Here is a 72,089-nt window from a genome sequence, read left to right as displayed (position 1 = left end):
AACAGCTCTCTCCAAGGCCTGCCATACAGTCGCATTGTGCGGCCACAATCTTGCCATTTTTTTCACTGACAATCCATGGCGTTAAAGGTTTTTCAGTCATTCTTTGTGAGTGGTTAACCTGGAATAGAATAGAGGTTGTATTCAGTCACATGACTTTTGCTTGCAAGTTTACTTCAGGTGAATGAAGTGGTAGTCAGGCAAACTGATTTAGCCAACAGCATGTAAAGAGCTAATGAAACCATCTCTGACTATTTTCACAGTTTAGAGGCCAATGCATAGTCAATATACCTTCAGAAAGTTGCTCTTTGCGATGGAATAGATCCTTACATGCTAACAAAGAAGGATTTTTCCGATGAATTGAAAAAGTATCCATCCGTTGAGTTCCCCGACATCTCAAACTACCTGGTGATGCAGACATAATTTTACATGGCCAAACAGATGAAAACCTGGAGGCATACAACTTTTTATATGTGGCTAGGTTAAAGACCTGGGGATCAAGATACAATAAGATAAATCCTGTATCATTTTTACCTGGGCAAGTTGGAATTTTTGGGCTTTTTGAACGCATCTTTGTGGTGGTTGCTAGGACGCGACAAGCCGCTCGATTCACAATCCTTCCTGGTCTTCTCTTCCAGCAAACAATAAGTTTGTTTTTATTAAAACAGAGTAAATGCAGTGAGAAGGTATATTCAAACATCTACGTAGGTAATGCTAGACCACAAATCTACATCGTCACTCCAATCGTTTCAAGGAATTTTGTACGGATCATAACCACTACTAACCTTCTTTTTTTATTTAGATTATCCAAGTAAATCAGTCGTAAAGCTTTTTTAGCTGTAGTCTTCTTCAAACTACAGATGCCTGACATCTTCAATCTTGCTTGTCTTCAGTATGTAAACAAAGTTCGCTTGTCCCCTAGGACAAGGGTAGCAACGGTTGCGAACATGCATGTGACATCAATGCAAGGAATCTACATATATAAACAGTATTGTTGATGAAACTTTGCACAACCATGGCAACTTCTCAACCAGCTTCATAAGGGAGAGTAAGCTTTTCTTTTCTAAAGCCAATTAGTTTGATAAATTGTTTACAGCTTTTAAAAAAACAATTTAATTTTCAGTAGCAAAGGGCTTATTAAAATTAATTTGATTCAGAATTACATTTATACACAAGCATTAACTTCGCTATTATATTTGTCTTAGAAACAAAGTAAACCATAAACAATTAAATGAACTATGTGGACTCTGTAATTTCCTATACTGCTCAATATTTATTGTATTGCATTTTGTATACCCTTAGCAAAAAGTAGTATACTTAAAGTTCATTTTATTAAGTATGCTTCAGTATGAGTATAAGTATAGCAAGTATACTACAGACCATGTACTTTTAGTGTACTAGAAAGTATACAAATTTAATACTTTTTCGGACTAAATTGGAACATTTCAAGTTTATAAAAGTATACTTTAAAGTTCATTTTAAGTTTGCAAAAGTACACTTTAAAGTATACAACAAGTACACTCATCTATATACTATCAATGTACTTGGTATATCCCTCTTGCATGCTTAAAGTATACCACAAGTACACTTATCGATATACTTCTTTTTTGGGGCTTTTTTCACCTTTAATGGATAGGACAGTGTAGAGACAGGAAATGAGCAGGAGAGGGATCAGGAAATTACCTTGGGTTGGAATCGAACCCAGGTCCCCAGATTTATGGTATGGCGCTTTAGTTGACTGAGCCACAACACCCCTTAGTTACATACTTCAAGTCCCTATTTTTAGTTTATTATTGTATACTTTAAGTATACTGTTATAAACGTTGGTTATTTCACTAGTTTACTTGTTATACTTTAAGTTTGCTTGGCATATTACTTGTAGCTTACTATTTATATACTGGAAATATACTCCTTAATGTATTCTTAAAGTTTACTCATACTGTATGTACACAAGAGTGTGATGCATTTACAAAATCACAAGACAGAATGTTGAAAACAAGTTTGATATATTTTCAAACATTTCAAAAATAAAGACCTATGAAATCAAGTCCTTCCTTACTGGAGAAATTGATCAATAAAGTCAAGTCAAAAGTTTTTCTGTTTTTGTGTATGATTTTAAGGTACATAAAGATAATGCAATTGAGCACACATACTATATACTGTAAAGTTTTAAACTCCAGCATTATATTATATTGATATATAAATTAAATGTTAAGCATGAGTCAATGACTTGACCTTATTATGCACTTGGAGCAAGATATACTAAGTATTAGTACTTTGTGGCAGAAAAACGTGAAAAGTATACTAAAGTATACGTTTTAGTATTAAAGTATAAGTCTTAGTATTAATGTACTTAGTCTTAGACTTTTATTTATACTTTTCAGTATAAGCCAAGTATACTTCACTATACTATTCTTAAGTATATAAAATATAGTTTATAAAAAGTCAACTTCAAGTATACTTCTGCAGTTTTAGTAAAAAATAAGTATACTCATAGTACACTTGAATAAACTTCTTTTTGCTAAGGGTATTGTTCTGACCTAACATTGTTTGTGCTTTTTATGGTCTAAGATGCAAAATCTGTATATAAAGAGATGAAACTAAAATTTAATAAAAATTGTACAATTTTGTATCACAGTTGTTCCGTGACAAAGAACAGGAGAGGGAAAGAGAGATGCAGTTGCAGTGGTGCTAAGAAGGCTATCTGAATCTACTCATCCAACCAAACTCTGGCCCTGTCATCTCTCTCTCTCTCTCTCTCTGATATATGTCTCACTTGTGTCTCACTTGTGTACTAGATCCCTTACCTACACGAGTCTTCAAACAGATAATACTGGAAGCAATTGAAGCAATTGCTTCTAAAAATAATAAATTCTTCCCTTGGAATTGGCTATGTACCCAAATCCTTTAAACTAGCAGATATCAAACCCCTGATTAAAAAAACCTGACCTTGACCCCTGTTAGCTGTCCAATTATAGGTGAATATCAAACCTCCCCTTTATCTCCAAGATCCTAGAAAAAGCTGTAGCACAGCAGTTATGCTCATATCTACATAGGAATAACGTCCATGAAATGTAACAGTCAGGATTTAGACCTCATCATAGTACAGAGACAGCACTGGTTAAAGTCGTAAATGACCTACTGTTGGCATCTGATCAGACTGTGTCTTTCTGCTTGTATTGCTTGACCTTAGTGCAGCATTTGACACCACTGATTATTCTATTCTGGACAGACTAGAAAATGTTGTGGGAGTTAAGGTAATGGCCCTCTCCTGGCTCAGATCTTATTTAACTGATTGCTATCAGTTTGTTGATGTAAATGGTGATTTTTCTAGACATACTGAGGTAAAGTTTGGTGTTCCACAAGGTTCTGTCTTAAGATCGTTGCTTTTTTTTTCTTTATATATGTTACCTCTGGGTGATATTATTCGTAAGCATGGTATTAGTTTCCACTGTTAAGCTGATGAGATACAGTTGCATGTTCCTGCAAAGCCAGATGAGACACCAGTTTAATATAATTGAGGAATATGTAAAGGACATTAGACACTGGATGCTTATTAACTTCCTTCTGCTTAACTCTGACAAGACAGAAGTACTTGTACTAGGACCCCATGCAGCTAGAAGTAGGTTTTCTGATTACACAGTAACTCTGGATGGCCTTTCTGTTTCTTCACGTGCAGCAGTAAAAGACCTCGGAGTGATCATTGACCCCAGTCTTTCATTTGAAACTCATATTGATAACATTACCCAGATAGCTTTTTTTTTTTCCATTTCAGAAATATTGCTAAGATAAGAAATATAATGTCACTGCATGATGCAGAAAAACTAGTTTATGCTTTTGTTATCTCTAGGTTGGATTATTGTAATGCTTTACTGTCTGGATGTTCCAATAAGTGCATAAACAAGCTTCAGTTATCTGTTAAGTTCAGTTAAAAGCGCTATAAAAATAGACTTGACTTGACACTCTCTCTCTCTCTCTCACTCTCTCACTCACTCACACACACACACACACACTTTTTCACTTTCTCTCCCTGTCCCTTAGACTGTGGCTAAAAACAGACCCATGGCACACTTCAGTTCAGCAGTCAAGAGCGACAATCCCAGGTCGTCAGAGACACTAGAGCACAGTGTCACTACAGGCTTACAGGGACATTCAATATTGTTCAACTGTGACTTAAAGATTTATAATCCCACACTCTTTGGAATAAAGCCTGTCTGTATATGGTTCAAATACACTACACAACACCTACTGTTAGCTATTTGTCTAATATTACCACAATAAAATGATAAATTGGCTAATGCAATAACACAAAGCAGGACTGAAACTACTTAACATGTAGTGTGTAAAGGCCTTAAAGGTTACGTATACAATATCTCCATTTAAAACAGAAGTTTTGATTTTCACAAGAAATAAATCTGTTACCATTTTGAATAAAAATGTTTTCTTATCTAAAGATGTTAGATAGATGCATTGAGAGGCTGTCATATACAAAACCAGCATATGCATATAAGCTATGCCACCTTACTCATACATTTGCTATTGAAACAAACACATTTTTCATAAATAAAGCTTTTTTTTTTTCTACTAGGCCCTGACACTAGTGTACAGACTCTTGCAGCTGGATTCAGCACTTGAGGGCTGATTGTTGTAACTTGTGGTTATGCTCATACTCTCAGAAAACAAAGTATATTATTGTACCTTTAGGGGAAAATGGCTTGTCACTCAGGCAAGGTACTTATTTGTACCCTTTATATACTGCTTGGGAACAGATATGTACCTTTTTGGCCCTAAAAAGGTACACATAGTTACCTTGAGGTCTAATAATGAGCTGTAGGGGGTACAGAAGGTGTAGCTGTACACTGTACCTTGGGGGACAGAAATAGACTCCTACTGTACCCCTATTTCTAACAGTGGAGTGAAAGTGGGTCTTTTTGAATTCTAAAACTGCTTTCTGACTAGACTTTGGAGCAGTAGCTCCAATATACATTTTCATAGAAAAATTAGATGCCACCTTAGCCACTGTTGCTAATTCCTTTCATATATCATTGCCTTTGCTACAATAGCAGTGGTGGGAATTGTTCATAAGCCTGTGTGAGTCTAAAGATAAATGCAGCTCTACCCTCATAACAGACACTTTATTTAAAAAAAAATAAATACAAAATTTGCTTTGCTAAAGGTGTTAAACATTGATTAATGCAGTAATACTGCTGATCAGAAAACAGCCACAGTGCAATAATCGACTACAGGCACTGAATGTGGCTCTGTGTCAGAGACCAGAAGAAAAGAAAGATAAAACCATGAGTAGAGGCAGTCATTTTTTACAGTTTTTTTTTTACAGTTACTGAGGTAAACAGACACAGATGTAGCTCAGTAGGGATCCTTTCCATGTTGTCAGACACTTATAATAATAGTATGAGCCTGTCAGTGGTGAAAACAAGTGATTTACTTTGATGAAGATGTTTGCCCCATAGAAATACATTGTAAAACCTTTTTGTGGTTGCCAGTTATTGTGTTCTAACTCAATAACAGACTGATTTCAATCGTTTTTGTTCCAAGTAAATATTTGGACCCAAAGAGATGGGAAAATAGGGCCCAAGTTAAAAAATCCCAAAGTTTTCTGAAGAACACCATCCCAACTGAGAAGCATGGGGTGGCAGCATCATGTTGTGAGAGTGTCTTGCTGGGAAAGGAACTGGTGCACTTCAGTAAATAGATGTCATCATTAGGAAGGAAGATTATCTGGAAATACTGAAGAAATACTGAGCAAGGAGACCCACAAACTGTGAGCCTGAGTTGCACCATTTCTGTTCGGAGAAATGGCAAGTAAATAAATAAATAGAATTACAGCTAAGTGTTGTGAGAAGCTGTTGGAAAGCTACAGAAAGCATTTAATTCAAGCTCAAGCAATTAAGAGGCAATGCTGCCAAATACTACCAAAATGTATGTAAACTTTTGATCCAATGAAAAACAGATGCAGTGGATAAAAGCAAAACATAATGACTCTGTCTCTTAGCGAGTATTTTGCAATTACCTCTTATTGAAATAAAGTAGATACCTTAATTGACTTAACATCAGAAATTGGCTTTGAATGTCTTAAAGGAGATACACAGAACCATGGCCTCACTTTCGTTTATAAATGCCTTGAGACCTCAAGAATGGCATAGCAATAGTTTTAAGCATTAACAATAAATCTAATATAGTAATTTTTATGATTAAAGTGATTCATATAGGTAGCGGTCTGAGTGAATGACCTTGACGTCCATAATGTGACAGCAGGAAGGCTATCGGTCTCATTGCCATTTCTGCTATACTAAAACACAGAGCTGACTGCAACTCCGATCCTCCATTTTGAGCTAATTTATCGCCATGCCACGTAGATATGTTGCTGGCAGGTGCAGCAACATGACAGAAGGTGGATTTACGTTGCATTCATGGCCCAAGAATGTTCAAACTGTAAAGATTTGGATGTGTTTTGCAAGAAGTTCACAGGCACATTGGGTGGCTACGAAGTGGTCTCTCCTCTGCTCTGCACATTTTACTGAAGACTCGTACGAAACCTCTGATCTGTTGAGGAGCAATGGCTATAAGCTTGTATTGAAAGGGGGTGCAGTACCAACAATTAAATAAAACTACAAGAAAAGGAAAGTATTTATTTTATTTTTTATTTTTAAAAAGGAAAGTAAGTTCAGTTGCACCAGTTCTCCCGGAGTGTGAGCTGAGGGTTGTTGGTAAAACCCGGGACGGGACTGGACATATCGCTTGGGCAGTGTGGCAGTGGGGGCATGGTCAAGCACCAGTCTGTGACAGGAGGGCAGAGTCAGGGAAGGTAAGTGGCAGAATCACTACACCTGACTGCAATTAACCTGTGTTTGTGTGTGTCTTCCCAGTGACCATGCCCTATTTAGGGAGGGAGAGCAAGAGCAGAGGAGCTCATCCCTGAACGAGACGCCAGTCGTGTGTGTGTGTCTATTGAAGTTAAAAGATTGTTAAACTGAAAAGTATAGCAATAAACGCTATTTCGAACCTGATCTCTGTCCTGCCGTCCTCTGTGCTCCACCCACCAATACTGAACCGCTACAGTGGTGCTGAAACCCGGGACAGATTGTGGAGCACAGCAGCCGATCAGCCCCATGGAGTCCTCCCCGTTCGCCGACCTGGTCCACACCCTCGCCACGGCCCAGCAAAGGCAGCACCAGGCGCTAGTCACCCTCCGAAAGGAACAAGAACAGCGCTTCGAGGCCCTGGTGCTAGCCCAGCAAGAAGACTGGGAGGCATTCCGGCACCTCCTCGCGTCAGCAGGGTCCACCAGCGCTCCCACCGCGGGCCCGTCCCCCCTCACCGTAACCAAGATTGGTCCACAGGATGACCCCAAGGCTTTTATCACGCTCTTGGAGCAAGTCGCAGAGGCCTCGGGGTGGCCGATGGAGCAGCGCGCGGCGCGCCTCCTCCCCCTGCTAACGGGAGAGGCGCAGCTGGCCGCACTACAGCTCCCCGTCGACCACCGGCTGGCCTACGCGGACCTCCGCCGGGCCGTCCTCCAGCGCGTGGGGCACACCCCGGAACAGCAGCGCCAGCGCTTCCGCGCCTTGCGCTTGGAGGAAGTCGGCCGGCCGTTCGCATTTGGCCAGCAACTCTGGGATGCCTGCTGGCGGTGGCTGAGGGCCAACAACCACGACGCCGAGGAGATCGTCGATCAGGTGGTGCTGGAGCAGTTCGTCGCGTGCTTGCCAGCAGGAACCGCGGAGTGGGCCCAGTGCCACCACCCGACGTCGCTGGATCAGGCCATCGAGCTGGCGGAGGACCATTTGGTGGCTGTTCTGGCGGCAGGACAGCAGACAGCCTCTTCTCTTCTCTCCTCTTCTCTCTCTCTCCCTCCTGTGTCCCGTCCTCACCCCATTCCCCCACCGCGGGGGCCGGCACCACCGCAGCCGGCCCGCCGCACCCGCGGTGCCCTCCCGTTTCTCCCTTCTGTGTCTGTCTCTCCCCCCCTCAGGTGAGTGAGCCCCAGAACACCAGTGAGAAAGCCCGGGCCGGTTTGCTGGCGCTGTGGGGAATCGGGCCACCTCCAACAGCAGTGCACGGAAATGGAGGTGGGCGCGGTGGTTCGGATCCCCGACATGCCAGAAGCCACCCTCGATCGGGCCGGAGCGTATCGCATACCGGTGAGTATTCAAGGGGATACATATCAGGCGTTGGTGGATTCTGGTTGTAACCAGACCTCAATTCACCAAAGGCTGGTGCAAAATGAGGCATTGGGGGGAGCACAGGGGGTGAAGGTGTTGTGTGTGTGCACGGGGACGTTCACAGCTACCCTTTGGTGTCAGTCCACATTTTTTTCCGAGGGGAAAAATTTATAGTGAAGGAGGCGGTTAATCCTCGCCTTACCCACTCTTTAATTTTGGGGACTGATTGGCCGGGATTTGATGACACGCTTAGTAAAGAGTGGGTCCTGCCATTTAACAGGGGGAGGTCCCAGTGTCGCTTTGGCAGGAGCAGCTGTCACAGAGCCGTCTACGTCATCTCCGCGTCAGAGTGAGATGCCGCCGGCCCCTCCTCTCTCTGTTGGGGAATCCCTTGCAGATTTCCCATTAGAGCAGTCGCGAGACAAGACTCTGCGACATACGTTTGACCAAGTGAGAGTAATCGATGGTCAAACGCTCCAGCCGAACGCCACCCCGTCCTTCCCATACTTCGCGATTATGAAGGATAGGTTATACCGAGTGACGCAGGACACTCAAACTAAAGAGCGAGTCACGCATCTTTTAATTCCAAAGAGCCACCGGGAATTGGTATTCCAGGCGGCTCACCTTAATCCCATGGCTGGACACTTGGGGCAGGATAAGACACTAGCCCGAATAATGGCCCGATTCTATTGGCCGGGGATTCGCGGCGATGTTCGTAGGTGGTGTACGGCATGCCGCGAATGCCAGTTAGTAAATCCAGCGGCCATTCCAAAAGCGCCTTTGCGCCCTCTACCATTAATCGAGACCCCGTTTGAAAGTATTGGGATGGATCTCGTCAGGCCATTAGATCGGTCAGCACGAGGGTACCGCTTTATATTAGTTCTGGCAGACTATGCAATGCGATACCCGGAAGCAGTGCCTCTGCGCAATATCTCAGCATGCAGTATTGCAGAGGCGCTCTTCCGCGTTATCTCCCAAGTTGGAATCCCGAAAGACATTCTGACTGATCAAGGCACCACATTTATGTCACGGACACTGCGCAAACTGTATGGGTTATTGGGAATTCAGCCGATCCGCACCAGCGTGCATCACCCACAAATGGACGGTTTAGTGGAACGGTTCAATCGCACCCTCAAGAATATCATTAAAAAATTCGTAAGTGAGGACGCACGTAATTGGGATAAGTGGCTCGAGCCCTTGTTGTTTTCAGTGCGAAAGGTCCCCCAAGCCTCCACGGGGTTCTCCCCATTCGAATTATTATATGGGCGTAAGCTGCGCGGCATTCTAGACGTGCTGCGGGAAAATTGGAAGGAGGGACCTTCACAAAGTAAGAACGGAATTCAATACGTTATGGACCTGCGCGCAAAACTCCACACACACACACCTAACCCAGGAGAATTTGTGGCAGGCCCAAGAACGGCAAGCCCACCTGTACAACAAGGGTACACGCCTTAGGGAGTTCACACTGGGAGATAAGGTACTCGTACTGTTGCCCACGTCGAGCTCCAAATTGATCGCCAAGTGGCAAGGACCCTTTGAGGTCACATGGCGAGTCGGGGACGTCGACTACGAGGTGAGGCGAACGAACAGGGGTGGGGTTCTACAGATTTACCACCTCAATCTGCTTAAACTCTGGAATGAGGAGGTCCCCGTGGCATTGGTGTCGGTGGTTCCGGAGAAGGCGGAGCTGGGGCCGGAGGTTCAAAAAGGGGCATTGGCATCACGTACCTCTCCGGTCCCCTGTGGAGACCACCTCTCCCCGACCCAACTCACGGAGGTCGCCCAGTTGCAGACCGAGTTTTCGGATGTGTTCTCGCCCCTGCCCGGTCGCACTAACCTCATAGAGTACCACATAGAGACGCCCCCGGGGGTGGTAGTGCGTAGCCGCCCTTACAGGCTACCCGAACACAAAAAAAAGGTGGTTCGGGAAGAACTTGAGACCATGCTCGAAATGGGCATCGTCGAGGAGTCCCACAGTGACTGGAGCAGCCCGGTGGTCTTGGTACCCAAGGCTGACGGGTCGGTCCGGTTCTGTGTGGACTATAGAAAAGTCAATGCGGTGTCTAGATTCGAAGCGTACCCAATGCCTCGTATTGATGAGTTGCTCGATTGACTCGGCACTCCTCGCTTTTATTCAACACTGGATTTAACGAAGGGATATTGGCAGATCCCCTTGACTCCACTATCCCGAGAAAAAACGGCCTTTTCCACACATTTGGTTTACACCAATTCGTCACACTTCCGTTTGGGCTGTTTGGGGTGCCTGCTACGTTTCAGCGACTGATGGACAGGGTCCTCCGCCCCCACGCCACTTATGTGGCTGCTTATCTAGATGATATCATCATCTATAGTAATGACTGGCCGAGGCATCTTGAACATCTGAGGGCCGTCCTTAGGTCGCTGAGGCGAGCGGGGCTCACAGCCAACCCAAAGAAGTGTGCGATTGGGCGGGTGGAAGTATGGTATCTGGGCTTCCATTTGGGCAATGGGCAGGTGCGTCCCCAAATTAATAAGACGGCAGCAATTGCGGCCTGCCCAAGACCAAAAAGGGGGTGAGACAGTTCCTGGGGCTGGCTGGCTATTACCGTAGGTTTATACCTAATTATTCGGAAGTCACCAGCCCGCTGACTGATCTCACTAAAAAGGGGGCACCAGATCCGGTCCAGTGGACGGAGCAATGCCAGCGGGCTTTTTCTGAGGTAAAGGCCGCACTGTGTGGGGGGCCACTTTTACACTCCCCTGACTTTTCTCTCCCCCTTGTGTTGCAGACCGATGCGTCGGACAGAGGGCTGGGGGCGGTTTTGTCCCAGGAGGTGGAGGGGGAGGACCGCCCTGTCCTGTACATCAGTAGGAAGCTGTCGGTGCGTGAGGGGCGCTACAGCACCATAGAAAAAGAGTGTTTGGCGATCAAGTGGGAGGTCCTCGCCCTCCATTACTACCTGCTGGGGCGCCCTTTCACCCTCTGTTCAGACCACGTGCCCCTCCAGTGGCTCCACCGCATGAAAGATGCCAACGCGCGGATCACCCGTTGGTATCTGGCACTCCAACCCTTCAATTTTAAGGTGGTCCACAGGCCGGGGGTGCAGATGGTCGTGGCGGACTTCCTCTCCCGTTAAGGGGGGGAGTTGGCTGCAGGCCGGACGGCTGCCCGGCCTGAGTCGGGTGGTGGGGGTATGTGGCAGCGGAGGTGTGGTCAAGCGCCGGTCTGTGACAGGAGGGCAGAGTCAGGGAAGGTAAGTGGCAGAATCACTACACCTGACTGCAATTATCCTGTGTTTGTGTGTGTCTTCCCAGTGACCGTGCCCTATTTAGGGAGGGAGCGCGAGAGCAGAGGAGCTCATCCCTGAACAAGACGCCAGTCGTGTGTGTGTGTCTATTGAAGTTAAAAGATTGTTAAACTGAAAAGTATAGCAATAAACGCTATTTCGAACCTGATCTCTGTCCTGCCATCCTCTGTGCTCCACCCACCAATACTAAACCGCTACAGGCAGTGACCTCCCTGCAGTTGTTGCTAAAACCGTTGACGTCCTGTCCTGTCCCGGGTTTTAGTAATTGCCTGAGCTGAGGAGTAATGGCGGAGTACTCAGTCTGGAGAAAATGGAGAATGAGTGGAGCAGCCATCTGATTTCTCTGCTGGATATGCTTGCCTCAGCAGCAATAGCTTGCCCTTACGTGGAAGAAGCAAATGAATGGATAACTGAACGAACAACTGAAAGTCAGATTGTTTCAAAACAATCAGCCACAAGATCAGCCTTCAAGAAGCGAGAACACAGACGGGTAAGCTCCAACTCTCATTTGGATACAAAACAACAAAAACAACACTTTGTTTACCTGCATTTAGATTAATACATGTAACTTGTATTGTGTGTTTAAGTTACCGGTATAAGATTATTTAATTTGCTTCAGAATGTGATTCTCGGTTCATCTGATTATTTAATTAGCCTTTTACGTTTTATCAGTGAAAATGCATGCATGTACATGTATGTTGCATAAGTTATAATGCCTATCCTGTTTTAATGAGAGTCAACCCACAATCAATGAAGTTAAATCAGTCTTAGTTGAGCAAGTTGGTAACAGTATTTCTTACTTTCACCATACATTTTTATTTTTATGACTTTGGTCTATAGCTGTCAAAGGCCTCAGACTTAAAACCGGTTCCTGCTGTGACGTCACGCACTCAGGGCTGGCTGGCTCAGCGGGGCAGCTTGAATGCCAACTTTGCGGTCGATTTTAACTCTCAAAAAATATATTTTTTATTTCCATTTATGCAGCATACAAAAGTCAAGGATGGAGATACTATCCATTCAGAAATTTATTTAAAAATAAAGGTTCTGCGTATATCCTTTAAGTCTAAGAGTATGTAAACTTTTGGCCTCAGCATAAAGTGAAATGGCTGATTCTATCCCATGTTCTTTTTCATGTTTGTCTCACATCATTGAAACACTTGTTAGCCTACAAGGTAAGTACTGAAGGGTATTTGAAATAAAATCTAAGTTATTAAATATGAGAAGTTGAGATGAAATTGGCTCATTATTGCACACAAAAACAAATAAAAGTAGGTTAAGGTCACTTTGAGGAAGTAATGCACAGCCTTTACTAATTGTAACTCAGCACATTGTTGGCCACATGGTTATTCTTGGCTTACTACCCTCAAAAACTTTCAGACTCTTTACTGTGGGTTTGAATTGTCAGTATGGTTCTGTGGGCTGGAGTCACTACTTGTATATCTACACTGTGTGCCTAGGTGGTGAGTTTAGTTTAGTTTAGTTTAGTTTAAGGCCTGGAACAATGCGGCCGGGGGTCCGGGGCCTGCCTTAGGGCCCCGGAAGTTGAAGGGCTTTTAGATGCCTGGAGATGGCTTCTCAGCTATTTCCAGTCACATTTTTGTGATCTTCAACAGCCAAATTACACCAGACATTAGTTGCTAATGGCACTACAAATTGAATATAATTTACAAGAAAATGTCAGAAGATTCAAGAAAAACATGCTTAAAGTTCTACCCAAGAAAACAGTAGCACACACAGGTCAGTTCTATGTCTAGAAAAAAGTATGGGGGGCGGGGGAGAATGTTCCAGTTTGTTACAACTTACTGGTACTCATATATAGGTACTATAATAACACTCATGAAACATTATGTGAACAATGACTATTTTTATACTATGTTCATAATAAGTCTATAAGAAATTTAGTAATTAACAATACAACTACTCTTACATAATAGTTAAAATTTTGAGTACGAGAGTCTAAGTAACTTTGTAAAAAAAATTATTTTTAAAATGACTCAAAACTCAACATGGTCATATCATTTGGCATTCACACTAAAATCTGCTGGACTAGAACTTAGAAAATAGAAGAAAATAAAAACTCTATTAAAATATAAATCTTCATCCTCCAAAGCATATGAAGATGATTGTCATTTATTATTATTATTATTATTATTATTATTATTTAAAAAATGCACATTATAATAACAACATAACCACTGATTGGCAGTTTGGCACTTAATACTGTACTGCAAAGTTTCATGTAAACTGAACTGTTAATCAACTGACTGGATCAGTCAGATACCTTCAACCCTGAAACACTAGTTCAACTGCATCGTGCAATAAAAACAACAGTGAATACTAAGTGTATTAATATTATTGTCTTATTTAGTGTGCCACTCTGGGAGAGGGAGGTGCCTGTAAAGTTTGGCGTGACAAGGACCATCAGTGGCCGAGTTATGAATTTTTAAGGGCTGGCTCGAGCCAGGGCTCAGATTAAAGATTTTGACAAGCAGCGCTCACGCAGGGGTTTTGGGGGCAGATAACGGGCTGAGGTGGGGTCATAGCAGGCTATACCTGTACTGCTTATTCTGTGCAGGGTTGCGGGAAAGCTGGAGCCTATCCCAGCTGACTATGGGTGAGAGGCGGGGTACACCCTGGACAAGTCACCAGGTCATTGCAGGGCTGACACATAGAGACAAACAACCATTCACACCTACAGTCAATTTAGAGTCACCAATTAGCTTAACCTGCATGTCTTTGGACTGTGGGGGAAACTGGAGCACCCAGAGGAAACCCACACAGACACGGGGAGAACATGCAAACTCCACACAGAAAGGCCCTCGCCGGCCGCTGGGCTCAAACCCAGAACCTTCTTGCTGTGAGGCGACAATGCTAACCACTACACCACTGTGTCGCCTGCCACCTAACCCCTACATGCTAAAACATGTTAATACAAAGATTACACTGTAAAAAATGACACCACAATACACCATAATAACAGCAAACATTTTAAAAATTGTCCTGACATGAATCAATGTACATGTTGATGAATAAATATAAGATATATAAAAAATTAAGTCAAACACACAGCACAATATCAGCACTAGATGATAAAAAGAGAAGGGGGTGGGGGGCAGATAGATAGACAACAAAGGAAAGCTGTGCATTCAAAACCAGGTACTAAAATTTGAATGATTTCATTGAATGAAATATATAATTAAGAAAATATGAATCAAACAATATCATAACATTTTTATTAGACACTAACATAGGGGACTATGAGTTGCTCATTTTGACTGATAAATATCAAGAAGGCAAGATTTAAACATGGATAATGAATCAAGGGATTGTATGTAAGCTGGCAGTTCAGCAGACCTAATAAAATATGATTTCCTATAATAATCCTCTTTATGTTCATAAATGAGGTTGTAGTTATTAGGATCAGTGTTCCATATATGACAACAAGGTTCAAAAGTATGCAGGTAGTTTACATGATAAAATGTACACTAAAAATAGGTACAAGTTAAGTGTAACTAATAATCGAGCAAGTAAGTGGATATCTGGGGTGGGTTTCCCAAAAGCCTCTTAACGCTAAGAGCAGCTTAACTAGGAGAGAGAGTGTTCATTGTGCTGCTCGCTCTACCATTTCATGATGATCTTTGTGTTATGATGCTTTTGGGAAACTTGGCACTGTTCAGTTCAGCAGTAGAGTAGGGAATATGTATAAAATTTGCTTTAAATCAACAACAACAACCTTTTTTTCTTGTCGCCTATTCATGTTTGAGTAAACTATAATTCTTTTGCATGGACCCTGTTTGATAAGGCTCCCAATGTTTGATAAGGACCTTGAGGACGGCTCCCTCTGCTGGTTGTGATGTGAAATGCTCTTGTGATGAACAGTGCCTCTTCAAATGAGGACAAAATAGATAATAATAATCTCATTATCTCTAGCCGCTTTATCCTGTTCTACAGGGTCACAGGCAAGCTGGAGCCTATCCCAGCTGACTATGGGTGAAAGGTGGGGTACACCCTGGACAAGTCGCCAGGTCATCACAGGGCTGACACATAGACACAGACAACCATTCACCCTCAATTTAGAGTCACCAGTTAACCTAACCTGCATGTCTTTGGACTGTGGGGGAAACCGGAGCACCCGGAGGAAACCCACGCGGAGAACATGCAAACTCCGCACAGAAAGGCCCTCGCCAGCCATGGGGCTCGAACCCAGACCTTCATGCTGTGAGGCGACAGCGCTAACCACTACACCACCATGCCGCCAATAATCTCATCTCATTATCTCTAGCCGCTTTATCCTGTTCTACAGGGTCGCAGGCAAGCTGGAGCCTATCCCAGCTGACTACAGGCGAAAGGCGGGGTACACCCTGGACAAGTCGCCAGGTCATCACAGGGCTGACACATAGACACAGACAACCATTCACACTCACATTCACACCTACAGTCAATTTAGAGTCACCAGTTAACCTAACCTGCATGTCTTTGGATTGTGGGGGAAACCGGAGCACCCGGAGGAAACCCACGCGAACACAGAGAGAACATGAAAACTCCGCACAGAAAGGCCCTCGCCAGCTATGGGGCTCAAACCCGGACCTTCTTGCTGTGAGGCGACAGCGCTAACCACTACACCACCATGCCACCGCCGCCGCCAATAATAATAATAATAATAATAATAATAAAAGTTTAACATTGAAAAATCTTCTGAGTCCCCCTTATGCAGACTGTGTGGGCAAAAAAGGGAAAAGTGTGAGTCATATAGTAAGTGAGTGCTCTAAGTTGGTACAAAGAGAATACAAGATGAGGCATGACAAGGTGGGGAAAATAATTCATTGGAAACTTTGTGGCAAATACTAGTTGGAAAGACAGGAAAAATGGTATGAACATGAGCCAGAAAGTGTTTTAGAAAATGAAGGTGTCAAAGATATTATGGGATGTAAATGTGCAGTGTGACCATATGATAGAAGCCAGAAGGCCGGACACTGTGGAAATTGAAAAGAAGGGCAAAAAAAGTGTGTAAGATTATTAGTGTGCTTGCTCAAGGCAAGCACACTATTGTTCTTCTTAAGTTTACTTATTCTGCCTTATTCCGACACGTTTTTTTGGATCCACTACTCCTCCTAGGGCGTTTGAGATAGAGACACCGTTCCAACTCTGAGACGTCTGGCCTGAAGTGGTGTAGTGTGCTTGTATACAGCTTTTGGATCAACATGCCCGTTCTCTTGTTCTTGTCATTTTTCTTTTAGTTTTTTCCCATAGAGAATGAATAGGGCTCATGAATCGAATCGTCCTACTCGGACACGCTCCATCGCAGATGCACCAAACCTCATGTGATACTTCAGGCCAACTCCCCCGACACATACATGCAATCGGTTCTGACCCGCACTCATATTTTCCCTTTCTTTTTGCTCATCCCTTTTTCCTACATAGGCTTGCATTGATTTTTGGCCCCATTGAAAATGAATGGTGTTTCAGGAGAAAAACTTTCACTCTCCATCAATTTTTTTAACCAAGTGACCAAACTTCAAGAAACTTCACTTGATGCCTCAGGCCAAGTCCCCGCACAGATCCATCCCCTCATCTGAGACCTGCACTCATCTTTTCCTTGGTTTTCACGTATCTCTTTTTACCTCCATAGGCTTCCATTGATTTTTGGCCCCATTCAAATGAATGGAGTTTTGCTCGATAACACTTCACCACACATCCACCAAACTTCATACGGCACCTCAGGCCAAATCACCCATCACACACATGACATCGGTTCTGACCCGCACTCGTCTTTGTCTTGCCTTTCATCCGTCCATTTTTTCTCCATTTTGCCGCTAATCAATGGAAGCTTGACTGAGTCATTCCTCCCTTCCCCCATAGGTGATGATGCATTTGGCAAAGATCTGCTCATTTGAGACTTTGACAGTAAATCAACTTCAACTCAATGGCCACTTTATTAGGAATACTTACATGCACACATGATAGCAATTAGCATATAAGCATTCACGTGTTACCATGCTAGCTGTTAGCATGTTACCCATTACAATATCATGCCTGCTGTTAGCTCACGAGTTGTTAGCATGTTCACCATTAGCATGTTATCATGAGAGCTGTTAACATGTTAGGATTAGCATGGTAGCATGCAGAGTTCGCATGCTTGCTGTTAGCGAGTTCGCCTGAGCATGTTATCATGCTAACTGTTAGCATGTTAGCTGTTAGCATGTCACCCTCGGTGTGTTAGTATGCTAAAAGCTAACATACTAGCCATTAGCATGTTAGCCTGTTAGCTGTTAGCATGATAGCTGTCAGCATATTAGCCTTAAAGTGTTAGAATTTTAACAAATATCATGTTAATCATTAGCATGTTAGAATGCTAGCTGTGAGCATGTTATCTATTAGCATGTTAGCATTAACATGTTACCATGCTAGCTTTTAGCATGTTAGTATGCTGTTAGCATGTTTGTATGCTAACTGTTAGCATACTAGTTGTTAGCATGTTGGCATTAGCATGTTGGCATGCTAGCTTTTAGCATGCTAGCAGGCTAGCTGTTCTGCTACAGCTCAGCAAGCACACTTTGCATTTTCTCTGCAGAAATGCAGTCTAGTTGATATTGCAATCCCAGATGATTCCAGGGTCCATGAGAAGGAAATTGAGAAAATAAAGAAATATCAAGCTCTCAGGAGAGAAATAGCTGGACTTTGGCAGATACAAGAGGTAATGGTCATCCCAATGGTAATAGGTGCACTTGGTTGTGTAACAGTTGACTTCAGCAAATGGATAGAAAAGCCTGGAATTAAAATGGCAACACTGATGTTACAGAAAGCAACACTGCCTGGAACAGTAAGAATACTGAGAAGAGTGCTTGAAACCTGATTGTGGAGAAAGAATGAACGCAATGCAAAGATCAGCCTGTGAAGATGGAAAAAAATATAATAATAATAATAATAATAATAGGCGGTACAGTGGTGTAGTGGTTAGCACTGTCGCCTCGCAGCAAAAAGGTCCTTGGTTTGAGCCCAGTGGCCGACAAGGGGCTTTCTGTGCGGAGTTTGCATGTTCTCCCCGTGTCTGCATGGGTTTCCTCTGTGTGCTCCGGTTTCCCCCAGTCCAAAGACATGCAGGTTAGGCTAATTGGTGACTCTAAATTGACCATAGGTGTGAATATGAGTGTGAATGGTTGCTTGTCTCTATGATCTGGTGACTTGTCCAGGGTGTACCCTGCCTCTCGCCCATAGTCAGCTGGGATAGGCTCCAGCTTGCCCGTGACCCTGCAGAGGATAAGCAGTTATGGATAATGGATAGATTATTATTATTATTATTATTATTATTATTATTATTATTATTATTTATCCTATTCTAGAGAGATTTACTCATTTCAAACTTAAAATTGTCATTCTTTTGGCAGATAATTTTGCTTCTTTCTAGAAATAAATGCTTGAAATAACAAAGTTACCTGCAAATAAAGAAGAAAATTTCAAGCTTCAAATGAGTAAAAAAAAATCCATAAATAGTATTTTATAATCTTGTATTTGTTTAAAAACAGTCTAAAAATGTAAAGTATTGAATTTACCTAGATTCAAGCAATCTCTACCTTCTAAGATATCAGTTTTGCAGTGAAACCGCAGTCCTTCAGTAAGGCTCGAGCTGTTGTAACAGTATATATATTTTTAAATTGCACCTGAAAAACGTACATAATCCATATGAATATCATGACACCTGAACTTTATCAAGCCGCTTTCTATTTCATTAATGTATTAAAAAAAAATTCATGATATTGTACATATTTTTAAGGCAATAGTGTATTATTCTATACACTACATATAAAATTATATAAAATTTTGGCAACTCTGGAAATTTGTATTTTATGTATATTTAGATATCCACCCTATACATAACTTATTTTTTTTTTTAAATTGGTAAAGTCTTTTTTCCTAGTTTCATTTTTCATAATTATTTATGAAAGCAAAAACAATATATTTGTAGCTAGAGCGATATTCTATTTATATAATATCATTTTGTGTTTTCAGGACTTAATTATAAAACTTCAAATATCTACAATCATAATTCTAAACAATAGGCCTGAATAGATGGAAAAGTAATTTAAACAGACATATAACTCACACAACACTCGTGCACAGGTTTTGTTGGAGCATTGTGTTTGTTGTAACAGTGCAGTATTATTCTAGGCTTTGTACGACCATGCATTGTTTCTATGGCCTCTTTTGTTGGAGTAGTGGTGATGAGGCTGCATCCTCTCTTTATGCTGACACAAGCCTGCATGAACGACACAAGCCTGATATGGCCAGATGACTGAGCCAGAGAGAGGGCGCGAGCAAGAGATACAGAGAAAGAAAGAGGAACAGGATCAGGAGCTTGGGAGGGCCGAGAGCAGAGATGGACTGAAGACTCTTTGGTGACAAATGTACATTTATATACACACTGCTCAAGTACAGAAACCCAAGCCCAGGGCTGAGTGCAGATATGCAGGAGTCACCAGGTTCCATAAGTGTAGATGGATGCTATGCCAACAACGTCCCAGCATTCCTCACCAAGCTGTGGACACTGGTGGAAGACCCAGAGACCAACCATCTCATCTGTTGGAGCACTGTGAGTCAATGTTTCTGCTTCCTATTGATCTAAGAGTAAGTTTAATTACCAAAACTACCTCTTTGTGAATTATAAGGCATTTTATAGGTTGGCTTCTTATTTAGAGAACAAACACTTGGTATAGGCACTGGATGGATAGATGGTTTTACATTTGATGATTTAAGAGAAACGGCAAGGTCAAATTATATGCAAAATTCCTGGTATTATGACCACACCTCCCAATATCACTGTTGAAGTAGGAAAAGTGTCTGCTTACAACTCTTTTACATTTTCAAATTGGAAGACTTTAAATAATAACACGGTGGCATAACAAATATGTACATTAAATTATCAGCAGAAAACATTATTTGTTCAGGGAATAGTGTTAGCAATTTATGTATAGCTGCCATGTTCTTTGAAAACAAAGCTGTACTTTTTAAAAATGTATTTTAAGACACATAGCACATTTTAAGGACAAGAAAACATTTTGTGATATTATTTAAACTGGTAGTCTTATTCCATCATAGTCTGCATAATGTAAATGCAGATTAATTGTGTCACATCAAATACATAATGTGCAGAAGAATACCCTTAGAAATGTTAATAATGTGGTTGACATAGGTTTAGTAAAGACTTTGTTTTTTATTTTATGCTGCAATAATGAAGAAATCCTCTGAGGTTCTGAGGTGATTGCGCTATCTGAATTTTTGTATTTCTGAGTGACTATGAAAAAAAAAATCTTATTACAAATTTCCTTGAGGCATTTTCTCAAGATTTTTGCCTTGGAAGCAAAGTTAAAAATCCTGTCATGACCATGAAAAATATTACATTGCTTTACATACACACTGATTTTTTTTTTTATGAGGATGTTGGTTGTAAATTTCTAATGCTACTGAGTGATGTACTGTTTAAACTATACATTTTTACAGGAATATTCAAATGTGGGGGCGGCATGGTGGTGTAGTGGTTAGCGCTGTCGCCTCACAGCAAGAAGGTCCTGGGTTCGAGCCCCGGGGCCGGCGAGGGCCTTTCTGTGCGGAGTTTGCATGTTCTCCCCGTGTCCGCGTGGGTTTCCTCCGGGTGCTCCGGTTTCCCCCACAGTCCAAAGACATGCAGGTTAGGTTAACTGGTGACTCTAAATTGACCGTAGGTGTGAATGTGAGTGTGAATGGTTGTCTGTGTCTATGTGTCAGCCCTGTGATGACCTGGCGACTTGTCCAGGGTGTACCCCGCCTTTCGCCCGTAGTCAGCTGGGATAGGCTCCAGCTTGCCTGCGACCCTGTAGAAGGATAAAGCGGCTAGAGATAATGAGATGAGATTCAAATGTGGTCAGTAAAACAGTGTGCGTATCTTTTCAGTAATACATAAGTCATCAGTGATAGACATCTAAGCACCTAAGCATCCTCATGTCAGTCAGGGAGTCTTTCCTTGCCACCGTTGCCTCAGGCTTACTCATTAGGGATAAATTTATGATTTCATATGTTTAAAATCTTTATATTTCTGTAAAGCTGCTTTGCAACAATGTCTGTTGTTAAAAGCGCTCTACAAATAAATTGACTTGACTTTACTAAGAGGCGACACATTTTCAGGTAAACTTGCCATGGGTCAGAGAGGACTGAAATTTCATCTGTGCTGTATGTCGAGCATGTACAGCATATTTGACAATAAAGTTGACTTGACTTGACTTGCCATCTTCATCCACACTAACATGCAGCAAAAATATAGATATTAATATCAAGCAGATTAATATAGGTTAAATGCAAATTAATATGCAATTAATTTTCACCAAGGTCTGGATTATATGATTGACCGGAGATGTGAATCATATGTGCAGTGATTTATGCTTTTAAAATTAAGGAGACTCTTGAAGAAAAGAAGAGAGTATTGGGCCATTGCTTGCTGACCTGAAGGTCACCAGAGAACTCTTTTTCATTATCTGGGCTGATAATGAAACCAGGAAGAAAGGGAATGTGATAAGAACAAGTTGAGACTCTAGCAAATTGGAAGAGTGTTGATTCTTTAAATGGTTTGCTTTTAATGCCTGATTTCCTGATACAATTCTCTTTTTTGCTATATCCTTTACTCAGTTTCTAAATATGCTTTTAATCAAATAATTTTCAGGTTCAATTCCCAAGCATAATCTAAGGCCTGTTCATTCTTTTTGGAAATACTTCAAGATTTACAGTGCTCAGCGTAAATGAGTGCACCCCCTTTGAAAAGTAACATTTTAAACAATATCTCAATGAACACAATTTCCAAAATGTTGACAAGACAAAGTTTAATATAACATCTGTTTAACTTATAACGGGAAAGTAAGGTTAATAATATAACTTAGATTACACATTTTTCAGTTTTACTCAAATTAGGGTGGTGCAAAAATGAGTACACCCCACAACAAAAACTACTACATCTAGTACTTTGTATGGCCTCCATGATTTTTAATGACAGCACCAAGTCTTCTAGGCATGAAATGAACAAGTTGGTGACATTTTTCAACATCAATCTTTTTCCATTCTTCAACAATGACCTCTTTTAGTGACTGGATGCTGGATGGAGAGTGATGCTCAACTTGTCTCTTCAGAATTCCCCATAGGTGTTCGATTGGGTTCACATCAGGAGACATACTTGGCCACTGAATCACTTTCACCCTGTTCTTCTTCAGAAATCCAACAGTGGCCTTAGATGTGTGTTTAGTCATGTTGGAAAAGTGCACGACGACCAAGGGCACGGAGTGATGGTAGCATCTTCTCTTTCAGTATAGAGCAATACATCTGTGAATTTATGATGCCATCAGTGAAATGCAGCTCCTCGACACCAGCAGCACTCATGCAGCCCCACATAAGGACACTGCCACCACCATGTTTCACTGTAGGCACCATGCAGTTTTCTTTGTATTCCTCATCTTTGAGATGCCATACGGTTTTGAAGCCATCAGTTCCAAAAACATTTATCTTGGTCTCATCACTCCAGAGTATATAGTCCCAGTAGTCTTCATCTTTGTCAGCATGGGCCCTGGCAAACTCTAGGCAAGCTTTTTGTGCCTGGGCTTTAGGACAGGCTTCTTTCATGGACGGCATCCATGCATGCCATTCCGTTCCATCTTTCTTAAATTTTTGTACCACTTTTGCTACAGTATTCTGACTGACAAGTAAAGCTTTGCTGATGATCTTGTAGCCTTCACCTTTGTGGTGGAAAGAAATGATTTTCTTTGGGGAATTCTGAAGAGACAAGTTGAGCATCACTCTCCATCCAGCATCCAGTCACTAAAAGAGGTCATTGTTGAAGAATGGAAAAAGATTGATGTTGAAAAATGTCACCAACTTGTTCATTTCATGCCTAGAAGACTTGGTGCTGTCATTAAAAATCATGGAGGCCATACAAAGTACTAGATGTAGTAGTTTTTGTTGTGGGGTGTACTCATTTTTGCACCACCCTAATTTGAGTAAAACTGAAAAATGTGTAATCTAAGTTATATTATTAACCTTACTTTCCTGTTATAAGTTAAACAGATGTTATATTAAACTTTGTCTTGTCAACATTTTGGAAATTGTTTGTGTTCATTGAGATATTGTTTAAAATGTTACTTTTCAAAGGGGGTGCACTCATTTATGCTGAGCACTGTATATACTTTATCCATAATTCATTTGAGCACAAACAACCCTGTAAATTAAAGGAAATACCTTGTCAACACCTGCAAAGTAAAACAAATCTGTTATTCTCATTGCAGTGGGTCTTTGGAACACATCAGAATTTTCTCACAGCGATGAGATGTTTGTGTCTTCTGTCTGTGCAAAAGTCTTAGCCACCCTATTTTTTTTTCATACAACCTTTGTTATAGATTTCTATTTTATGACCTCTACATTGGGTAGTACGGTGGTGTAGTAGTTAGCACTGTTGCCTCACAGCAAGAAGGTTCTGGGTTCAAGCCCAGTAGCCGACAGGGGTCTTTCTGTGTGGAGTTTGTACATTCTCCTCGTGTCTGTGTGGGTTTCCTTCAGGTGCTTTGTTCTTCCCCACAGTCCAAAGACATGCAGTTAGGTTAATTGGTGGCTCTAAATTGACCATAGGGTGTGAATGGTTGTTTGTCTCAAAGTGTCAGCCCTGCAATGACCTGGTGACTTGTCCAGGGTGTACTCCGCTTCTCGCCCATAGTCAGCTGGGATAGGCTCCAGCTTGCCCATGACCCTGCACAGGATAAGCAGTTATAGATAATGGATGGATGGACTTCTACATTACTGAGTCAGTACAAAAACATTTTAGAGTTCCAAATGTTCGTTTTCCAGCACAAAATTAAATGTTACAGAAAAAAAAAATTGTATCTGAGCAGCATATTACATAAGAGACCACTTTTTAGATTAAAAAAGAAACCATAATGAAGGCTATTGGGTTTTGCTGCAAAATTAAGAAGCAAGTGTGACAAAGTGTCCAGAAGAACTGTGGCTGGTTCTGCAAGATGTTCACTAAAATCTACAGCTCATTTCCTTTTAAAACTGCATTAATTGTACCTGAGACTACTATTTTTTTTTTTAAGCAAAGGGTCATCTCACATCAAATATTAACTTAGTTTCATTTATCACGGCTTACTGCTGTTCATAGTATTTTTTTTTAATGTTGAAACATTTAATTTCATTATTTTTTAAGCCAGTTTTGGTCTACAGCAGTGTTTCTCAACCACTGGGCCATCTACTGGGTCACAAATTTTTTTCAAGTTTGAAGCCAAATACTAAATAGTTCAGGATGTCATAGTGTTCCAAATCTGGTAGCTGGTTCGCTGAACACCTTTCAAGTGGAATAAATACATTTGTGTGTAAATTAAGAAAAACAAGCCTTTATTTTTTGTCACATTACACCTTTGCATTTAACCTGTGTGTGCACACACCCACAATACATTTCTGGGTAAATTATCTGTGATGCCTGATTTACCTGGAAGAGAAGAGCAGGGAGGACTGAGACTCGAGCGGCTGTGGTTTGTTTACACCCAATACTAAAACTTTTAGCGTCCTACAACCATCGCAAAGACATTTACAAAAAGCCCAGAAATGCCTCCTTCCCCAGGCAAAAACGATACAGGATTTATCTTGTAATGTCTTGATCCCCAGATCTTTAACCCAGCCACATATAAAAAGTTGTACTCCTCCATGCTCTTCCAGGTTTTCATCTGTCGGGGAACTCAACAGATGGATAATTTTCCAACTCATAATGAATGAATGGATAACTTCATTTAAACACGATAAGTTGATCAGCAGAGCTGGTGAGGTCATGCATTTATAGATGTGAATAATTACAAATACAGAAGACTAAAAATATACACAATCTTAAAAAAACATAAAATCTGTTGATTATCTGTTAATTGTCTTCACATTAAGTTAATTAATAGTATGTATAACTATTGTCTTTGCATTTAGTTATGGCTACAATAGGATCAACATTTATTCTAATGTCAAATTTAGCTAGTAATTTTTTTTTCAGAGGAAAAATCCTTCTTTGTTAGCGTGTAAGGATCTATCCCATTGAGTGGTTTCTGTATCCACTTCTTTTGAGTGTACTTCTTGATTTGAATAACTTGCTTGTTTGCTGTACACAAACATGGCAATAAGTTCTTGTGTTAATGGACCAGACTCCACTGCTAGATCATTAATCCCTTTTGACTGAGAATGCCCTGCATGCAGGGTTTTATATTGGCTTCTGGCACATTCATACAGTTTTAAATACAATACCTACAATTAAAACCAGTTTGTTTTTATTGCATTTATTTAATTCCTGGACTCCCATCTGTAACAGGCAGTGATGCTGCATCCCATTCAATACATTTACAATAGATTATTAGATTCTAATAGAATAGATGAGCCAAAATAACTGGGGATCTTTTTATGTGCCCCAACTCGTTACAAGTATGAATATGTGGACCTTAAAATAGAAAAGATTGAGAACCTGTGGTCTACAGCATTTCTTTACATGTGCCTAAGACTTTTGCACAGTACTGTGTGTGCTGTTCATTTTTTATTTCATCCATGGTTAAGTTGACTAACAAGCTATGTATATAAGTGTATGTTTGTAAAGTTAGTTTATTTGAATTTGATTTAAAAATAATATGATATTTGCATGCATAAATATCATTAGAATACAAATATTTGATATTCCATTAATGCACAGACTTCTTTTGTTGGGTTTCTTCTGTCTAGACTGGTACCAGCTTCCATGTGTTTGACCAAGGCAGGTTTGCCAAAGAGGTTCTGCCCAAATATTTCAAACACAACAACATGGCCAGCTTTGTGCGGCAACTCAACATGTGTATGTACTTTAACACAGAATCACAGAAATCCAGCTGTTTTTAATTTCATAGATCGAGTTGAATTTAGTTAAAATAATAATCCTGATGCAATGTTAAAACATAAAAATTGGAGCAACTGAAAACTATACATCCTTTCTATATTATAAATTGTGGGAAATTGTCTGCAATTTATCTTATGAATATTAAACATCAGTTTCTGATATTTAGCAAAGTATTGTACAACCCTGATTCCAAAAAAGTTGGGACAAACTACAAATTGTAAATAAAAACGGAATGCAATGATGTGGAAGTTTCAAAATTCCATATTTTATTCAGAATAGAACATAGATGACATATCAAATGTTTAAACTGAGAAAATGTATCATTTAAAGAGAAAAATTAGGTGATTTTAAATTTCATGACAACAACACATCTCAAAGTTGGGACAAGGCCATGTTTACCACTGTGAGACATCCCCTTTTCTCTTTACAACAGTCTGTAAATGTCTGGGGACTGAGGAGACAAGTTGCTCAAGTTTAGGGATAGGAATGTTAACCCATTCTTGTCTAATGTAGGATTCTAGTTGCTCAACTGTCTTAGGTCTTTTTTGTCATATCTTCCGTTTTATGATGCACCAAATGTTTTCTATGGGTGAAAGATCTGGACTGCAGGCTGGCCAGTTCAGTACCCGGACCCTTCTTCTACGCAGCCATGATGCTGTAATTGATGTAGTATGTGGTTTGGCATTGTCATGTTGGAAAATGCAAGGTCTTCCCTGAAAGAGACGTCATCTGGATGGGAGCATATGTTGCTCTAGAACCTGGATATACCTTTCAGCATTGATGGTGTCTTTCCAGATGTGTAAGCTGCCCATGCCACACACACTAATGCAACCTCATACCATCAGAGATGCAGGCTTCTGAATTGAGCACTGATAACAACTTGGATCGTCCTTCTCCTCTTTAGTCCGAATGACATGGCGTCCCTGATTTCCATAAAGAACTTCAAATTTTGATTCGTCTGACCACAGAACAGTTTTCCACTTTGCCACAGTCCATTTTAAATGAGCCTTGGCCCAGAGAAGACGTCTGCGCTTCTGGATCATGTTTAGATACGGCTTCTTCTTTGAACTATAGAGTTTTAGCTGGCAACGGCAGATGGCACGGTGAATTGTGTTCACAGATAATGTTCTCTGGAAATATTCCTGAGCCCATTTTGTGATTTCCAATACAGAAGCATGCCTGTATGTGATGCAGTGCCATCTAAGGGCCCGAAGATCACAGGCACCCAGTATGGTTTTCCGGCCTTGACCCTTACGCACAGAGATTCTTCCAGATTCTCTGAATCTTTTGATGCTATTATGCACTGTAGATGATGATATGCTCAAACTCTTTGCAATTTTACACTGTCGAACTCCTTTCTGATATTGCTCCACTATTTGTCGGTGCAGAATTAGGGGGATTGGTGATCCTCTTCCCATCTTTACTTCTGAGAGCCGCTGCCACTCCAAGATGCTCTTTTTATACCCAGTCATGTTAATGACCTATTGCCAATTGACCTAATGAGTTGCAATTTGGTCCTCCAGCTGTTCCTTTTTTGTACCTTTAACTTTTCCAGCCTCTTATTGCCCCTGTCCCAACTTTTTTGAGATGCGTTGCTGTCATGAAATTTCAAATGAGCCAATATTTTGCATGAAATTTCAAAATGTCTCACTTTCGACATTTGATATGTTGTCTATGTTCTATTGTGAATACAATATCAGTTTTTGAGATTTGTAAATTATTGCATTACATTTTTATTTAAAATTTGTATTTTGTCCCAACTTTTTTGGAATCGGGGTTGTATCAGTATTTGGACTGTAATAATTAGTATTTTTCATAGCATTACATCAGTGTAGTTACAATAAAACTATAAAGAAGCATTTTTATGACTACACAAGTTGTAGCATAGATGTTACTCAAACCTATAAATAAACTAATAATTTATCAAACAAATTAAGTTCCATGTAGGTATCATGCATATCCATCTATCTGTGTATGTATGTATCATATCGTATTGTTTCAGATGGCTTCAGGAAGGTGGTAAATATTGAACAGAGTGGGCTGGTGAAGCCAGAACGAGATGACACAGAGTTTCAGCACCTGTACTTCCTTCAAGGCCATGAGCATCTGCTAGAACACATCAAGCGCAAGGTATGACTAACACATGGCTATACAGATATACCATTTAGTGTTGCACATAGTCACTGATTTTATTGGCATGCATGACATGCTGATTCTTCAAGCTGATTCTGTGTTTGTGTTCTCTATCAGGTGTCTATAGTAAAAAGTGAGGAGACTAAATTCAGGCAGGAGGACTTAAGCAAGCTCCTGTATGAAGTACAGGTGCTTCGCAGCCAACAAGAGAACATGGAGTGCCAGATGCAAGATATGAAACAGTGAGAACCCCAAAATTTTGACATATATTGTACCTGATTAGAATTTGCTATTATTGGTGGTCTGTGGTGGTGAAGCAGAGCTCAGTTTGCAGATGAAGCTCTCTGTTTACTGGTCAGTCTACATCCCTCTCCTTGCCTGTGGTCATGAGGTGTGGGTAGTAACTGATAGAATAAAGTCTCAGGTACAGGCAGCAGAAATCAGGTTCCTCTGCATGGATTAGTTGAGGGACTCAGCAATCTGGAGACCCTCTGAGTAGTGCTGCTCTTCCTTTGAATTGAAAGGAACCAGATGAGGTGGTTCTGGCACCTGGTTCCAAGTCCCAGAACATTTTAATGGATTGAGGCCCTGGAGCAGACCCATGTCCCACTGGAGAGATGATATCTCACAGTTGGACTGGAAACTCTATGGATCCACCAGGAGGAGCTGGAATGTGTGGCCAGGGATAGAAAAGTCTGTGTTCACCTTCTCAGCCTGCTGCCACTACGAACCCCAGCAGGAAAAGTGGAAGGAAAATGAATGAATTATATATATACTTGAAAGTTTGTGAACCCTTTAGAATTTTAGAACCCAGTTAAACAAATGAGACAAAAATATTATACTTGGTCATTTATTTATTTATTGAGGAAAATGATCCAATATTACATATCTGTGAGTGGCAAAAGTATGTGAACCTTTGCCTTCAGTATCTGGTGTGACCCCCTTGTGGAGCAATAACTGCAATAAAACATTTCTGGTAACTGTTGATCAGTCCTGCACACCGGCTTGGAGGAATTTTAGCCCATTCCTCCATACAGAACAGCTTCACCTCTGGGATGTTGGTGGGTTTCCTCACATGAACTGCTCGCTTCAGGTCCTTCCACAACATTTCCATTGGATTAAGGTCAGGACTTTGACTTGGCCATTCCAAAACATTAACTTTATTCTTCTTTAACCATTCTTTGCTAGGATGACTTGTGTGCTTAGGGTCGTTGTCTTGCTGCATAACCCGCCTACTCTTGAGATTCAGTTCATGGACAGATGTACTGACATTTTCCTTTAGAATTCGCTGGTATAATTGAGAATTCATTGTTCCATCAACGATGGCAAGCTGTCCTGGCCCACATGCAGTAAAACAGGCCCAAACCATGATCCTACCACCACTATGTTTCACAGATGTGATAAGGTTCTTATGCTGGAATGCAGTGTTTTCCTTTCTCCAAACATAACGCTTCTCATTTAAACCAAAAAGTTCTATTTTGGTCTCATCCATCCACAAAACTTTTTCCAATAGCCTTCTGGCTTGTCCACATGATCTTTAGCAAACTGCAGACGAGCATCAATGTTCTTTTTGGAAAGCAGTGGCTTTCTCCTTGCAACCCTGCCGTGCACACTGTTGTTGTTCAGTGTTCTCCTGATGGTGGACTCATGAACATTAACATTAGCCAATGTGAGAGAGGCCTTCAGTTGCTTAGAAGTTACCCTGGGGTTCTTTGTGACCTCGCCGACTATTACACGCCTTGCTCTTGGAGTGATCTTTGTTGGTCGACCACTCCTGGGGAGGGTAACAATGGTCTTGAATTTCCTCCATTTGTACACAATCTGTCTGACTGTGGATTGGCAGAGTCCAAACTCTTTAGAGATGGTTTTGTAACCTTTTCCAGCCTGATGAGCATCAACAATGCTTTTTCTGAGGTCCTCAGAAATCTCCTTTGTTCATGCCATGATACACTTCCACAAACATGTGTTGTGAAGATCAGACTTTGATAGATCCCTGTTTTTTTTTAAATAAAACAGGGTGCCTACTCACACCTGATTGTCATCCCATTGATTGAAAACACCTGACTCTAATTTCACCTTCAAATTAACTGCTAATCCTAGAGATTCACATACTTTTGCCACTCACAGATATGTAATATTGGATCATTTTCCTCAATAAATAGATGACCAAGTATAATATTTTTGTCTCATTTGTTTAACTGGGTTCTCTTTGTCTACTTTTAGGACTTGTGTGAAAATCTGATGAAGTTTTAGGTCATATTTATGCAGAAATATAGAACATTCTAAAAGGTTCACAAACTTTCAAGCACCACTGTATGTTTTCCCCTCTCCAATCAACTTTTTAATCAAATTACGTTGTTCCTCTGAACAGTGTTTGGAACGGCTCATTTTACTTAGCAATTCATACGGATATATATCTTATAACAATGTGTGAAACTTCCCTTCTTCCTTAAAAAAGGACAATTAATGACATGTTTTTTCACAGAATGAATTAACTATCTAATTAAACTCCACACTGCTATTATTTTGAACATACCCCTTTCAACGAATGGTCAGTTACTCAGAACAAGCAGCATACATGCCATGACATTTGGGTCTGTTGTTTTTCTATTACACTACTACATCTACAAGTAAATTATTTGCCATTCAGAAATATCACTACTGCTAATAACAGTGGTTCATCAGGTTACTGATGTTGTACTGCTATTTTTTTTTAACACAACTCAGGGCTCGAAATTCGCAGTGGTCCGGTCGCCCGAGGTGACTTAATTTGTCAATGGCGGGTAATTCCTGTCACTAGGCAGCCCGGCTGGCTAGTTGAAAATAAAAAATATATATGAAGCGAAGATTCAGACTAGGGCTGTGCGATATATCGAATATACTCAATATATCTCCGAAAATTCTGTGTGAGATACATAAAATTATTATATCATAACTATCGAGTATTTTATGGTCATCTGCCGACTTGTGTTTGTTTCGTGTTTGTTGCGTTTGTTTAAAACCTTTTCCGGTGGTTTTCTCCCTGTCCCTCAGGCAGTAACATGAGAGGCTGCCTAAGGGTAAAAAAAAAACAATAATGTCACGCACTCGCCAACCAATCCCGGGTGACATCTCGGTGCTGAAAGGAACTTGCGGGAAGATTTTCTAGTTTCGGTTGACAGCGCTGACTCAGTTCGTGCAATCGCTGGTGTTGCATCGGCTACCGTGTAAGCTCTGTCAATTTCAGTGACAAATTAAAAATGGAAGCGGACGAATTGGTTCCTAAAAGAACTAGTAAGGGGTTAGTCATCTGGCATTTTTTTGGATATCGCGAGGAGGACATGGAACAGCAAATGCCAGTTTGTAAAGTGTGCAAAAAAACAATATCAAAATACTCGGGTCTTGAAATAAATGCACATTAGTCATGAACAATGGTAACTACTCTCTTTTGTGTTATTTTTGACAGAAGTAAAATTCATACATGAACAAATTTTAGCGAGTTGATTTTCTGTTTGGCTAGTTAGTTTGGAAGGTAACTAGTCCGGCTGGCTGGTGAAAAAATATATGAATTTTGAGCCCTGCAACTGTAGCTATATCTTGGGGCCTTCATTATTTATCCAATGTGGCAGTTGTTAACAAATGTGATCACCATCCATCCATCCATTATCTGTAGTAGCCGCTTATCCTGTTCTACAGGGTTGCAGGCAAGCTGGAGCCTATCCCAGCTGACTATGGGAGAAAGGCGGGGTACACCCTGGACAAGTCGCCAGGTTATCACAGGGCTCAAATGTGATCACTTTAGTTAGTAATTAATTTAAACTATAAAAGATTATGTATGAGCATGAAGGCTTCTATAGGTGAAATGGGTTAGTGTTTGTTCTCCCCTCTGTAATAACAAACAGAAAGCATTCTCACCCCCAAAAGGATTTAACCCTTTACCTACATTCACTCTCATTCTTCACCTACTTTTGGTGTCTATTCATTGAGCCTGTGCTTTGTGCATGCTGTTTGAATAGGACTCTACTGACCTTTTAGTGGGTTGCAGTGGAGGTCATGTGCATTGATCATGTACTGGACCCTCAGGTAGATCAATGGGCTTGTGTGTCAGCAGTGACAATAGGCTGATAAAGCAGTGATAAAAGTGAATTTATTGAAGCATTGACAGGATATCTCTCTATTTGTGTAGGCAGAATGAAGTGTTGTGGAGGGAGGTGGTGTCACTGAGACAGAACCACACACAGCAGCAGAAGGTTATGAACAAGGTAGAGCGGGAAAAAAGCCCATCACATATGAAGCATGTAGACGCTTTGGTGTTTGATGCAGTTCAGTAATGCTGAATCACTATCTGGATTTCTTATTAGCTGATTCAGTTCCTGTTCAGCCAGATGCAGGCAAACCCCCCCAGCACAGTTGGAATGAAGAGAAAATTGTGAGTATGCATCCTCACTTCAGACTAATACCTACCCACGCTAAGATGATGCAGCTGTGCTTGGATTATCACACCCACACATTCATGAAAAGGCAACAAGAAAATTGCAAATCAATATATACAGGTCTAATAAACACAGCTGTGCGAATGGCCAACTCAGCTGGATTTGGTCAGGTGACACATTTCACTGGTTCAGCTGCCCTGAATGGAGCTGAATGCTGAATCAGATCTACTGAGCTCTATGGTGCTCACACACACACACACACACACACACACACACACACACACACACACACACACCAACCCACTGAACCACAGTGCATGACCCTCTACCCTCTATGAAGAAGTGCACTGTCAGCTAGGTTGACCTGTGAAAATGTATCAGGTGAGAGGGAGGATGTGGTCTTGTAATATACTGCACAATAATACAACTTTTGTTCAGCATATGCAACTAAATTCAAGCTGACATAAAACTAACATTTAAGAAACACTTTATCCTGAACATGCCAAGGAAGAAAAATCTCTGACTACATTTTATAGCCTATAATAACATTATTTCAATCGCAGGCTTGCATGTTGTGTGCTGTTCCTGTCTTCCTTCCTATTCCTCAGGCCCCTGATGTTAGATGATGGCTCCACCACTCCTCCTACCTCTAAACTCAGTCACAGCCACTCCATGGAATCCATACAAGAAGCCTTCTACATCCAATCGGTAATATAGGATACAAGTATGAGCAATTAGAGTACAAGTAGAGTATATTCAAAGCATTTATTGAAAATTATACTTTGTATGATGACATGTATGTCAATGCCTAAAAATATGAGAAATAAAAAAACTTAAATAAATAATTAAATCATTGCTGCACAATAAGGGCCATCCATCCATCCATCCATCCATCCGTTATCTGTAGCCACTTATCCTGTGCAGGGCCGCAGGAGCCTATCCCAGCTGACTATGGGCAAGAGGTTGGGTACACCCTGGACAAGTCACCAGGTCATCACAGGGCTGACACATAGACACAAACAACCATTCACACTCACACCTACGGTCAATTTAGAGCCACCGATTAGCTTAACCTGCATGTCTTTGGACTGTGGGGGAAACTGGAGCACCTGGAGGAAACCCATGCAGGTATGCAGAGAACATGCAAACTCCACACAGAAAGGCCCTCATCGGCCACTGGGCTCGAACCCAGGACCTTCTTGCTGTGAGGCAACAGTGCTAACCACTACACCACTGTGCTGCCAAAAAGGGCAATAATAATTTTTAAAAATTGCAAAAAATGACACAGTTTCAAAAACCACAGTGTAATTTTGGGTTGTAAAGTTCCTGATCAACAAGTTTTTTAGAAGGGTTTCAGAAAAGAAGCCCTAACAGCAATATAATGCCTGAACTTCATAACGTGTCCCTCTTTTGCAATGACTTGCACAAACCTAAGAAAAAAAGTTTGAGACATGGAGGAATATCCAATATCCTCTCCAAGTGTTCTTTACTGTTAGACATTCCAGAAAGAAAGTGACCAAGAATTTTGAAAGTGTTTCACAAAAATATTTGCACTATTTGTTTGAAAAATATTCTCTTCAAATAATATGAGACAGTGTCCCCTTATTTTTATGCCTGAAATATAACTCATTACATTTTATTTACTTCATTTTTAAATGTTGGTCATTGTAGCTAATTTTCCTAATGGTTCTGATAGTGGCTGTGGTGAAATACATCTATGTCTCGTCAACAACTGAAAATAGTAGATCACTATAACATTTTAAAAGTATAATGTTTAGACCTGAGGTGGCACGGTGGTGTAGTGTTGCCTCACAGCAAGAAGGTTCTGGGTTTGAGCCCAGTGGTTGATGGGGGCCTTTCTGTGTTTGCATGTTTGCCCCATGTCTGTGTGGGTTTGCTCAGGTTTCCCCCACAGTCCAAAGACATATATTAAGCTAATTGGTGGCTCTAAATTGACTGGAGGTGTGAATGGTTATGTCTCTATGTGTCAGTGTTATGGGTGGTGGAGGTAAAGTTTGGATCCAGAAGCAGAAAAACACACAGACAGTAATCCAATAAATAAGGTGATTTAATCCAGGGGGTAAAAAGGGTGTGGCAAAAAGCTAGCAAAACAGGACAAAAACACAAATGGCAAAAATAGTCCGGGTAACAAGAGACAAAAACACTAAAGCAAAAAACCATGAACAAGAAAAAACCCTTGGTGCAAAAAACATGAACTAGAAAAATAGCTAGGGGGGGAAAACCATGAAAAGCATGAACGGCACAGAAACAGCTAGAGAAAACAAACAAGATGTTCTGGCAAAGTCAGAGTCTGAGAACGGCCTTTAAATAAGCAGTGGTGAAAACCAGGAAGTGAGTTCAGGTGGGATGGAATTCCTGTCCCGGATCTGGATCGGCGCTGGCGTGGGAGATCCGTAATCTCCGGAGTGGATGTCTGGGGCGGAGCATGACAGTACCCCCCCTTCAACGAGCGCCTCCAGGTGCTTTAGGAAGAGTGTCGGGGTGTTGCCGGTGGAAGTCAGAGATGAGGGTTGGGTTCAAGATGAACCTGGAGGGGACCCAACTTCTCTTCTCGGGACTGTAACCTTCCCAGTCCACCAGGTACTGGAGTCTTCTGCCTCACCACTGCACCTTCAGCAGCTTTTTGACCGTGTAGGCTTCGCTGCCATCAATGAGCCTGGGAGGAGGAGGGGGTTTGGAGGGTGGGGACAAAGAGCTAGAGATAAGAGGTTTAAGCTGCGACACGTGGAACGTGGGGTGGATGTGTTGCATGGTGAGTGGTAGTGTCAGTCTGATGGAACATGGATTGATTACCTTACTGATGAGGAAGGGTTCTAGGTACCTGGGAGCCAGCTTGTGGGAGATGGTTCTGAGTGGCAGGTGGCATGTGGAGAGCATGATTCGTTGCCCCACCCAGTAGGTGGGTGCCTTAGAGTGACATTTGTCAGCCTGCCTCTTGGATGCCAGGGCGGAGCAAATGAGTCTTCTCTGGGCCAATGCCCACATCCTCCTGCAGTGGCATATGAAGATCTGGGCTGAGGGTACAGCGACCTCCTCCTCTTGGTTGGGGAAGAGTGGTGGTTGGTAACCTAGGGAGTACTGGAAGGGTGAGAGACCTGTGGCAGATGAAGGAAGAGTGTTATGAGCAAATTCGACCCAAGGTAAGTACTTACTCCAAGAACCGGCATCCCTGGACTCCATACACCTGAATGCCACCTCCAAATCTTGATTCGCCCGTTCCGCCTGGCCATTGGTTTGGGGATGGAAACCTGAGGAGAGACTACAGGAGGCCCCAATGAGTTTGCAGAAGGCCCTCCAGAACTGCGCAGTGAACTGAGGACTCCGGTCAGAGACAATGTCAGTGGGGAGTCCTTGTACACAGAAAATATGGAGGATGAGTAATTCGGCAGTTTCTTTAGCTGTGGGAAGCTTGGGAAGAGGGATGAAATGGACTGACTTGGAGAACCGGTCGATAACTGTGAGGATGCATGTATTGCCGCCTGAGTTGGGGAGTCCTGTGATGAAGTCCAGGGCAATGTGAGACCAGGGTCAATGAGGAGTCGGGAGGGGTCTTAGCAAGCCGGCAGGGGGTCGATTGGCTGTCTTGTTCCAGGCACATGTATTGCAGGGTGCCACAAACTCCTGGATGTCTTCCTTGATGGATGGCCACTAGAAGCATTGTTGGATAAGTGCCAGGGTTCGAGCAGCTCCCAGGTGACAGGCCAACTTGGAGCCATGACCCCACTGCAGCACCTGGGTTCGCACAGAACAGGGAACAAACAGATGGTTATGTGGTGTGTTGCTTGAGTTACCTTCTCCGGGGTCCTGCTCCAAGGCCTTCTGCACTAACGTCTCTACCTCAAGTAGGGTGGCTCCCACCAGACAACGTGAAGGGAGGATGGTTTTAGGTGTTCTAGACTCCTCCTGGTGGGAAGAGAATATCCTGGACAGGGCGTCGGGTTTGCCGTTCTTGGAGCCTGGGCGGTAGGACAGCATGAAATGGAAATGGGAGAAGAGGAGACCATCTGGCTTGTCGTGAATTGAGACGTTTGGCAGACTTGAGGTATTCTAAATTCTTGTGGTCAGTCCAGACAAGGAAGGGGAGCTCCGACCCCTTGAGCCAGTGCCTCCACTCCTCCAAGGAGAGCTTGAAGGCCAAGGCCAACAGCTCTCTGTCACCAATTTTGTAGTTTCATTCAGCAGGGGACAGCTGGCAAGAAAAGAAGGAGCAGGGGTGGACCTTGTCATCACTGGCCCTCTGGGAGAGGATGGCTCCGACCCCTGACTCAGAAGTGTCGACCTCCACAATGAACTGTTTGGCCAGATCAGGTATGGTGAGAATGGGTGCTGTGGTGAACTTGTGCTTGAGCATGGAGAAGGCTTTCTCTGCTTCCTCCCCCCACTTGAACGGGCTCCTGATCGAGGTCAATGCCGTTAGAGGTCCGGCCACCGTGCTGAAGTTGTGGATGAAGTGCCTGTAGAAATTGGCGAACCCCAGGAAACGTTGGAGCTCTCGTCATGAGGATGGGGTGGGCCAATCAGCGACTGCCTCGAGCTTGAGGGGGTCCATCTGGATCCTCACTGGGGAGATGATGAATCCCAGAAATGAGACAGAGTTCTGGTGAAATTCACTCTTCTCCGCCTTGACGAACAGTTTGTTCTCTAGCAGGCGCTGGAGGACCTGCCGGACATGACCCCGATGTTCCTCCAGGGAGCGGGAGAAGATCAGGATCTCATCCAGGTACACGAAAATGAAGATGTTTAGGAAGTCCCTTAAGACGTCATTAACGAGTGCCTGGAAAACTGTGGGCACGTTGGTCAGGCCGAAAGGGACCACGAAGTACTCGTAGTGACCAGTGGTGGTGTTAAAGGCCGTCTTCCACTTGTCCCCCTCCCTGACGAGATGGTATGCATTGCGTAGATCTAACTTGGTAAATACCTTGGCTCCCTGGAGTAGTTCAAAGGCCGTGGTCATGAGTGGTAGTGGGTAGCAGTTCTTGACTGTGATGGCATTGAGACCCCGATAGTCAAAGCAGGGGCAGAGCGACTTGTCCTTTTCCATGAAGAAGAATCCCGCCCCTGCTGGGGAGGAGGAAGGGCGGATGATCCCAGCTGCCAAAGATTCGGAGATGTATTTCTCCATGGCTTGCCTTTCGACGGGAGAGAGAGAGTAGAGTCTTCCCTTGGGTGGCACTGTACCGGGTAGGAGGTCGATTCCACAGTCACAGGGTCTGTGAAGAGGGAGGGACACTGCTCGGGTCTTGCTGAAGATGAGTTTAAGGTCCAGATATTCTGGAGGCATGTGAAAGAGGTCTGGGAACTCCCTGGCTGAAGGCTGCGGTGGTTTGGTGGGAAGCAGAGCAGAAGTCAGACAGGAAGCTAGGCAGGACTGTCTCCAGCCTAGGATGGTGTTGTCAGCCCAGTTTAGGTGGGGGTTGTGCTGCATTAACCATGGTAATCCTTGGACGATGGGTACTTGGGGGTTGTTCATGACGTGAAGCTGGATGGTTTCTGAGTGGTTACCGGAAATCCTCAGGGTGAGCAGGGCGGTAAGGTGGGTGATGGTGGTCAAGCCGGTGCCATTGAGCATCAGGATAGTGAGAGGGACGTCAAGAGTGAGTAGCGGGATTCCCAGATGCTTGGTGGTGGTGGAGCAGATCAGGTTCCTGTCTGCCCCTGAGTCGACAAGGGCCTGGAGGTGGTGATGCTGGTTGTCACGGATAATGATGACAGGGAGTAACGGACTATTAGCGGGGAACTGGTTCTGAGCGTTGCCTACCCAGGCCTCTTGATTCAACTGGTGGGCTTGTCCTTTTAGCAGGCAGGCTCGGCAGATGTGTCCCAGCTGACCACAGTAGAAGCAGGCCCCCGTGCTCCGCCAGCGATATTGTTCCTCCACTGACACCCAAACCCAGTCTACCTGCATGGGTTCAATGGACGCGGTGTGAGGTGGAGAGGAGGTGAAGCTGGGGCAGTTCTCTGTCCTCCATTGCTGGACCTGGGCATCGATGCAGTTGGTGAGATTCATGAGGCTGGAGAGGTTCAATGGCAGTTCAAATACCAATTTGTCCTTAATGGCATCAGACAGGCCATGCAGGAACGCGTCAATCTGGGCGCTCTTGTTCCAACCGCATGATGTAGCCAACATCCGGAATTCGATGGCGTAGTCCGAGGGACCCCTGCCGCAGCTCCATGAGTCCTCTAGCCACCTCCCAGCCGGACAGAGACCGGTCGAAAGTTCGCCTCATCTCCTTGAAGAAATCCTTGAGACTGAAACAAAAGGGTGCATTGGCATCCCAGCCCGCTGTTCCCCACTCTCTGGCCTTGCCGGTGAGGAGCATGATGGCATATGCTACTCGAGAGTGTTCTGTGGGGGTTCCAGCTCTAAGATCAAAGAGCATTGAGACAGAAACGATCTGCAAGTACCTGGTTCTCCATCATAGGGCTGAGGCGCTGGAAGTCTCGATTTGCGGAGAAAGGCGGTGGCAGGAGCTGAAGTAGGAGGTGGCTGGGCAGGGGTAGGCATGGCTTGAAAGTGCTGAATCTGTGTGGTGAGGAGGTTGAGTGAGTCGGACAGGGTGGCAAGGTTCTGGGTAATTTGCTGTAGGTCTTATTGGTGGGTCCCAAGGAGAATCCTTGTTGCTGGATGGCCGTTCTCAGATGGGCAAGTTCTGCTGGATCCATGTTGGCTAGAACGTACTGTTATGGGTGGTGGAGGTGAAGTTTGGATCCAGAAGCAGAAAAACGCACAACAGAGAGTAATCCAATAAATAAGGTGATTTAATCCAGGGGAAAAAAAGGGCATGGCAAAAAGGTAGCAAAACAGGACAAAAACACAAATGGCAAAAAATAGTCTAGGTAACAAGAGACAAAAACCTGACAAAAACATGAGACAGGTAAGGACAAAAATACTAAAGCACAAAAACATGAACAAGAAAAAAACCCTTGGTGCAAAAAACATGAACTAGAAAAATAGCTAGAGGGAAAACCCATGAAAAGCATGAGTTCAGGTGGGATGGAATTCCCATCCTGGATCCGGATCGGTGCTGGTGTGGGAGATCTGTAATCTCCGGAGTGGATGTCCGGGGCGGAGCATGACAGTCAGCCCTTTGATGACCTGGCAACTTGTCCAGGATGTACCCTGCCTTTTGCCCATAGTCAGCTGGGATAGGCTCCAGCTTGCCTGTGACCCTGCACAGGATAAGTGGTTATGGATAATGGATGGATGGATGTTTAGACCTAGTACATACTGCAAAATCCTGTCACTATGGAATGACAGAATAAAAGTTAAATGCATATTCTCCTACAAGACATCTCATTCCTTTTTTCTTACTGTCAGCCATCCACAGAGGCTGCCTCCTGTTCCACTAGCAACACAATGACAGTAGGGCCGATCATCTCTGACGTTAGTGACATGTCACAGCCTAGTGAAATGGCTATTCAAATGGAGGATGCACGGTATACATCTTTGCTCTTTTTGAACTATAAAAATCTTATGAGATGCAATTCAAGTGTGAACAAATTTGATATAAACTTTCTTTATAAAGTATTTATTTTATGTAGCTATCCTATGGCATATGTATGTATTTGACATCCTGTGTTCTCATTTTTGTATTAAATAAATAGTGCTTTATTATACGTTGCAACATGGCCTGTTCATATAGGGAAAGATGTCCGATGATTATTAAAGAAGAGCCAGTGAGTCCAGGTGTGCACAGGTGGAGTGAGGATGTTTCTTGTGGTGTTTGTACTGAACCCCCCATTCTCCCCTTGGCCATGGTACAATCCGTCCTAGAGGGCCGAGGATCAGGCTCTGGAGAGAGGAGGACCAAAAGGACCATGGAAAGGTTAGTGTAATGGATGTATACATTTGATTTAAATAATTTTATATTCTGAAGAATGATATAATATTGTGTGTGTGTGTGTTAGGCCAGAAACGTCTGAAGCTGTTGAAAATGTGGAGATGAGCTTTGAGGAACTACAGCTGCTCCTGAGAAACCACCAGCAGAGTATAGATTCTAGCTCTGCCAGTGTGGATGTAGGTACAACATATAACCACACAAATACTAGACTACTACTAATAAATAATTAATAATAATAAATAAATAAACACCACTTAATGGACCATAGAAGTTCTTAACTTTTAACAATTCAAGTCAGTTTATTTGTATAGTGCTTTTAACAATAGACATTGTTGCAAAGCAGCTTTACAGAAAAATAAAGACTTTAAACATATGAACTAATTTTATCCATAATACATTTCTTTATCCCTGATGAGCAAACCTAAGTGTCAGTGATAGTGTAAGTTCATGGCAGCCTTCAAACATGGCCGCCATGGACTACAACTCTCAAGCACCACAGTGCCCTCCCACTCCCAAATTTTGATTGGGAGTACACCTGTTTCTAATCACTCTCCTTCAGGCTTATAGTACTCAAGTCCAGGACTTGGACTCGAGTCTGATTCGTGCCCTAATTTTAAGGACTCGTGACTTGACTTGGACTTGAGCACTGATGATTCGGACTTGGACTTGTGCATTAACTGCATTCAGACTTGTAAGTTGGAGACGAGGACTCAATCCCAATCTCAGTCTTTTATTTCAATTACATATAAACATATAATAGACTACACGAGTCTGCAAATAGCGCACTGCTAATCAAGGCAGACTCATGTTTACAAAGAAAAAAATATTTTATATGAATTAATATAATACTTAAATATGTATGAAAAAGATAAAACATACTTGACAAATTAACAACTATTTGGTAACAAAAAGAAAAAGAGGAGACAATACTTGCTATTCGATATAAAGGTACAGTAATATATCGTTCAATAACATTGAAAAAATATATATAGAGAGAGGTATACTTATCATAGGGCAGCACGGTGGTGTAGTGGTTAGCGCTGTCGCCTCACAGCAAGAAGGTACTGGGTTCGAGCCCCGTGGCCGGCGAGGGCCTTTCTGTGCGGAGTTTGCATGTTCTCCCCGTGTCCGCGTAGGTTTCCTCCGGGTGCTCCGGTTTCCCCCACCATGCAGGTTCGGTTAACTGGTGACTCTAAATTGACCGTAGGTGTGAATGTGAGTGTGAATGGTTGTCTGTGTCTATGTGTCAGCCCTGTGATGACCTGGCGACTTGTCCAGGGTGTACCCCGCCTTTCGCCCATAGTCAGCTGGGATAGGCTCCAGCCTGCCTGCGACCCTGTAGAACAGGATAAAGCGGCTAGAGATAATGAGATGAGAGATGAGATACTTATCATACTGATAATAATAATTCATGCATGATATTAAATAATATTTAAAGTTAAAACTAAGATAAATAAATATATATAGCTCTTAATTATATATAGAAATAAAGTTATGTAGAAAGAAAGAGTTTGGAGATGTCAACATCATATCCATATCTACTTAAATCAGAAAAAAGGTGGTGTCTGACTTTTTTCTTGAATGACAATTTAGATGAAGATCTTATAGAAGTTGGAATCTGGTTCCATACCCTAACACCAACACAGGAAAATGAGTTCTTTTGTAGATTTGTACGAGAATACTGAGTATATAAGTTCTTGGAGAAAGATGACCTAGTGTTATAAGAATGGATACTAGAAATAGAAGAAAATAATTTACAAATGTTTGAGGGTGCATTTTGATTAACAATGTCATACATTAATTTAGAAATACATTCATAGAAAAGAAGATTCACTGGTAAAATACTGGTTTTGGAAAACAATGGAAGGGTACTTTCTCTATTATCAACAAAATGGATTAATCTTAAAGCTCATTTTTGTAGGATTAATACTTTATTTAAATGAGTTTTACAAGCCTGTCCCCAAGGACTAAGACCGTATGTTAAATAAGGTTGAATCAGAGAGCGATATAATGTCATAAGGGTATGTAGTGGAATAAAATGTCTAAGCTTGGCCAAAAGGCCGACAACCTTGCTTATTTTGTTGCAAATAAAATCAATATGAGGCTTCCAAGAAAGATTGTCATCGATTATTAAACCAAAATATTTGACATACTTTTTACGTTCAAGTGAAACAAATTTGTTTGGAGAGTTATTAAATATTTTAATATTAATTGAAGATACTTTTTTACGATAGTGAGAAAAAATTACAAAATTAATTTTTTTTAGATTAAGAGTTAGCTTATTAACTGTAAACCATTCATGAAGTTTTGTTAGCTCTTTATTTACCACACTTTCAAGTACTTTAATAGATTAATTATCATATAAAATGTTAGTATCATCAGCAAAGAGGTGAAGCTTAAGGATATTGGAGGCATTTGAGATGTCATTTATATAGAGTAAGAATAGTAAAGGCCCAAGAACTGAACCTTGTGGTACACCACAAGTCAAATCAAATCAAATCAAGTTTATTTGTACAGCGCTTTTAACAATAAACATTGTCGCAAAGCAGCTTTACAGAATTTGAACGACTTAAAACATGAGCTAATTTTATCCCTAATCTATCCCCAATGAGCAAGCCTGTGGCGACGGTGGCAAGGAAAAACTCCCTCAGACGACATGAGGAAGAAACCTCGAGAGGAACCAGACTCAAAAGGGAACCCATCCTCATTTGGGCAACAACAGACAGCCTGACTATAATATTAACAGTTTTAACAGGTATAACCCTCAACTGTCCTCATGGGGCCGTCCTTCACAGGAGTGGGGCGATAAAACTCCGACCAGACACAGGGCACCAGGATGGATCAAGCAGGTCCGAGGGGCAGAAGAGGCCAGCATCTCAATCCCAGGATCAACATGTAACTCAGAGGGACAGATGGGGGGGGGGGGGGGGGAGAGAGAGAGAGAGAGAGAGAGAGAGAGAGAAAGAAAACACGTTGTTAGGTATGCCCTAAAAATGACAAGTATTAAATCTGTGTGGTAGGCTCGCAGAGACGAGAGTCTTTACATCAGGCATGACGCACAATGGCATGTTAATATGGTAAAAAATATATCATGACCTGCTCTGGCTGGATGCTTGATTGGGTGATGGGAGCACACTCCTCAGCAATGATGAGATGCAGATGGGACTCTTAGGCCTGGCCAAGACAATTCAGTTACATTTCACCGGGTCTGGGACATGCGACAGAATGTCTGACGGCCGATTCCCTGCAGGCTACGATAGCCAGTCGAGGTCCCCACCGTCTCCACCAAAAGATTTCCTGTTGACTCCATGTAACTCAGAGGGACAGATTTGGGGGGGGAGAGAAAGAAAACACAGGTGGTTAGGTATGCCCAATGTCACCTGAATAAGTAGGAACAGTATACATATTGCACCGAGTACAAGCAGGGACTCCGGCAACTAACTATGACAGCATAACTAAAAGGAGAGAGCCAGAAGGTAACACAGGCATGAGGGAGCCCCGGGACATAAAGCAGCCAGCCACTGCACCGTCAACAAACTCGAGTGAGCAAGCGAGTGGGGACTGACAGCATCCATACATCCCAGTTTACCAAAACACTCTATGTCTGAGGACCCTCCAGATCTACTCCTTTACCTCATAAACACCATTAACAAAAGGCTTGACTAAACAGATATGTTTTCAGCCTAGACTTAAACACTGAGACGGTGTCTGATTCCCGGACACTACTTGGAAGGCTGTTCCATAACAGTGGGGCTTTGTAAGAAAAGGCTCTGCCCCCTGATGTAGCCTTCAATATACGAGGTACCAGCAGATAGCCTGCACCTTTTGATCTAAGTAGGCGTGGCGGGTCATAGAGGAGCAGAAGTTCACTCAGGTACTGTGGTGCGAGACCATTTAGTGCTTTAAAGGTCAATAGTAGTATTTTATAATCAATACGAAATTTGATTGGGAGCCAATGCAGTGTGGATAAGACAGGCGTGATGTGGTCATATTTTCTAGTTCTAGTAAGGACTCTTGCTGCGGCATTTTGAACTAACTGGAGCTTGTTTATGCACTTATTGGAACATCCAGACAGTAAGGCATTACAATAATCCAACCTGGAGGTAACGAAAGCATGAACTAGTTTTTCTGCATCATGCAATGACATTAAATTTCTTATCTTTGCAATATTTCTGAGATGAAAGAAAGCTATCCGGGTGATGTTATCAATGTGAGTTTCGAATGAAAGACTGGGGTCAATAATCACTCCGAGGTCTTTTACTGCTGCACGTGAAGAAACAGAAAGGCCATCCAGAGTTACTGTGTAATCAGAAAACTTACTTCTAGCTGTATGTGGTCCTAGCACAAGTACTTCAGTCTTGTCAGAGTTAAGCAGAAGGAAATTAACGAGCATCCAGTGTCTAATGTCCTTAACACATTCCTCAATTCTATTAAGCTGGTGTCTCTCATCAGGTTTTGCAGAGACATACAACTGTGTGTCATCAGCATAACAGTGGAAACTAATACAATGTTTACGAATAATATCGCCCAGAGGTAACATATATAGAGAAAAAAGCAGTGGACCCAAGACAGAACCTTGTGGAACACCAAACTTTACCTCGGTACGTCTAGAAATATCACCATTTATATCGACATACTGATAACGATCAGTTAGATAAGACCTGAGCCAGGAGAGGGCCATTCCCTTAACTCCCACAACATTTTCTAGTCTATCCAGAAGAATAGAATGATCAATGGTATCAAATGCTGCACTAAGGTCAAGCAACACAAGTAGCGAGACACAGCCCTGATCAGACGCCAACAGTAGGTCGTTTACTACTTTAACCAGTGCTGTCTCTGTGCTATGATGAGGTCTAAATCCTGACTGATACATTTCATGGATGTTATTCCTATGTAAATATGAGCATAACTGCTGTGCCACAGCTTTTTCAAGGATCTTGGAGATAAAGGGGAGGTTTGATATTGGCCGATAATTGGACAGCTGACAGGGATCAAGGTCAGGTTTTTTAATCAGGGGTTTGATAACTGCTAGTTTAAAGGATTTGGGTACATAGCCAATCATAAGAGAAGAATTTATTATTTTTAGAAGCGGTTCAATTACTCCAGGCATTATCTGTTTGAATAGATGTGTCGGTAAGGGATCTAGTACGCAAGTTGAGGCTTTTGATGTAGAGATTAATGAGAGTAATTCAGTTTCTTTTAGGGGAGTAAAACATTCTAACTGATGATCTGATACAGTTATATTGTTAACTACAAGGTCACTTTCATTGTCTAACCTTGAATTAGTAGTTTGAATTTTTTGTCGGATATTCTCAATTTTGTCATTAAAAAAATTCATGAAGTCGTTGCTACTACATACTGCAGGTGTGCATGTGTTGATAGTGGACTTATTCCTGGTTAATTTTGCTACAGTATTAAATAGGAATCTAGGATTATTTTTGTTATCTTCTATTAGGGAGGAGAGATATGTTGATCTCGCAGCACTAAGAGCTTTTTTATACTTCAGGAAGCTCTCCTTCCACGCCAATTTGAACACTACCAATTTTGTCTGACGCCATTTACGTTCCAATTTTCGAGTGGTCTGTTTTAATGTGCGAGTGTCATCATTATACCAGGGTGCTAATTTTTTGTCTCTGACCATTTTCCTTTTTAGAGGAGCTACATTATCTAAAGTATGGCGGAATGTTGACTCTAAGCATTCAGTTACCTGATCGAGTTCTGCAGGGGCTGACAGTGACCCAATCAAAGTTGACAGCTCTAGGAGATCATTTATAAAGCTCTGTGCAGTAGTTGACGTGAAAGTACGTTTAATACAGTAGCGTGGTGAGGTGCATATATTATTACTCAGACATATTTTGAATGAGATGAGACAATGATCTGAGATAACTTCAGACTGTGGAAGTATGACTATATTGTCTACGTTTAATCTGAATGTTAGTATTAGATCAAGGGTGTGACCACCATTATGGGTCGGTCCTATGACATTCTGCTTAATCCCGACTGAATCTAAGATGGACACAAACGCTGTTTTTAAAGGGTCTTCTGGGTTATCAAAGTGAATATTAAAATCTCCGACAACTAAAGCTTTGTCTAAGGAAATAACCAAATCTGAGATAAAATCTGCAAATTCAGAAAGAAACTCAGAATATGGCCCCGGGGGCCTGTAAATAATAAGCAATGGAATTAACTGGGTAGACTTATTTTTTGAGGCTACATACATTATATGAGTATGAAGAACTTCAAATGTATTAAATTTATAACCAGGTTTGTGTGTTACACCTAGATAATCGTTATAAATAACCGCGACGCCTCCTCCTCTGCCAGTTAGACGAGGCTGGTGTATATAACTGTATCCAGGAGGACTCGCTTCATTTAATGCTATATATTCATTTGGCTTAATCCATGTTTCTGTTAAACACAGTACATTAAACTCCTGATCAGTAATGAGTTCATTAACCATTAGCGCTTTAGATGTAAGAGATCTAATATTTAATAGCCCCACCTTTAGATCAAAGGTGCTGGCAGCAGCTGTACAGTCAGTCTGATCTAATTTTATATTGATTAGGTTACTGGAACAAACTCTCTGAAAATTTCTACCTTTTTGTTGAGCTCGGGGAACAGACACAGTCTCGATGTAGTGGGCCCTGAGTGACGACTCTGTGCAGCTAGCAGACAGTCGGTTTAGCCTGTTCGTCTGCTCCCTGGCCTTGGCTCTGGATTGTCAGAAATTAACTAGGCCTGTTCTGAGACTATGACCTATGCTGCAGGAAATGAGAGCAGCACCTTCCCGAGTGGGATGGATACCGTCCCGCCCTAACAGGCCAGCAGTGCCCTCAAAATTAGCCCAATTATCTATAAAGCCCACACTGTTTTCAGAGCACCACCTGGACAGCCAGCAGTTCAGCGACCATAACCTGCTGTAAGCTACATCGCCACGCCGCATTGGGATGGGGCCAGAGCATACTACAGCATCGGACATCGCCTTCGCTAATTTAAACACCTCTACAAAGTTACTCTTAGTAACCTCAGACTGACGAAGGCGTATATCATTAGCTCCTGCATGGATAACTATCTTTGAGAACCTATGCTTGCCTAGGACCCTAAGATTACCTGCTATGTCCGGCGCCCTGGCTCCCGGTATACACCTGACTAAAGCTGCTGGTGCCCCTAAAGGCTGAGCTAATTTCACGTGCCGTATGATAGAGTCCCCTATAACCAGAGCTCTTTCAGGTTTCTCAGTGGGTGCATCACTAAGGAGAGCAAACCTGTTCGACACGTGACGCGGAGAGGAGTGGTGCTCCCGTGGGTGAGCCTCAGCGGTAGCTTTGGCTCTACGCTTATGCCGCCGAGCCGTCACCCATTCGCCCCGCTGTAAGGGCTCTAATGCCGGAGTTGGGGGATTGCTAACTCCACCTAGGGCGTCCAGACTTTCCCTAACAGAAACTACACTGTTCTGACGCTCATTAACCTGCTCTAAAGCCTGGACACGCGCTTCTAGCACTGAAATCTTCTCCGTCAGAGAGCTAACTAATCTGCACTTATCACAAGTAAAGCTAATAGAGCTATCGCTAGTGACGGAGGAAGAATGACTAAACATCCTGCACTCAGCACACTGAACAGGCTGAAGGTGTGCCATGATGAAAAGATTCACGTACCTTAAATGAAGATCTGTTGATATTAAAGCAGATCAGATGGCCTCCGCTTGTGGAGGAGAAAAAAAGAAAGAAAGTCATTTGTTTTTTATTTGAGATACTGAAACCAATAGATGTAGTCTGAGTTCTACCTCTTAAATAAGATCTAAACCAGTCATAAATTATTCCACAGAACCCATAGCAGTATAGCTTATTTAACAATATACTATGGTCCACAGTGTCAAAGGCTTTTGATAAATCCAAAAATATCGCACAAGAGAAGAGGTTTTTATCGATATTCGATTGTATAGAGCTTATTATATCTAATATTGCATGCTGAGTTGAGAAGTTTTTTCTAAAGCCGTATTGAAATTCAAAGAGTAGGTCATTTTTATCAATAAATGCAATTAAACGATTATAAATCAATTTCTCAAAGATTCTATTAAAGACTGAAAGTAATGCAATTGGTCTATAGTTACTTGGATCAGAGTCATCATCTGATTTGAATACAGGAATAACTTTAGAGAATTTTAATTTAGAGGAATATGATCCAGTGTTAATAAAAGAGTTTATTAGATAAGCTAAGTGATCACTAATAAGGTGACACGAGGCTTTGAGTAGGTCAACGGGACAAGAGTATATACCATAAGACTTATTTTGGGGCAAGGCTAGGATTTCATTTTCAATTTATTGTCTTAGAACTGGTGAGAAGAAGAAAGACTCTTTTAGTTCTAGATTCTTTAAATAATCGGAAAAATGTTTATTAGACAAAGGAATCTTGCTAGCTAGTTTAGGCCCGATTGAAGCAAAATGCGTGTTCATAATATTGGACAAATTTAAGAATAAAGAAGAAGAAGAAGAAGAAACCTTTATTCGTCACATGCACACTTCAAGCACAGTGAAATTCATCCTCTGCATTTAACCCATCTGAAGCAGTGAACACACGCGCGCACACACACACCCAGAGCAGTGGGCAGCCCAGAGCGCCCGGGGAGCAGTCAGGGGTTCAGTACCTTGCTCAAGGGCACCTCAGCCCAAGGCCGCCCCATGTCAACCTAACTGCATGTCTTTGGATTGTGGGGGAAACCGGAGCACCCGGAGGAAACCCATGCAGACACAGGGAGAACATGCAAACTCCACACAGAAAGGCCCTCGCTGGCCATTTTCTAGTATTGAATTCCAGTTTTTCGTTATTTAACGGGTCTTTAAGACGGGAAATGGTTTTCGATCTTTTTTTATTGTTATTAATAAGCGCATTAATACCTTTCCATGTTCGTTTCATGTTTTTTATATTAAGTTCAAAAAAGTAGTTGTAGTAAAGTTTTTTAGAGATACATATTAGGCTAGATATTTTATTTCTATAGTATTTATATTTGTCAGTATCACCAGAGCAAAAAAGCTGATTTTTTACTTTAATTGATCTTTGTATACCCTGCGTTATCCATGGTTTTTGCATTTGTTTTAGTCTCAGGTTGGAAGGAAATTTCATTGGAGCATGTTTATTCACTAAATTGTTTATCTTTTTATAAAATACGGAAAAGGAAGGGTCTGTATTACCATTACCAAAAAATGATGCTGCGGGGTATTTGGTAAATTCAGATTTGGAAAGTTCATTTACGAAATTATTGATAATGTTATTAGAAATAAATCTTGTTTTACGTTTGTTAGTTTGTATTTTGAGTTTGGTTGATGAAATTATACAGAATTGTGAATAATGATCACTTATGTCAGAAATTATATTTCCACTCGAAGTCAGTTTTTCCGGTATTTTCGTAAAGATATTATCAATAAGGGTAGCAGAGGTATTATAAACCCTAGTAGGCTTAACAACAGTTGGTAGCAGATAATTACTCTGAAAAGTAGTCAGAAAGTTATGACTATGATTACAAGTTTCTAATTTTAACAGGTTGATGTTGAAATCTCCAAGTAGGAAAATTGATCTTTCCTTCTTATTGTATAGATCGAAAGTGTTTTCCAGATACTTCAAAAAGTTAACTGGAGAACTATGTTGTCTGTAAATTATACCACAGATAATATTTTTTGATTAGGAATCATAATTTCAACCCATAGGGCTTGAAAATCAGAATTGGAAGTTTTTTTCGAGAATTGAATAATTAAGATTCGAACTGATATACATGCCAACACCTCCAGAAGCTAAAGGTGTCGGAACATATTCAAAAAAGTAGCCGGGAATATTCAAATTAGTTATAGGAAGCAAACTAGAACTAGTTAATTTTGTTTCTGAAATTCCAATAATATCAAATTCGAATGCAAGCTTATTTAATAGATGAGTTTGAAATTTTTTCTAAATTTGCATTTAAACTCCTTACATTGTTATGAATTATCGAAAAACTTGCTTCAGAATTATTAGAGATTAAAGTGCTTTTCAGTTTTTGGAAACTATGTGGCGAATAATAGTTTGAGGTAATGTTATTTGAAATGTGAAAAGTCAGGACTGATATCAGGCTTAGGAGAAAAATTTGTTTTAAGTAAGTCTAGATCATAAAGTCTATGGAGCTTATCTAAGCAGGTTTTACAAGGAAGATTCTGAGTATTTGACGATAGTAAATTGTTGAATTGACCATGACTTAACATGATGTTCGTATTAAAATAGGGAAGTTCCTTGAGTAAGTTTTTTTGTTTCTTTAGTGAACACTTATCTTGCTTCATTTAGAGTAATTCTTATCTTCAGTTGTAGATTCGATCACAGATGACGAAGAACTTCTGATCCAGTTACTTTGATGGTAATAGATTCATCATCTTTCTTGAGATAAATAGCCGAGTTCTTTGTCCAGCAATACTTATAGTCGTGGTTTTTCTGGAATTCTTTCGCTTCACTTAGGAGTTGTTGTGATCTTGGGGTAAGGTGATCCATAACTTTAATTCGAGACTTTGTTGGTGACGGAAAACCAGTAATATCAGAAACATTGATTCTTGCTTCCTCCTTCTTTCGATTCATAACTTGTTCCTTTGCCAGTCTTCTCGTAAACTTGCAAATGATAGCTGGTGGATAAGAAGATGGTCGGCGGTTTGGAATTTGGTGGACTATGTCGATGTCAGATAGAGAAATCGAGGTCGCACCCATTTTGTGAAAAAGATTCATGCAGATGTCAGCAGATTCTGTTGCAGATTCACGAGGGCCTCCTTGTGGAACACTGAAGATTTTCACGTTATATTGGTAACTATATTGATACATGTCTTTGATTGCCCCATCAATGGAATAGACTCTTTCGCTAAGTCTTTCTAACTTAGCAGATAATGATTTTAATTCTTTTTCCACTGAAAAATGGGAGGATTTCATATCATCAAATCCTTCGTTCATAAAATCAAGGCTCTTGATAATTTCAGTGTCCTTGTTCGAAGATGCAGGAAGAGACGCTATCTTGTTCTTTAGTCCTTCCATTTTTTGGCTTAACTCATTGATTTGTAATTTGAGTTCGTCGTTTTCTTTTCGTAACTTTTGGATATTATCTTTCGACATTATGATTTCGCTTAAGATTTGTCTTAAATATGGAAAATTTCATACAGTAGAGGAGAAATAAAACTCTAATTTCTACGGAGCCGAGTTAAAGCATGACCACTCGTCATGCTCAATCGCCCCTATCTCATGCCAGAGACTCAGAGACCACGAGTGGGAGGGAGCCGCGGCGGAAGCGACGCCAGCGTTTCACCAGGAATCAATACAAGCAGGAAAAAGGAGTGACTTGGATTTTTTTCTTTATTTTTTGTAACATGTCATAATAATTTGGCATAAGATATTTATATCTACATTAATTTTTTATACTAATTTCATACAAGAGAATGCACATTCACCTGTTCGTACGTCATGTTCAGAAACAAACTAACGTTAATGGCGCTAAAATGCCTGGAGAGAATGCCCCTAGGATTGTCCGCTTTACTTATACAGACTTCTCGTGCAGTGGGAAAAAATGCACTGCTATGTGTTCCATATGTAGAAGAGCTATCGAGGAGACGATGGGGACATCCTCGAACTTCACTCGTCATTTGGTAAGACTCCACCCAGAGAAGGAAGTGACACGCTATGTTCATTGCTCTATTGACAGCGGGGCTTGCTTGCTGAGCGATGAACTAGCTAGTGTTAACCCTCTCTCATGTTATTTGCCCTGTTGATAGTGGGTGGGGCTTGCTGAGTGATGAGCAAGCTTTTTATCTGTAGCCTATTAACTACAATGAGGCAGTCAAGCAGTAACGTTAGTTCAACAAAGTAGCAGAGATGCTTTCACATAAAGGCAGCAACAGCCACTGTCAAATGGTGCAGTTGGAGTCTTGTTCTTGGACTTGACTTGGAGCAATAGTGGACTCAACTCGAAATTTTCTTTAATGACTTCGACTTGACTCGGACTTGAACACTGGGGACTCAAGACTGGACACGGACTCGAGGTTTAGTGACTCGACTACAACACTGCTCTCCCTATATAAGCACACCAAACATTCCACCCTGTTGTGAAGTATTGTTCTGTGTTCTCATACCTGATCATACCGAGCCTTTCTGTTTCTTTGACCTGATTCTAGTGTATTCTGACTCCCGCTACATATTTTCCGACTTTGAGACTCTGGTTTTCCTCTGACACTCTGATTGTACATCGACTGACCTTTGGCACGAACTTGACCTCAAGTCTCGTTTCATGACTTGGCTTTGTTTGATAGTTTGCGACACACCCACTCTCCCCTGCAATTGTGTCCTAAGTGCCTGCACTCTGACACTGAGGCGATGGTGGCAAGGAAAAACTCCCTCAAACAACATGATGAAGAAACCTTGAGAGGAACCAGACTCAAAAGGGAACCCAACCTCATTTGGGTGTAACAAATAGCATGCTTTTAAATAACTTGCTTTTATAACTGTCCTATTTCATCACAAAGTACACCTGTGTAACCAGGAAATTCATTATAGTTTAAGCATGAAGTCTATTTTTTTTTGAAGTTATTAACTGTTTATTGATGGAAACTTGAGTGCAAAACTGTTCATGACAACTGCAGCCCTAAAGTTATCATGGCAGTTATAGTCCTAAAGCATTGTAGACAAACTGTAAGTGTCCAGAACCATCTTCTAAGTGTATATTTAGACTGTCCATATGGGGCCATCCTTCACAGGAGTGATGTGATGAGACTGCAGCCAGAAGTAGGGCATCAGGATAGATCAGGCAGATCCAAAGAGCAGGAGAGGCCAGCATCACTGGTATCTCAGGACTGACATGTAACTGCACACACACACACAGAGAGAGAGAGAGAGAGAGAGAGAGAGAGAGAGAGAGAGAAACACAGGTTTTTGGGTATGCCTGTTGTCACCTAATGGCTAAGAAGAGTATACATTGTGCACTGAGTGCAAGCAGGGACTCTGACAAGACTAACTGACAGCATAACTAAAAAGGGAGAGCCAGAAGGTAACACAGACATGGGGGAGCTCTGGGACATAAAGCAGCCAGCCACTCCAATATCAACAAACCCGAGTGAACGCGTGAGAGCGGTGGGTGACAGCATCCATACATCCCAGTTTACTAAAACACTCTATGCCTGAGAACCCTCCAGATCTACTCCTTTTTTTTTTTTTTAAAGGGTTTTAACACTGCCCAAAGCTCGCCGGGCCCATTCCATATTCATTCTTTGGGAACAAAACATATGTGTGTGTGTGTATATGTGTGTGTGCAATAAAAGGTGTCATGTTCTAATTTGTCTAAGACATCTAGATGGAAATATCAGGAAGTGAGAGCTGAAATTCTGATCTATCGTCTCATATTCATCTTTTGATCTCAAACCCAAATGTCTTCAGTGTATATCAAAAACAAAAGAACTGGTCTTGCTATTCCAATACCTTCAGACGGGATTGTATAACTCTAAATTACTTGCTTATAGCTAGAAATTGCCTTGCTCACTTGCTCATTCTCCCTCTTTCTCCTAATTTTCTACTGCCTCCCTTTTTCCACATTTGTAATCTGACAGCTTTTGTGCCTAAATTTGGACCATGATGACACTTGCTGGATTCATGCATACAAATCTCCAGCCAATCCTGACCTGACACCAAGAGCTGACTATGAGTTAGTTACTATTGAACCATTGTCAGGGTGACTCAGGAACATCACAGAGTAGGCTATTTTGTCCAGTGACTCAGTAACCTTTTTTTTCCCCATAAAAAAAAAAAAAATCTTCCATAAAAAAAACTTCCTTTAAGTGAACAAGAAAGTCTGTGTCTGATCTTACATCACTGAAACATGTTATTTTGTGTTCCTAAGACACAGTATAACCGTGAGTTGGCCTAGTGGTTAGCGTGTCCGCCTCTTGATCGGGAGATCATGGGTTCTACTCATGGTCGGGTCGTACCAAAGACCATCATAAAAATGGTACCTACTGCCATCTGGCAAGGCACGCTGCAATACAGATGTGAGTGGGAAGTCAAACTCTTGTGGTTACCAGAGGACTAGCCCCCCCGTAACCCTAGCTATGTAAGAGGCCGAGGGCCATGGAGATTGGCGCCGCCACATGGTGTGGGAAGGACTTTGATTTTTGAAGATACAGTATATAATAAACCCTTATTTCATTCTATTTCTATTCAAATTCTATTATATTTCATTTTATCATAGCTATTTAAATGCTGTTGCAAGTTTAGTTTCTGTTTGCTACATTAAAATGATGTGCTTACAATAATAATAACTCTTTACTGTGGAATCTAAATCAGTTTCTTAATCATGACCTGCCTTTGCTCTCTTAAAGGCATTCACTTTTAACATGGCCCTGAATGAGTGGAACTTCACAGAGATGGACCCAAATCTCAAATCAGTTAGTGACCTACTCTACTTTAGATCATCTTTAATACATTACCCTTCACCACTGAAGGATATACTATCATCTTAATAATCTGTTCTAATGAATTCAGCCAGTCTGTTGTACCATCTTGTCTATCTGTGTGTGTGTGTGTGTGTGTGTAGGAGTTGGCCAACATCCTTGTCCCTGCTGCTATGTCTCAGTACATGTTCCAGTGCCAGGAGGGTGAAGTGTGCAATGCTAATAGCTGTGAGGAACAGTAAGATCCTGATATTGCTTCTAGCACAAGTTCTTCTTCTCAGACCATCAGGTATCACCTGTTATTCAATCCATTTTATTTTGGATAGCTTTAATTCTAGCTGACAGCATTGTCTTGATATGCTACAGCACTGAGCTAAAATAGGCTGCTGTGGTTTGGGGAAGGGAGGAATCTGTAAAATGCAAAGCAATCATTTTTATCTAGTAAAAAAAAAACACAGATGGGGGTTGATTTATTGGAGTAAATAAAGTATTTTACATCATATTCCCAGTGGCTGGTAGAATTTAAGATGCCTATTTCACTGAGTTCTAATTCCTTACATTCCAGGCTCCCATGGCTGTTTCCTTCTAGAGTTTTTCTGACAGTGGCTGGACTATTCCACAGTGTACCAATTTCATTTCATTTTTTTTCATAATCTTTTATGTGTTCTAGAGTGCAAGGAATAATGGCTGCAATGGCAGATGCAGAAACCATAGGGATGAAGTCAATGCCACCAGTAGAGACTGGTTGCCTCGATCACAGTACAATAGTCTAATACCCTGATTTTCAAAGCTTCAGATATAAGTTGTTTTGGAAAAACCTTGGTGCAATTGCTTTTGACCCTCAAAGAGATAATGCCCATGATGGGAGATTCACTAGGCACAGAGATCTTACACACTCCAAGTTATGGGAGCCATAGCAATAGGGCATGGAATTAATTTGGTCTGTTGGGAAGTTTGCTCAAAAGCCATTGCCATAGGCTGGCAAAGCCACTTATCACCACCTGCCAGTGATGCTTGGGAAAGTTTCAGGAAGCATTGGCTGATCTCCTACCCTTGGTTGAGCACACTGACCACAGGGGATTGTTTACAGTTTCACTCTCCACCACCAGCAAATACAGGATTCAAAATCTATCTCATTTCTTTATTTATGAGATCAAAATGTCTCCTTAAAATGACTTTCCATATCCTGAGCATATCAGATGTGATGCAAGCAGTTAACAAAAACAAAAAGATTTGTGACCATAGAGCTGTTGATGTATATCTCCATATTCCAGTTTCCCTGCTTCAACATAAGTGGACTGATACACCCATTCAGTGTCCAGCCCCTTCGTTCTAACACTCAATGTATTCGTTAAAGCATATGTGTATCTTCTGATCTATATTACCTGCGATGGGGACAGTCTAGAGCAGAAAGCAACAAGACAGATGGAGCTCCTAATATTACATGTAGAAGCTTTGTGGCTTCATAATAAGAGCATATTGATGAAAGACAGAACAGTATGGCATATGGAAACGTCAAACTGAAGGGAAGAGGAGAAGGCTTGACATCAGCCTATCAGTGTGTGTGGATATTGAGCTGTGTGGCAAGTGCCATTCCCAGAAATCCATAAGTGGCTCATGCATATTAGTGTGGCCCGACAATACTAGGGTGGTGTTCTACGTCAACCATGAAAGGGACACAAAATTGCAAATGATGTTCAGGTATTCAAGCAAGCATGGTAAATAGCGAGAGTGGATGCCCTGTCTCACAGCAACCATGTGCTCAGAGATTGGTGAATTCGCAATGAGATGTTTCAGCTAATTTTGAACTTATGTCAGAGCACCAAATCTGAACAGACAGACAACTTTCTGATCAGTGTAGCTCATGGACAAGGTGGAGACAAGGGATCTAGTTCTGAAACTCTGGGTACTACTTTTCTTTCATAGTCTTATCTTATACTTATCTATACTTATCTTAACACCCAAGCCTCTCTCGGTTTATTGGCTCTTTCTCTCTCAGTAAATTTCAGTAATAATTTCTTTTGCTCTCTTGCAGAGTTACATGTGGAAATTTATCTGGCTAGTGCATGGTTTTTCCTCCTCTCTTTTCTCATTAAAGAGAGCTCAGATTTCATTCTTCCTTAGGCTTGGCTTTTAAGTACAACACCACCATAAATTAAATATATACAACTCCAAATCAGAATTATTTGGGGTGGTATGCAGGGTTCTAACTAGACCAAAATATCAGCGTAGTGGCACCAGTCATAACGGCCAGGGGTTTGGGGGCTGCCTCCGTCCCCTGAAAGCTCACGGGTTCTACATGCTCAGAGATGCATTCTAGTACATTTCCTGGCACTTGCAGACCTCCCTGAAAGTCACTCTTTCTTGGTAATATTAATGAGGTTTTGTTTTTGTTTTTTTGCCAAAAGTTGCTGTGATTGTTTTTGATTGAAGAATTATTATAATTATTATTCAACTATATTAGTGACATTTATGGAATAAGAATAAAACAACCAGTTGATGTTCACTGAGTGTCAACTTTATTTTCAGCTTCAGCCATTCAATTACAATATATGACTGTCCAGATCTAACTTGGGGACTGGCACATATTACGTGCATGGCATGTAAGCGCCTCTTAACACAGAGGGCACTTTACAATGAACACAGCATAAGGAAGGAGGTAAACCAGACTAGCATGATCAATGACAATCTCCACATGGAACTACTCAGGCAGCTATGCACTGGGTGTTTATATGGCTGGAGTGGAGTGTGTCCGAATGTAGAAATGGTGGTGCGCTGTTGCCACCGCGTGGGGATAACAAGAGAAAATTAAACAAAAGACCACATTTAGATGATTGACAAGTCTTTTTATTAGTGTCGTGGCAACTTCTACAGGCATGTTAGCAATATTGTGGGCGTAACGATAGGGAAACATTGCATATCGGCCCGATACGCTGAAAAGGCCTAGTTAGAACCCTGGTATGTTGAAATTGAAATTAAAACTGAAAACAATGTTTTGTAAATAATCTTTGACCTGTATTGCACTCAAAACAATATAAAAGCACATTATTTGCTGTTTTACCTCATGAATTTACCTGTTCTTTCAAAATACACACATTTCAATCCTGATTCTTGCAAAACATTTTTAAAAAAGTTGGGACAGTAAAGCATTTACCACTTTATAGTGTTGCCATTCCTTCTCACAGCACTTAAAACATGTTTAGGGACTGAAGACACCAAGTGATGAAGCATTTCAGGTGCTATTTTCTCCCATTCTTCCTGCAAACAGATCTTAAGGTGTGCAACAGTACGAGGTTATCGTTATCACGTTTTTAATTTCAAACTTTGCCACGCATTCTGTATTGGGGACAAAGGGGACCGGCACCTTCTTCCACAATCATGCCTTTGTAATGTGTGCAGAATGTGGTTTTGCATTGTCTTGTTATAATCTTCCAGGAAAAGATGTCATCTTGAAGGCAGCATATGTTGCTCCAAAATTTCAAAGTACTTTTCTGCATTAATGCTGCCATCACAGAAGTGTAAGTTGCCTTTGCCAAGGGCACTGACACAACCCCATTCCATGACAGACCCTGGCTTTTGGACTTGTTGCAGGTTGCAGAACTTGTTGTTCTGGATGGTCCTTATTGACTTTGGTCCAGAACAGAAGGTGCCCATTTCTTACAAAAAAGACCAGGGATACTGATTTGTCTGACCACAGTACACGTTTCCACTGTGTGATGGTCCATGCCAGATGCCTCTGAGCCCAGAGAAGTTGACGGTGCTTCTGGACACAGTTAATATAAGGGTTCCTTTTTGCACAGTAAAGTTTTCACTGCCATTTGTGGATGTAACTCTGTATTGCAGTGCTTGACAAAGGTTTGCCGAAGTAATCCTGAGCCCATGTGGTTATATCGGCTATAGACAAATGACGGTTCTTTATTCAATGCCATCTGAGGGATTGGAGATCTATGGGTGTATAGCTCGGGCTTGCACCCTTGTCCTTTACACACCAAAATTCCTCCAGATTCCTTGAATCGTTTAATAACATTATGCAACATAGAGGGTGTTTTATTCAAATCCCTTCCTATCTTTCTTTGAGGAAAATTGTTTTTAAACATTTCAATTATTTTTTGCATGCATTTGTTGACAAACTAGAGATCCTTGGCCCATCTTTGCTCCTCAAAGACTAGGCCTTTCCTGGATACTGATTTTGTACCAAATCATGACCTCACCTGTTTCAAATCACATCATTATTTAATTGTTTTACCTCATTACTAGCCCTAAATTACCCCTGTCCCAACTTTATTTGGAATGTGTTGCAGGCCTAAACACAGGAATGGATGTATATTAACTAATGAAATGAAGTTGACTAGACAAAACATGAAAGATCTTGGGTTTGTACTGTCTACAATGAAATGCAAGCCAAAGTAGATTCAGAAATCAATACTTCTTCTTTTTTTAAATTTGCATTTTCCCAACTGTCCCAACTTTTTCTGATTTGGGGTTGTATTTCATTTATATATATATATATATATATATATATATATATATATATATATATATATATATATATAAAATAAACTGCCTAAAGTGCCAATGCTAATTTACGTTATACACTGAGGGGAAGGTATACCCTTTTTTGTTTTAATATACTTCCAGTATATACAGTATATCTGCTTCATATTTACATACAAAATATCTTTTGAATTTGTCTGAAAAAATGTGTATTTATAAGCATACACTCCGTGATATGAGCTTGTTGGACATCACATTCCAAAAACCATGGGCATTAATATGGAGTTGGTCCCCACTTTGCTGCTAGCCACTCTTCTGGGAATACCTTCTACAAGATTTTGGGGTGTGTCTGTTGGAATTTTTGCCCATTCAGTCAAAAAAGCATTTGTGAGGTCAGGTACTGATTGGACTGGAAGGTTGGGCTTGCAATCGATGTTCCCATTCATCCCAAAGGTGTTCAGTGAGATTGAAGTTAAGTTCCCCAGACTGTTGCCACAAATGGGAAGCATACTCTACCTAAATGTCTAAAATGCCTTTGTATGCTGTAGCATTAACTTTACACTTCACTGGAGCTGAGGGACCCAAATCCTTAAAAACAGCCCCAAATCATTATCTCTCCTCCACCAAACATCGCTGTTGGCACTTTGCATTCCAGTAGATCCATCAGACTGCCAGATAGTGAAGCGTGATTCATCATTCCAGATAACATGTTTCCACTGCTCCAGAGTCCTGTGGTGGTGTGCTTTATACCACTCCTAAACACTTCCATTTCACAATAATAGTGCTTACAGTTGACTGAGACAGCTCTAACAGGTCAGAAATTTCACAAGCTGACTTGAGGCAAAGGTGGCATCCTATGATAGTGGCACATAACTCAGTTCTTCAGTACGACCCATTCTACTGCCAGTGTTTGCCTTTGGAGATTGCATGGCTGTGTGGTTGATTTTATGCACCTGTTAGCAATGGGTGTGGCTAAAGCACCTGAAGTCAATAATTAGGTGGGGTACTTTTCCCATATAGAGTATGCTTAAAGGTCCCATGGCATGAAATTTTCACTTTCTGAGGTTTTTTAACATTAAAATGAGTTCCTCTGACCTTCTTAAGTCACCCCAGTGGCTAGAAATTTCATAATGTGTAAACCAAATTATGCCCAATATTTGAGAATGGCGCGTCAAAATGGCGCGTTGAGAAGCTCTTCCCTTGCCGACGTCAGCAAGGGAGATGATCCCCACGCCCCCCCCTCTGGATTCCCACCCACCGTATGGATTGCCTGCCCAGTTGTAGTGAGTAGACCATAGAGGACACAACAACATGGCACCACCTAAGCGAGCAAAACATGGAAGTTGTGCTGTACATGGATGTGACAACACAGAAAGGAGTCTGTTTTTACTGCCGACGGGAGAGCCCCTGAAGACGCAGTGGCTTAATTTTATTTACTTCAATAATACGCCGTCGAGTCTACCTAAGACGGTGTATGTTTGTCGGAAGCATTTTACTGATGAATGTTTCCACAACTTGGGACAGTACCGGGCAGATTTTGCACATCAACTGTTACTGAAGCCTGGGTCTGTGCCAAGCATCCCTGCCGCATCAGCCTCAAACACCGAACAAGTAAGTGTATAACTGGTCATTTTGCCGTGTTTTAAAATCGGTGCCACGTTAGCCTAGCAATGGCTACATTAGCTGTGCAGCTAACCGCTTCCTGCAGTTAGCCAGGTAATCTGCGCTACAAAACTAAAGAGCATGCAGCATCGCTCTGTTAAACTGAGTTTAGTCTGGAAGTTGACTGTAACTTATGAGCTTATGTTTTGCCGTGTTTTAAAATCGGTGCCACGTTAGCCTTGCAATGGCTACATTAGCTGTGCAGCTAACCGCTTCCTGCAGTTAGCCAGGTACTCTGTGCTACAAAACCAAAAAGCATGCAGCATGCTCTGTTATAATAGCCAATCAAAACAGTTTTTACAAAGACACCCACATTCTTTTTTTTAAGTCACTCGTTCATTTTATTTGTTTGTTTGTTCAGTAAAAACCCAAACATTTGTTGAATTTATTTTATTTCCTCGCGTCGCACCTTAATGATGTCAGCGCGCGGTATTTTTCCCTTCGCGGTTTGTTCCTTCTCTCTCGCCATAGTAAGACACCCACATTCGCTTGTTCTGACCCACTGGAGGTAGCGTCACAGTGCTGTTAGCCAATCAGAGGTAACACGTTTACATGTCATGAATATTAATGATAAGACCCGCCCCCACCCTCTACCCTTCCCCGCCTCCTGCTTCTCATTAGCAAAATGACGCACTGGGAAAAGCGCTGAAATGGGGCTTTCTCCCAGGAGGCTATATCTACGTGCCGAGGGTTCATTTCGAGAAAGGCTGCGGATATAACATCCGGAAACCTCCGCGAGCCCCTTTAAAGCATCAACAAACCACCATGCCATGGGACCTTTAAAAAAATTGATAGACAAAAGGGTATTTGGATACCACAAATTAACAATAGTCAAAGTCCTTCCCATGCCAGCACCTGGTTTTCCCAGGCAGTCTCCCATCCCAGGACTAACCAGGCCCTTAAGGCACATTGGGTGGCGCTGATCTCTTCTATAGCCCTCGGCCTCTCGCCTATACAGTTAGGGTTACAGTGGGGGGGCTAGTCCTCTGGTAACCATGAAAGTTTGACTCCCTACTCGCATCTCTATTGCAGCGTGCCTTTCCAGATGGCAGTAGGTACCATTTTCATGATGGTCTTTGGTATGACCCGACCGTGAGTAGAAGTCACAGTCTTCCAATCGAGAGCTGGACACACTAACCATTAGGCCAGCTCATGGTACAGCAACATTAGTACTTTGTAGCAAAGCCCTTATTGGCAATTACAGTTTTAAGACTTCTGTAGTAAGAAGTTTTTTTCCCAATATTGGCCCATTCCTGTTGGCAAATTGTCTTCAAATCAAATCTTCAATCAAGTTTATAAGGGTCCCACTGATGGACTGATGATTTCATAATCCTCCATAAATAATGTCTTGGGTAGGCCCTGTAAGCACCTTCACCTTCTTTTTCAGAAAAAAAAAAGTCTTGAGTCATTTTGGCTGTAAGTTTGGCATCATTGTCTTGTTGAAAGGTCCATCTTCTCTCCAAATTCAGTTTTTCGACCAATGAGATTAAATTCTCCTCTAATATGCTCCTGCACATCACTCTGTTCATGTTTTCTTCAGTGACGTATTGTTTGCAGAAAAGCAGCCCCATATCATGATTCTCTCCTGGGCACTTCACTGTGGCAATGGTGTCCTTGGGATCACACATGTAACCCTTTTTTGTCCAAAAATAAGCTGAATTAATGCCAAAGAGCTCTTTTTTTGTCTTTTGTTCCAAAAGAGATCTGATTTGTCTACATTCTTGTGTGCAAACTTTAGATGCACATCTCTATGCTTCTCTTTTAGCAGAAGAGTTTTAAGTGAGGTTTAGGAACGGAAATGATTGTAGTGCCGTTCATTGCTTATTGTTCTCTGTGTAACTGTTGTTTCTGCTGCTTTCAGGTCATCCTGCAAATCTTTTTGAGTGACTACTGGCTTCCCTCGTAGCTTCCTTATCATTAGCGTGAGAGTGTGTTGTGAAATATTGCATGACGCACATATCCAGGGATGATTAGTTGTGGTTTAATGAACTTCTAACCTGCATATTTTTGAACCATCTGTACTGACTGGGATATTTAAATCTTTGCTATGGTGGGTTGTTGTCCCTTTAGGGAGCTCCTTCGCCTTCACCATGATTGCTACGTCCTATGCAAAACCTTTCTCGCCAATGACAACAATTTTATAATGATGCCCAATATAATTTGCATTAGGTATTTTGCAGCAGCAGTTATTTACAACTTGATTTATTTTAATGTAACCTTTACATATGCATATTTTTACGTGCATATAAACGTCACAATACTTTTTCCCTGTCAATTTCATTTTTAAACATATCTTTGTGTATGCTTATGAATACATACTTTTTTCATATTTATAAGTACAAAGTGTGTGTACATATGAACTAGATACATGCACTGAAAGTATATGAAATAACAAAACCAAAACTGTCTGAATACTTAGTTCCCCTCTTTGTATAACGTAGTTACTAAGCAATAATGCACAGATGCATTTCTCAAGGATAGACCAATATGAATAACATATTGTCCCACATACATTTATAATACAAGGCCAAAAGCAATTAGAGCATTTATAGCCCCATCTTGAAAATCTATAATCAGTAGTGGATTGCAAAAGAACATGTGGAATCCACAGGCAAAGCTGTATTTTATGGAGCAATGAAATTCCATTATCCCAAATCCTTTCCAAAGTGGGGACCCATTTCTCTGCTGAAATGAGAACCACATTTATGCCATTGTGGCTATATGCATTATTGTATAAGAATGTGGTCCAAATTTGAATGCACTTTTCTATGTGTTAGAGCTACTCTGTGTGGACCTAGCTCCCCCCCCAATAATACTTAGTTGTAAATATAAATTTATATATTTTAATTTCAATAAAGCATATTTGTATTTAATTATATATTTATAGAATGTTAACAGAAATAAATAATACTATATCTTTCTGTCTATATTAATGTGAGAGGTCTAGGGACTTTCAGTGTGGACCTCCCATTGAGGGGGTGAAGAATGAAAGTTATGCACTGCTTTTTTTTCTCCACAAATCTGTGTGTCTATAGAAAACTATATATCTGAACTTGATAGAGGCATCACAGTCTATGATGTACAGCATACTCTATTTCAGTATTTATGCTAGATGTCAGTGTTAGTTTTGGAAGCTGCAAGTGATACAGCATACTCTTTAGCTACACTGCCATGCCAAAAAAAAAAGTCGCGCAGTCTAATATTTGGTTGGACCGCCTTTAGCTTTGATTAAAACATGCATTCACTGTGGCATTGTTTCGATAAACTTATGCAATGTCACAACATTTATTTCAGTCCAGAGTTGTATTAATTTTTCACCGAGATCTTGTTTTGAGGATGGGAGAGTTGAACCACTGTGTAAAGTCTTTTCCAGAACATCCCAAAAATTCTCAATAGGGTTAAAGTGGCAAATTCATGTGTGAAAATAATTCCTCATGCTCCCTGAACCACTCTTTCACAGTCTGAGCTCTAATTTTATGCCTTTGCCATCAGAGAAGAAAAAATCCATTGATGTGATAACCTGGTCATTTAGTACATTCAAGTCGTCAGCTGACTTCATTTTATTGCCCCATAACATTTTATGGCCACACAGCTGTTTAGTCCCAATCCTGTGAGTTTTCATCATAGTGTGAGTGTGGAAATGCTCTTAATTTCACTATTAAACATAGCCATGAGTTCTACTGGCAGATTAGTTTATGATTTTTTTAAACGATTCGGCTTCAAGCATTTACAACCCCAATTCCAAAAAAGTTGGGACAAAGTACAAATTGTAAATAAAAACGGAATGCAATGATGTGTAAGTTTCAAAATTCCATATTTTATTCAGAATAGAACATAGATGACATCAAATGTTTAAACTGAGAAAATGTATCATTTAAAGAGAAAAATTAGGTGATTTTAAATTTCATGACAACACCACATCTCAAAAAAGTTGGGACAAGGCCATGTTTACCACTGTGAGACATCCCCTTTTCTCTTTACAACAGTCTGTAAACGTCTGGGGACTGAGGAGACAAGTTGCTCAAGTTTAGGGATAGGAATGTTAACCCATTCTTGTCTAATGTAGGATTCTAGTTGCTCAACTGTCTTAGGTCTTTTTTGTCGTATCTTCCGTTTTATGATGCGCCAAATGTTTTCTATGGGTGAAAGATCTGGACTGCAGGCTTGCCAGTTCAGTACCCGGACCCTTCTTCTACACAGCCATGATGCTGTAATTGATGCAGTATGTGGTTTGGCATTGTCATGTTGGAAAATGCAAGGTCTTCCCTGAAAGAGACGTCGTCTGGATGGGAGCATATGTTGCTCTAGAACCTGGATATACCTTTCAGCATTGATGGTGTCTTTCCAGATGTGTAAGCTGCCCATGCCACACGCACTAATGCAACCCCATACCATCAGAGATGCAGGCTTCTGAACTGAGCGCTGATAACAACTTGGGTCGTCCTTCTCCTCTGTAGTCTGAATGACACGGCGTCCCTGATTTCCAGAAAGAACTTCAAATTTTGATTCGTCTGACCACAGAACAGTTTTCCACTTTGCCACAGTCCATTTTAAATGAGCCTTGGCCTAGAGAAGACGTCTGCGCTTCTGGATCGTGTTTAAATACGGCTTCTTCTTTGAACTATAGAGTTTTAGCTGGCAACGGCGGATGGCACGGTGAATTGTGTTCACAGATAATGTTCTCTGGAAATATTCCTGAGCCCATTTTGTCATTTTCAATACAGAAGCATGCCTGTATGTGATGCAGTGCCGTCTAAGGGCCCGAAGATCACGGGCACCCAGTATGGTTTTCCGGCCTTGACCCTTATGCACAGAGATTCTTCCAGATTCTCTGAATCTTTTGATGATATGATGCACTGTAGATGATGATGATATGTTCAAACTCTTTGCAATTTTACACTGTCGAACTCCTTTCTGATATTGCTCCACTATTTGTCGGCGCAGAATTAGGGGGATTGGTGATCCTCTTCCCACCTTTACTTCTGAGAGCCGCTGCCACTCCAAAATGCTCTTTTTATACCCAGTCATGTTAATGACCTATTGCCAATTGACCTAATGAGTTGCAATTTGGTCCTCCAGCTGTTCCTTTTTTGTACCTTTAACTTTTCCAGCCTCTTATTGCCCCTGTCCCAACTTTTTTGAGATGTGTTGCTGTCATGAAATTTCAAATGAGCCAATGTTTGTCATGAAATTTCAAAATGTCTCACTTTCGACATTTGATATGTTGTCTGTGTTCTATTGTGAATACAATATCAGTTTTTGAGATTTGTAAATTATTGAATTCCGTTTTTATTTACAATTTGCACTTTGTCCCAACTTTTTTGGAATCGGGGTTGTAATTGATCTCTGATCATGGTCAGGCAGGATCTTTTTCCAATAACATTTTCCTCCACGAAGTTGATGGTTTACCATTATCCTTCCAGGTTTTAATAATGCGTTCAACAGCTCTTAACCAACTTCCAGTAATTTTAGCAAGGCCAATAGTTTTAAACACAGTAACATCTTTTCTGAAACACAGTAACATCTTTTCCATGAGCACAGGATACGTCTTCTGACATGTTTGTTTAAGAAATGAAAAGCTACTCACTGCATCATTTAGGGTTAAACCAATTGTTGCCAGCTGAAACATTAATCACTGCAGTAATTATCCAGTCAAAGGCTCTTATGTATTTGCTTATTAAAATCCAACTTTTTTATTTTTTTGGCCAGGCAGTGTATTAGTTTGAACCTAATATATATATGTGTATATATATATATATATATATATGTATATATATATATATATATATATATATATATATATATATATATATATAATGTGTATGTATGTGTATATATTTTTAAACCTCAATATTCTTTATTTGCTGGCAATTCTGCAGATGAACATGACATATTAACATTTTATTTCTGCAACTTTGTGGTTTATTAGTCTTCAAGCTTCACAGGTGAAGAAAAAAGTATTTAAGATCTGATTTCAACAATTCAACTTTCTTATTGTATTTAGTTGCCTCACTCACAAATCCAGTTGCTCAATTGTAAGAAGATGAATGCTTTGGAGTAGTCTCAACAACTTATTCAGTCTGGGTACATCTCAATACTGCCTTAGTAAGAGAAAGAAAATAAAATCAGAGTAACACAAGGAGACTGCAATCCCACATATTAAAGGGACCATCATAATGACAGCTACATTTCTGTCTGATCATATGACCAAATGTGATACAATCACAATCTGGCAGAAATGTGTTTAGCTACCATCTGGACACAAGATGAAAATGTTTCAAAAAGTTATTACAGCTATCAACCAGTGAAATGAATCCCATCTGGATACAGCTATTCTAAAAGTGTGTTTGCTACTGATCTGCTGAGAAAAAGAGCGTTATCTTTCTGTGGCAGCCATATTAATCAGAAAACACCCTATATCTCTTACAATTTTTTTTCTTTAAAAAATTAGAAATATACATCTTTTTCTGAAAAGTGCAATATGTAATAGTGATTTGACGCAATACATTTGTAACCATTGGAATGTATGGACAGAAAGACATAGTCCAGCTATATTACCTACAAAAACCTTTGTGTGGACACTTGTTGAAAACATGGCTGGCATAATAATAATTGCACTAAGAATGGTTACTGTATTAGAAATAGCAAGGATTGTTTTTGTGTTTATTCTAGCTGTTCTACTGTAAGAGGCTTTTATAATTTGTTTTGGAGAGGATGTTTTCCTTTTTCTCTGAAAGTTTTTTTTTCCCACATTTTCTTTCTATCAGCTGTTGAAATTTTTCTTTTTCCATTTGATGAATTGCACTTGTAATTGATAAATGTATCCTAATAGAATGAAATGTTCAAAAACGAGTCATGCTTGCTGACTTCATATATGCACTTTTCTCAGATTTGTTAATGAAAGGACTGTTAAAGAATCAATGCTGCTATATTTTCACACGGCACTTTTTCTGTCCGTAATGCCTATCAGCAGTGTGTGGTGTTTAAACATTTGAAACATGTACACAAAATACATGGGAAAAAACCCCCACAGATATGTCAATACTTACACAGAATAAACATATTTTGGGCTCCAAATGTTATGTTAATTCTTGAAATAAAACATTTCTGGCACATCTGGCATATTTGTGAATGTGTTATTTTAACACTTCACTCAAAAAGCTGAATAAATTGAGCAGATTTTAGTGTAATGTGTGTCGCAAGATCCAAAGGTGAAGTAGGCAGGCTCATGTGATTTGCGTGCACTAGGTTAGTGCAAACTATAAAGCTAAAAACTTGCCTTACGCCAAAACTAAAACCTGTAATGCAGCGACAGTGGAAACCCTGAAATCAAATTAATTTACAATAGGACACTGATGAAACTCAGAATATAACATATAGTTAGAAATATTTATGTAATTACAACAAAATGCTACAACTACTTACACAAAAGGAATGAAGTCATCCGTGCAGGTTACTAAATTGCATTTTGTCAGTCTTCATTACTAAATTAGGTCAATTTAACACATTGATGGTAATGAAGTACGGAACAGATGACACGAGGAACATGTCTGAAGATGCTGGATACACGGTCACACTGGGTAGCAAAACTCTAACCTTGAAAAAGGTCAAGGTTAAGATGCCATTTTGGAACAGGTACAATGTCATTCAAGTGTGTATCACCTACAACTGACTGCAAAACAAGGGAAGGAGACAACACACAGGAATGCACTTGGCCTAGGTAATATTCATGAACAAGCATGTAGCGATTGGAGGATTGGACACTACATTTGCTTAGAATAGTGATCAGAATTGTATTAATATCTATATGCCTTCCTCTGAACTTGAAAAATAATGCAATGAACACAAAGCAGGTAAAAAAAATGTGCGACATAAACATACAGTGGTGCTTGAAAGTTTGTGAACACTTTAGAATTTTCTATATTTCTGCATAAATATGACCTAAAACATCAGATTTTCACACAAGTCCTAAAAGTAGATAAAGAGAACCCAGTTAAACAAATGAGAGAAAAATATTCTACTTGGTCATTTATTTATTGAGGAAAATGATCCAATATTACATATCTGTGAGTGGCAAAAGTATGTGAACCTTTGCTTTCAGTATCTGGTGCGACCCCCTTGTGCAGCAATAACTGCAATTAAATGTTTCCGGTAACTGTTGATCAGTCCTGCACACCGGCTTGGAGGAATTTTAGCCCATTCCTCCATACAGAACAGCTTCAACTCTGGGATGTTGGTGGGTTTCCTCACATGAACTGCTCGCTTCAGGTCCTTCCACAACATTTCGATTGGATTAAGGTCAGGACTTTGACTTGGCCATTCCAAAACATTAACTTTATTCTTCTTTAACCATTCTTTGGTAGAACGACTTGTGTGCTGAGGGTCGTTGTCTTGTTGCATGACCCACCTTCTCTTGAGATTCAGTTCATGGACAGATGTCCTGACATTTTCCTTTAGAATTCGCAGGTATAATTCAGAATTTATTGTTCCATCAATGATAGCAAGCCGTCCTGGCCCAGATGCAGCAAAACAGGCCCAAACCATGATACTACCACCATCATGTTTCACAGATGGGATCAGGTTCTTATGCTGGAATGTAGTGCTTTCCTTTCTCCAAACATAACGCTTCTCATTTAAACTAAAAAGTTCTATTTTGGTCTCATCCGTCCACAAAACATTTTTCCAATAGCCTTCTGGCTTGTCCACGTGATCTTTAGCAAACTGCAGGCGAGCAGCAATGTTCTTTTTGGAGAGCAGTGGCTTTCTCCTTGCAGCCCTGCCATGCACACCATTGTTGTTCAGTGTTCTCCTGATGGTGGACTAATGAACATTAACATTAGCCAATGTGAGAGAGGGCTTCAGTTGCTTAGAAGTTACCCTGGGGTCCTTTGTGACCTCACTCACTCACTGTTACACGCCTTGCTCTTGGAGTGATCTTTGTTGGTCGACCACTCCTGGGGAGAGTAACAATGGTCTTGAATTTCCTCCATTTGTACACAACCTGTCCGACTGTGGATTGGTGGAGTCCAAACTCTTTAGAGATGGTTTTGTAACCTTTTCCAGCCTGATGAGCATCAACAACGCTTTTTCTGAGGTCCTTAGAAATCTCCTTTGTTCGTGCCATGATACACTTCCACAAACATGTGTTGTGAAGATCAGACTTTGATAGATCCCTGTTCTTTAAATAAAACAGGGTGCCCACTCACACCTGATTTTCATCCCATTGATTGAAAACACCTGACTCTAATTTCACCTTCAAATTAACTGCTAATCCTAGCAGTTCCCATACTTTTGCCACTCACAGATATGCAATATTGGATCAGTTTCCACAATAAATAAATGACCAAGTATAATATTTTTGTCTCATTTGTTTAACTGGGTTCTCTTTATCTACTTTTAGGACTTGTGGGAAAATCTGATGTTGTTTTAGGTCATATTTATGCAGAAATATAGAAAATTCTAAAGGGTTCACAAACTTTCAAGCACCATTATATGCTTACTATCTTGCTACCAAACAGTCATGATAAACAGGTAGAGTAGTTTGCTGCCTAAAGCACAGCAAATAAAACAGTTGGTTTTAAAATGTCAGCTCTTTCAAAGTATTTTATCAAATAGCATTGTCTGCCATTTTGTAAACAGTAAACAAAATCAAAGATTGCAATAATTTATGTGCAAGTTCTACTCCTGCAGTCTACATCTACTCATTTCCTCATCCCTTCATCGGGTCATCTAACAAAATTTAGTTAAGCAAATAGCATAATGGAATGGCCCTTAAGATGGCATTGGAGATTCTCCCAAGGGGGAATGGTAAGGGCAAGTCGACAAAGGCGTTTATATAAAAAAAAAAGGGGGGGGGGGGGGGGACCAGTAATAGTTCATACTTCTGGAAGTGTTAGGTTTTTTTTCTAAGTTTCTTCAGGTGGAAGAGTCATTATTAAATAAAATATTAAGACTCCTACAATCCCTAATTTTGATTCCCATGTGAAATAATCACATCAAATCAACCCTATGATGGCAGTTTATTATAAAAAAGAAACAAAGTCAAAGTTTAAAAAAAAAAAAACCTGAATGACATTTTATTGGCTAAAGGCATTGTATGCACTTCTTATTGAACATAAAACATGAAGTAAATGAAAAGTAATTTAACACCAAAATCTAAAATTACAATGCAGGTTGTGAAGACAAAACCTAAATGGACAAAAACATACATATGAAATTTCAAAATAGCATTGGAAGATAGCTCATTCTCCTCTGGTTCCAGGTCAGAGAAAGTTGCCACCTTCTCCAGTCCATTTATTTTCTCTCAGGTTCTGACTGCACTCACAGAGACAGCCTTACGGGCTGTGTGCCCCTCAGTTGTAGATGAAATTAAACCTATTTAGGAGGAAAAAACAGTTGTAAGTATTATTATTAATAATAATAATAATAATAATAATAATACAACCACAATTCCAAAAAAGTTGGGACAAAGTACAAATTGTAAATAAAAATGGAATGCAATGATGTGGAAGTTTCAGAATTCCATATTTTATTCAGAATAGAACATAGATGACATATCAAATGTTTAAACTGAGAAAATGTATAATTTAAAGAGAAAAAATTAGGTGATTTTAAATTTCATGACAACACCACATCTCAAAAAAGTTGGGACAAGGCCATGTTTACAACTGTGAGACATCCCCTTTTCTCTTTACAACAGTCTGTAAACGTCTGGGGACTGAGGAGACAAGT

At 41.0% G+C, this 72,089-nt stretch overlaps 2 protein-coding genes across 2 annotated transcripts in view; one reads left to right on the top strand and one right to left on the bottom strand.

Moving 5' to 3' along the window:
* The first annotated feature begins 19,928 nt into the window (after positions 1 to 19,928).
* On the top strand, positions 19,929 to 55,444 carry hsf4 (heat shock transcription factor 4). Its single transcript, XM_060924372.1, has 12 exons — positions 19,929 to 20,054; positions 26,216 to 26,324; positions 28,369 to 28,496; positions 28,617 to 28,741; positions 32,665 to 32,740; positions 32,840 to 32,907; positions 33,520 to 33,619; positions 40,251 to 40,369; positions 40,576 to 40,758; positions 40,841 to 40,949; positions 55,131 to 55,196; positions 55,346 to 55,444. The coding sequence occupies exons 1-12, from the start codon at positions 19,929 to 19,931 to the stop codon at positions 55,442 to 55,444; spliced, it is 1,308 nt and encodes a 435-aa protein (XP_060780355.1).
* Positions 55,445 to 71,405: 15,961 nt separating this feature from the next.
* nudt21 (nudix hydrolase 21) overlaps positions 71,406 to 72,089 on the bottom strand; it is a 19,356-nt gene continuing 18,672 nt past the window's right edge. Inside the window, exon 7 of the mRNA XM_060922979.1 lies at positions 71,406 to 71,732. Within this exon, the coding sequence (XP_060778962.1) occupies positions 71,711 to 71,732 (22 nt within the window). The 3' untranslated portion in view covers positions 71,406 to 71,710. The remainder of the gene's footprint in view (positions 71,733 to 72,089) is intronic.

The sequence above is a fragment of the Neoarius graeffei genome, chromosome 6 (assembly GCF_027579695.1).
Source record: "Neoarius graeffei isolate fNeoGra1 chromosome 6, fNeoGra1.pri, whole genome shotgun sequence".
NCBI lineage: Eukaryota > Metazoa > Chordata > Actinopteri > Siluriformes > Ariidae > Neoarius > Neoarius graeffei.
This window is presented reverse-complemented; position numbering and strand designations above follow the sequence as displayed.

Coding starts and splice junctions, on each gene's coding strand:
- hsf4 (XM_060924372.1), top strand. CDS start 19,929: ATGCAGGAGTCACCAGGTTCCATAAGTGTAGATGGATGCTATGCCAAC. Junction 20,055..26,215: donor ATCTCATCTGTTGGAGCACT/GTGAGTCAATGT, acceptor TCTTCTGTCTAG/ACTGGTACCAGCTTCCATGT. Junction 26,325..28,368: donor TGTGCGGCAACTCAACATGT/GTATGTACTTTA, acceptor GTATTGTTTCAG/ATGGCTTCAGGAAGGTGGTA.